The sequence below is a fragment of the Nesoenas mayeri genome (assembly GCF_963082525.1).
Source record: "Nesoenas mayeri genome assembly, chromosome: 3".
NCBI lineage: Eukaryota > Metazoa > Chordata > Aves > Columbiformes > Columbidae > Nesoenas > Nesoenas mayeri.
This window is the reverse complement of record NC_137544.1, coordinates 51,004,604-51,065,551: the sequence shown is the minus strand read 5'-3', so window position 1 is coordinate 51,065,551 and position 60,948 is coordinate 51,004,604. Positions and strand designations below refer to the sequence as shown.

Below are 60,948 nucleotides of genomic sequence, written 5' to 3'. Positions count from 1 at the left end.
CAGGCTTAGGCCTCTTTCTAGCTATAGTTATAAATATTTATCTGAGTGGTCTCAATGAATGCAGCATGCTTTCTAATGTGTTTGTATATTGGTACTTGAGTATAAAGATGGGTCTTGATCTTGAAAAGAGCTGTGCATGAAATTGATTCTGTACAATGTCAGTGACTCCGTTATCATGATGAAACTATTCTGTGCAGTAAACGTGTGTGCAAATCTTTGCCAGGTTAATGCTCAAGTTGCCAGAACCACAAAACATTACAGAAAAACTATCAAGTATGCAAACTGAAAAAAAACCAGATTATTTAATACTGCTTTTCTAATATTCTCTGATTTCAGTAAATGTAGATAATTCTTGAAGCAAGACTAATGAAGATAGTTTCTTTTTCAATACAGGCCTTTCCTGACTTTAGATATTGACCATCAGACCTAAGTAACTATCTCTTGGATATCTGTATTCTTATTGATCTGGGTAGTGATGATCAATTGCTGTGGGGAAAAATAATCTCCAGTGATGCTTGAGAAACTAAATACAATTTTCATAATCTGCAAAATCAACATGCCATTTTTTGGTTAGGCCTAAACGGTTCACTACAGATTATGAGGTTTAGTGATCATTCAATGCTCATGGGACTTTCTCCCTTATTCAGTCCCCTTTGCAACATTGCAGAAGAGGACTGAGAAAGCAGTTCCACATCCCTCTTCAGAGGAGGTGCACTTGATAGGGATAAACTTTCAGTGGAGACTTCTTTCTGTCATCCCACAGTCCCTAGACCGTCAGTAGGCTTCTGCCTGTGCCACGGGTCTCCTCATTTGAAGAACTGACTGAGACATGGTGAAAGCAAGTTGCTTTGTTTTTTCAGTTGGGTATTTTTCTGGTAAAGTAAAGCAACAGAAGACAGCAACCCTAAATGGAGCTGAGAGACATGCTTAGGAAGACAGCAGTTAGTCCTGACCAAGAAAATATGGGAGCCAGTTTTGTCTATCACCAGGAAGATATAGGTCCATGTGTGGGTTTTGTTTGACCTCTTATCTGGAGTTTAGCTCTTATTGAAATGCCAACACATGGTGCAGACAAGCTATCTCCTGTGCTTCCTGCTCCAAACATTACGTGTCCCCCAGGCTGTGGTGCTTTCCAGCTGTTATAAAGTTTGTGCTGCACTGCTGGGATGTGGCCAGTGCCTCTCCAGGCTGCTTTGCTGCATCTGGATCCAGACACCTGTGCTCGGTCTGCATGTCAGGTTATAGGTGCTTTACAAATGGAAATATACTGGTCAACTTAGTTTCATTGGCTTACTTGGTGACTGGAAGACAGACATTATTTTTATATGTGGTTGTATAATTAACTGATCACCTAGAGCAATTGTTTGGCTTGTGCCTTTGTTTCCTTAAAATGCAGAATAAAGAATGAATTAAATTCTATTGCTGTATTACTGTAAACTCCATTGATTTATTTTTACTTCTAAGAAGTGCCAAACCCAGCTCAAAACAAAACAAAACAAAACAAAAACAAAAAAGCCATAGGACTGGTTTGAAGGGCGGGTGCTCAGCAGGGAAAGCGCTGGGGTGTGAGGGAGAGGAGAAGCCGCAGGTGTGCTCCAGGTGAGGGTGTCTGCCGGTCTCAGGCAAGCAAAGGCTTCCCAGCGGGAACTGAAACCAGCTCATACCAGGAAGCAAAAAGAAATATTCAAGCTGTCCACGTCGGAGACTACTAAGGAAACAGGCAGTTTAGCTTGGTTAATCATTACCTAGACAGAATTTACAGACGTTCACTGCTGATCATATGACAGGACTACACCTGAGATAAGAAAACACCCATCCCAAGCGGTAGGAGTTGAGAAGCCTCCCCTACTTACGTGTTCTGACTTCATTATTTTGCTGTGGAAGAAGAGGCTCCACGCTCCCTTGTTCCCAGAGCTCAGCTCAGCGCAGCTGTTGTGTTTCTTTCCTGTTCTAAAGAGGAAGTGAGAAATTCCCTGCACATGTGCTCCGGCATTTGGATACTCAGGTTTCACTCCAGATCCAGGAGCTGCCTGTAATGAACTCTCAGTGGGACTCAGAGAGGAGCTCCCAGCTGTGCCAAGAGTCGTTTCATTCTGTGCCAAAAGAGGAGGAAGAGAAGAAATCCTACAAAAAGCTAAGATGTTGATGCTGCAAAAATTGATCTAAGAGTATTGCAACTGGGAAAAGCGAAAGAAAAGCAGACGTAGGGGAAGGCACGAGGAAACAGGATGGGAAACTTTTGTCAGAAGCACTGCACCTGTTTGGAGCCCTACCTCCCATGTTTCTTCTCAGAGAGAGACGGTGAGCAGGATGAGAAAGGCGGCCAAGTCTTCGCCAACATTGCTGTGGTAAAGCATGACTTCCAAGCAGGACAGAAAGACAAAGAGAGTAAGATAAAAGGAAAACCGTTACCTCCACTGCCTGGCCAGCATCTGGTGAACATTTGCAAATTTGTGGCACTCTTTGACTATGAGGCTCGCACTGAGGAAGACTTGAGCTTCCGAGCTGGGGATAAGCTTGAAGTGCTTGATGCGTCCCATGAGGGCTGGTGGTATGCGAGGCTCCTCCTGCCAGCAGGGTCAGTCCGTCCTGGCTGCAAGCTCCAGGGCTACATCCCTGCCAACTACATAGCTCCTGACCAGAGCATCGAAGCTGAGCCGTGAGTACCCCATGTACCACACACTACAGTCTCTTTCCTGTTAGGTTAGATAGATTTGGGACAGGAGGTTATGGCCTTTAATCTTTCTGTGTAGTAACCCTGCCACACTCAGCTTCTGGTGGTCCTACTGGTGATAGCACCAGTTGGTATGTGCAAGGAAAAGACACTGTGGTCACAAGAAAATCAATTATTAAAGGCAGAGTGTTGAGGATTTGTTTTGGTTTAAATAGTTTCCCTCACCAATATACCCCAACCACCTGTTTAAGAAGCATCTGGGAATATCAGGTGAGTATCACTGTGGTGATTCATTATTTTTATTTGTATAACAGTCAGTGTGTGTCAGATGTTTCCCAGAGAGTGAAAAGATATAACCCCTGCCCTAAACAGGGTTCAGCCTGACCAGCTGCAAAGTTATCAATTAATTAGAGTTTCAGGAAGTTAGTTTACATCTTTACCTCTTCTTACAACTTATCTAACAGATAAGTTTTTTATGGTTTCCTCCGAATTATTTGTTTCTGCTCTGGAAACAAATCTCTACTCTCAAGACAAACTCCATTGAAGTATGTACTGCAAAGGGCAAAAGAGTGGATATAGCAACGGAGTACAAATTGAATTTGTTAAACTTTTACAGAGTTTAATTATGCAGCTCATGTTTTTCTGCCCTGTCAAAACATGCCCAATCTTATTTAATATTAAGAACTAGAGCAGAAATCACACAAAATCATTTACTTGGCTCCCTAGTGAGGGTGAGTAAAGTCTGAGTCAGTCTGGGATGAAGGGTTACTTATGTGTGTTGCAATCAAAGGCAGCGTTTGCTGAAGTAGGTCTGATCGCAGTTCCAGAGGTATGTTTTGGCAAAAATGACCAGTGTGGAAAAAGACAGCAGAAATGGCATTCATTATTAGCCTCATAATTAATTTTGACTTTAGAGGGATGATGTTGCAGCTTTTCAGTTAAATCTCATTTGGACCTGAAATACCATCTCTGATATGATCTGCCCACTGTACTGCCAAGGGCTAGAAAAATTGGGTCAGATTTGATTACGTCAGTCTTTTATCAGCTCTAGGATTTGTACTAGAGGCATATTAGGGCAACTGTAAGATTCCTCTCTAACCTGAAGACCCTAATTTCTGGAGTCTGACCAGCTGTTTTTATTTCTGTATTCCAGCAGACAAACCTTTCAATGATCATGTTCTAAAGAATTCCTCCAATTGCTGAAATTAATCTGCAGGGAGGGCATTTTTTGAACCACTAGAGAAATGGTGGTAGGTTCTAATTCAACTCAGCTTGGCCTTTGCTCTCCTTCAAGAACTAGTTTTATTAGAAGTCATCTAAGATTTCTGCTTGCTGTTAACACTTTGAAAGTAATTTTGCTCAGTTATAAAACAAAGCCTCAGCTCTTAAGGTCCCTCATATCTTTCTATGCCTACAGCATCAAAGATAGAGTTAACTTTGCCAAGTGCATTGTTGCATAACCTCTGTTTTATTCTTGTTACAGAATGAGTTTTATTTTATTTTACTCTTTTAACATAATTTTCTCCCTTTATTAAAAAAGACTAAGTTTTGGCAAAGGATTATACTTTATAGATTGTTAACAGAGGAGGAAACTGAGAGCTTTTACAGCTCAAATGAAGTCATTCCTCCAAAATATTTGACAAGATTTTAGTTTCATACCAAAAGTGATCTGGCGAAACATGCTGTCTTTCTTCAGATTTCCTCCTAAGTCAGTTGGCTTTAGTGATCTTTAACAAAAATAAGTATTCGAGACTGCCTGCTGTCAGGCCACACAAATATCCTTTCCTATAATCATAGACTAAGTTAGAAAGGACCTTTGAAGGACATGTGAACCAGTTGTCCCAATCCAAACATGCCCAAAATAAAATTACACCCATTTGCTTAGAGCCACTTCCCATTAAGTTTTCCATCCTTATGGCAAGGATTTTTTTCACTTATATACAACTGGAATATTCCTTGCTATGATTTCCTCCAAGGCTTCCCTTTCACCCACTCTCTACATTTCACACCTCTGTTATTGCAGTGAAACAATAAGAGCAATAGTAATGGTGGTATTTTAAAGAACTAGCCCTTGTTTTCCCTGCAGCAAAAGAATGAGTATGGCAAAAGTTACTTTGATGTCTCTTTAATTAAAATTCAGTGCTTTAATCATATTATCTGCCTTAACTTTAAATTCTGTCATCTTTCTGTTTTGATTTTAATTAGCTCTCTCCTTCAGTGTTGGCCAAATGCTCATGGCAATGATATAGACATGATTGGAAATAAGGAAAATTTTTATTGCATCCTTCTGTGCTTTATATCACTCCTTTACAGTCATAGCACAGAATGGATGAAGAATGGAACTCTTACAATCTCTGTCACATGTTCACCTGGCAAGATGCATATATACCATGTATTTACAGTGTGTTGCTTATGCTTTGCCAGGCACAGCTGATCAAGTATGTGAGCCAGTTGAAGGCACATTCTGTAGCACCAGCTAGCTTCTGCATGCCTGCAGAGACAATGGGAATTTTAGCTTATTTCTGGACTGTATCTCCATCTCATTAGATCAATACAAACTGCCTAAACTGTTCTGGGAAACAGACTTGATTCATGGTATGACTTTTAGGAAGACTGGGAAGAAAAACCAAACTCACCTTATTTCTTCAGCAGTTGATTTCAGCATGGTTGTATATAAACTTTTTTAAAAAATTGACATTCATATGCATGCATGGATGGCACATAAATTCACTTAAACAAAGGGATAGAGTGGCATGAAATATTCTGCATGTCGTGGAATGACTTAGAAATGACAAGGCCACTACATAAATTTAGCCAATATATGCTTGAAAGCTGCATGCAGAGCAGTCTAATTTCTTTTGCTAATCATTTCAATTTGGCCTGTAGCCTTCAAGATGATTAACAAGAAAATAAATTTAGGCCTTTTTTATCAACATTTTGACATGGTCTGCATTGCAGAGACAGTCATAGATTGGTAAGTCCATCTGGATCTGTGTTGCCTATTCTGGCAGATGATAATGCAAGATAATTGCTTGTTCTCTGCAAGTGCTGCAGCATACCATTTTGTCTCCTAGCTGAAGTGTCTGTGATTTTTTTCAGGGAGAAAGCCTTTTTTAAACTTTACCTTGGTAAGAAAGAGAATGAAGTAAAGTAAAAAGGAAAGTGAGAAACAGTTTTTCTTCCTAGAAGTCTCTTTGACTGCATTCAGCATGACTGAGGTAGTGCTGAGAAGGTGGATCAATAACTGGATGAAAGGACAGAAAGGACTTGCACTATCTCCATTCTGGGGAAAACAAAAAAATAAATTAATACTATTAATAACAAAAGGAATTTTTGTGTATCCTTGGCTATCAGAATGTTCCAGCACAACAGAGGAAGAATGAGGTTTCTTTACTGTGTTGCTTTCTTCAGACTGTTTTACTTTCCTCAGTTTATTGGTAGAAATTGTATGTTAAAATTTAAGGCACACTTTTTTAATATCATATTTTGTTAGTATATCTATATTATATAATGTAACCAACTTATACCAAAAGTGAAACACTTCCTGTTTGTGCATGATATTTCAAAAAAGTTTCTCTTGGTTTCTTCCTTTGGCTTGAGTGATCCCTTGCAGTGTGAATTACTTGGATGAAATCACTAACATTCTGTGTGACTAGGAGGAGGGAAAAAGGTAAATCTGTGGATTGGGTTCTGCCTGCTGTGGAATATATGCTGCAAAAGATTAAATACATCCAAGAAATGCCCACCTGCTACCATGAAGGCTGAGGAAACAGACTGATTAAACAAGGCCCTTCATTTTTGTATTTACCAGTAAAGCATCTTCTCACTGCTGACCATTTCTAGCACCTGCAGTACTGTCCCTGTCAGGGTGGAGGGGTTATGAAGGGATTGGGCCCAGTGCCTCTGGAGGCAGGTGTGCACTCCTGGCCCACCTGGGATAGGTGGGACAAGGCGGGGGATATGGGGGCAGAAGCATTTGTCTAGCAAACCATAGTTGTACAGTGAACTTTCACTTCATGAAGAATTAAATCTGTAACTAAAAAATGTTGTTTTACTTAATACCTGACCAAAAGCAGACATAGACTGTGCTAATGATAAATCAGCAACTGTAAGAACACTTGGTGCTTTACTTCTTTCTGCAACACGGGTAGCAGTCAAAACCACAAGCCAGATAGATTTTTAATTTCTAAGCAAGTTTGAGTGAGGTTGGATTTGCTGCATCCCATGATTTTGGAATGCTCTTCTTTCTGGATTTAGACACATAACATTTAGAAAAAGGAAAGCAAAAAAATGCAATTGAAGACACAGTCACATAATTTACGTTGCATGTCCAGAAAAGGATGAACGGAAAGAGCAATTCGACTAACAACAAAATCTGGATTAAAAGATATAAATTTCCTTGGCAAGGAGTCTGACCTTCCTATCTCTGTACTCTTTCTGTGCCTGTTATTCTGCACTATAAACAAGAACCATAGTAACACATTCACCTGCTCATATTGTATTATTGCCAGTTGTTTTAACTAAACAAGAAAGTGACATAGTGCAAATTGTTATGGACAACAAATACAGCCCAGCTGTATGGTTAATTTTAATGAAGTAAAATAATAATAATTAAAAAAAACAGTGTTAGAGCGACATGAAATCTTTTTTTCCTAGAGGAAAGGTGGAGTGTACTTAGAAGGCACTTTTGCTTGCCATGCTGATGGATCTGTTGACTGTTTATTGAATGTCTGCTTTATTCCATGTGTTCATGCCAACATTATTGACCCAAGATTGTTGTGCTGAGGGAAGTAAATCCACACAAATTCCTAGTAGATTAGGTCAAAGAAGATCACAGCAATTGCTTTTAAATTTTGCCAGTTTCAGAAACATTCCATATTTCAGAGACGTTTCTTATGTAGGTATTCCTCAGCTGGTGGAAACCAAGCGCCAGATCTAATCAGTGAAACTTCACCAGTCAATTCCACAATGAGATTTTTAAAGAACCCTTTGAAAGCAGAAGTGACTTGTAGGTTATTTTTGTCTGTCTCAATAATTACTTCACCTTCTGTGACCTGACTCATCTTTAACTATTTCACACATTGGCTGAATCTGAGTTTCTGTACATGAACAATAAGGCATTCCCTGGGCTGACCTGTTTCAGACTTTCTGCAAAATCAGACTTATGAGGTTTCTTTGGTTCATGTGGGTCATTTTTCAAAGCAGTATTTAGAGCCAAAATATCTAGAGTATCTTTTTAAAGTGAAACCTTAGATTCTGCTGAACACCTCAGAAAACTGAATGTAATCCACTGTGGTCTCAGTGCGGTCCTTCTCTCCCACTCTTGTAATTCCTCTCTCTATTACAGTACAAACTCTGGAGGATACCACCAGACTCAGCAGTAGCTCTTGTACTGAAATGAACTTGTAAAAGCTGTTCATAGCTAATACGACTATGCAAAATAGTAGTAGGTTGTTCTTGGAACATGTTATGTTAAGTATGAAAGCTATTTTTGTATAGTTTTTAGTAGAAAAGTTTACTGTATCACCAAAATCTGTTTTTTTATAAGCATTTGTATATTAGCTCATAAAAAATTCAATTATTTCTTCCAACGAATATGTTTTATGTATGCACATGCATATACTTTATATATGTGCTTTTGTGTGTGCATACAAATGTATGCACAAAGTTTAGAAGGCTGATACTTTTAAGACCATGTAAAACAGCCCTGTGAGACATGATGTGTATTGCAAAGCCTGAAGATTATGCTTGTGTTGATTTTTGACCTGTTCACAGCATCTGAAGTACCCAAAGTTTGGAACTGCCATGAGTGTTTTGGAACACCTCTTTTGAATTTAAATGATTGAATACTAGAAAAAAATTGTTAATTTAATCACTTGACTTTAGTCATGATTGAGCATTCCAGTGCTGTCTTCAAGCACATCTCAAACTTTATCTTAATTTCTGTTGATTTCTTAAATATGCAAAGATATACTGAACACAAAAGGTGATGGCTTACAGAACTGTGAAATGTCAGATTTCATCAAGTGCCAGCAGTATTTGCACATCCACGTGTATACCCATGTCCAGAAAACATGTGCCTCTGCTCAGCAAGGTGGAAGGGATTATGACATTGTAGATGAACAATGCAGTTCATGCAAACCTGTCTAATTTAGGTCACCTCTTTTCTAAATATGCAACATTGTCTATTCAAACTTGGAGAAAAAAAGAAATTTCTTCCTACCTTGTCTATTTGAACTTAGTGTGTATGTTACATATTATATACAATAATCATTATTATACTAGTTTCCATTACCCCTGTTATGAAAGATTTGACAGTGAATTATGTGAAAGCCAGAAAAACCTGCAAACACCTGGTTGGCTTTTCTTACAGCATTCTGAAACCCAGGTGACCTTTACAGTACCTCTTAGAAAAATAAAACATACATGCTTCTTAGAATAACTCAGTGGTCCTGTTTGATGTTTTTTCTTCAGATTCAGTAGGAGTGTGTTGTGCATTAGCCTAGATTAGCTGATTTTGAGCAATGCTGTTGGCAAAAACATCTGTCAGGTATTGTACAATGGTTAGTGATTCCTCAATAGCTGTCTCTGAGGTCTCTGTGCAGGACAATGCAGAGCTGTGCAGTGCTGAGTGATCTCTGAGCAGGTTTAGAACTAGAAAATACCAATAGTTCAGCGAAGCTAGAAAGTCCTCAAGCTGGGCTGATTTTAAACAAAACTCAGGTATCGCTGTGAAGAATTATTTTGTAACATGTAAAAAGCACTGTTGGTTATAGAAGACTTTGGGGCTTTCTTTGTGTAGGATCATATCTGTACTGAAGAGGTTAAGCCATAAAGACATTAGAGATACCCTGTGAGGTCAAACCAATGGGCCCTTTAGCCCCATTATTCTGTTTCAGAAAGGATTTTATGAAAAGTGCACAGGCCCATCCACTTTCTTTGATCTGTTCCCTTTGTACTTCACCAGAGGCTGGAACTGTTGTATAAGCAATGTCAGAGGGTACATCACTGCCATGTCTAATTACAGACCTATTGTCAAGTCTGTTTAGCAAAAGTGTAGGTGTTGACACTGCACAATTCTTTATTTCTGTCTGCAGGCAAAGACCAAGCACCACAAAAAATCCTTTCCTCTCTGCAGAAAGTTTTCTATTCCTAAACAAGTGTTTGACTTTTTTTTCTGGCTTGGTGATTACCTAGTCATGAGGTATAAAAACAAACAAACAAACAAAACCCCGCAACAAACAAACAACAACAGCAAAAACAAACAAACAAAAAAGGCAAAAAAACACTACCACCAAAAACCTAAAAACTCTCAACTAGGCACTAAAGGAGATGGCAGCACTGCACAGGTCCCTGTGAAATGCACCCATCTGGTCCATTACACACCACATGTGTCTGCCCCATCTACCCTAAAGCACTCGAGTCAGCCTGGGCTGCAAAGCTCGGTGTCTTCGCCCTCACAGATTAACTCATCAGTTCATTTTGGTTCCTACCAAAGGTGTAGAACTGAACCCAGGATGTGTGCAGTTATTATCTTACAGATGTTATCTTCTAACATGAGGCTACAGCAGAGACACCTGTGTAAACCGTACAATAATGATACAGCCCTCCCACAGCCTAGTTTAGATAACCTAGCATTTACTTGCACTTTAATTTTAAAACAGATTAGTAGAAAAAGATATGATTAGTCAGAATTCAGAATGTTTTTCTGTAATCAAATGTTTTGTTTCTTTTCAAGTTATGCAAACAATGTGCACATAGCAAAGAAAGAATGTAATTTATTAAATCTTATTTAAAAGAAGACAGAGTATTATTCTGTATTTGCTACTACATGTAAGAAGAAAAAGCATTTTTGGTGATTTTTAAATACTGCTATATAGGATATATTTGCAGACTCTTCTTGTGTTAGAACTTTAAAAATAAAATATTAAACTTCTTAGTTAAGCTTATTCTTCATGGGAGTTTTATTAAAAGTTGACATTCATAACTGCATAAGAAAACCATAAGAGTTACAAGAAATTAGAATGGAAATCTACATCTTTGCAGTTTTCAATTCTCCAGACATGCTTAGAATTCGTCTGGAAATAGCTTTTCAGATGATCAGACAAAATATTGATCGTGAGTACATTCCTTTATCACTTAAAACAGATAGAAATACAGTTTTTCTGTGCTGGTGCACTAATCTTAATTAATGAAAACTGGAAAAATAAGGAAGTGAATTAATAATGAATGATGGCTCCAGAAAGGATTGCAGCAATTGACATTTTCTTTATTTCTATGCAGACTAGTCTGTAATCTTTATTATTTTACATTGTAAATTTATCTGTGGTAATGTTGGTAAACATTTTCCCTTAGCTTTCTCTCATTAAAGCAGATAGATCACTAGTTTCCTGAAAAATTAATAACATTTTTTCTGAATTTATAGCACAAATGATTTGGTAGCACACTTTTCAAACCTCACTACAAAAGAAGAGAAAAAAAATATCTGAGACTCACATGTGGGAATGAATATATACCATGAATTTCAGAAATGATGAGAACTCACAAACCTCTATCTTCCTTTTGAAACTATTGATGTTTTAATTTAGTGGAACTTTCTGTGAGGGTATATGGAAGGAGTCTCTGCTCCTCTAAGGATATCTGGTCGAAGAAGCCATACACAAGGACATGCAGAGAGCAACCTGAGGGACGGGTGGGAAGGGAGGTGGTGATGAGGACAAACCTGCCAAGTAACACTCACCAATAAGGGTGTGTGGAGTGTGGGAATGTTTGTTTTTCAGGGAGATTATGTGAGGAGCTTGCCAATAAGGAAAGGGAGGGAGAAAAACACACGCAGGAACCAAACCTAACCTGATTAGTATTAACAAAGACGATAATCAGAAATAAACCTGGTCAGCCACACTAGTTGTTGGGCTATCAAGAAACAGTAGGCAAACCCAGACTTTGCAACTGATAAGGATGCAAACCTAGGTGTCTAGGATGTTGGAGGAGGGTCTGTAGGGCTATGTCAAGCGATGAAGTGATGTTTGTAGAAAAGGGATCAGGGAGGAACAAAGCTGGCGTAGACAGAAATGAGTGTAAAAGGGACTATTGATGTGTAAACCAGGGCTGGTCAGTTTGCTTGTCTGGCTGAACCCTGAGCCTGGTCAATGCACTTCGTCCTGTATTCTCATTAAATCCTTTCTTGACTATTTCTGTGTGTAATCTTACCCTCTGTCTCATGTGTGGGTGCTGCAAAGGCCAGGTCCCAGCTACTAGGGGCACTGGTGTGACTGAGTACTGGGCCAGCAACTGGAGTCGGAGCTTATTTGCCCTTAGTCCATGTTGTCAGCTGCTGGAGCAAGTGGGGTCTCAGCACCAGATGGTGGAACTGGGGGAGGGTCTCAAAACCAGCTGTTGGGGCCACCAGTGTGTGTGAAGAGAGTGAGGGTAAAATGGACTGAGATCAGGGCAGGGATTCATGGTGGAGAGGGGGACTGTGCTGGTATTTGAGAGGGGGAATCCTCAAATGTGTGTGTTTGGGAGCAGTGGGGAGGGATAGAGGTAGAGGTAGAGGTAGAGGTAGAGGTAGAGAGACAGATAGATAGATAGATAGATAGATAGATAGATAAAGTCAGTAATGACCTTCTGGCTCTGCCGGCCAAAGAGGAGGAGCCCTCATCTGAGCCCTGTATGTGGGTGCTGTTGCAGACAAAGGCTTCTCTGTGTCAGTCTATGTGACTGGATGTGTCTGTGTGTCTCTGAGACGCATGTGCTCAGCTTCACCACTGGTTGAACCTGCAAACAGGAAAGTGGCAGCTGCATCCTTTGGCCTGGTCAGGGTCCCTGGGTCCACAGGCTGGGCTCTGGCAGCTGGCCAGGAGGTTCTTGGGCTGCAGCAACTGGAGGAGGCAGCTGCTCCTAATGCCCCCTAGCAGCCTCCTTTAACCCCACTTCTAAAAGGAGAATCTTGGCTTTCTGTTCCTTTTACTGCATGATTTTCCCAAATACCTACAGATTTATGAATGTTTAGAAGTGTGTATATATTCTCAGCCACTAACAGGGATGAACCAGTATTATTTTTATACATAGAAAATAACCTGATTTTTTTGCTGCTCCAGAATGACAAGTCGGTTGGCTTGGAAAGATACTTACTAGTTTTCTGAATACTTCCAAACAAAGAGAAAACGAGATCTTGTTCTTACTACAGAGTTAAAACTTTTAACTTCCTTTGATGCTGACATACCTTTATGACATCGTGTTGTGATCTCTTGCAAAATAAACCATATGTGTGGATCTTGGGCGGATAATATACCGAGATTTCACAGGGGTAGAGAGCTGAGTATACTCTAGGAAAAAAATTCTTCACCGAAAGTGTTGTCAAGCCCTGAAACAGGCTGCCCAGCGAAGTGGTTGAGTCACCATCCCTGGAGGTGTTTAAAATATGTATAGATGTGGTGCTTAGGGACATGGTTTAATGGTGGATTTGACAGTGCTAGGTTTGTAGCTGAACTCTATGATCTTAAGGGTCTTTTCCAACTTAAATGATTCTATGATTCTAGCTTTACTTCTGGAAGTCAGAGGTGTCTTTATTGTGACATCTTTCCCAGGTTGCCCTGAAAAATGGGAGACCATTTGGTTAAGAAAATTGTCCCCATGTGAACTATTCTGTCCTTTGGCTTGGGGTCACCTGGGGGTGTCAGACTGCACTGTGACTTTCCAAGACCCCTGGGGGTGGAGTGATGTGGTTGTTCTCCACTGAAAGTTGACCTCACAGAGGGCATAAATGTGCTCAGGCTGCTGGGAATAGGCCGAGGAGTTACATGTCCAAGTGAATTTCCAGGAAAGAGCTCTGCATAAAATGGATGGAGAGATCTGCTCTGCCACCAGCGTCCTGTGCAGCCAAGGGGAACTTTTTGTTTCCAAGGGTTTCTGTATTGCTTCTCTACTAAGCTGAGTTTCCCTGAGAGAAAATAAAACAATTTCTCAGGAATGATTTTCTCAAGAAAATCAATTGAGGTTTTTGGAAGCTGTAATGGTTTAAACGAATATATGATTTAACATTTTCTTGTCCTTTTGAGTTTCCCTTAATGTTAAATCAATTGATGTTATTAGTGTGCTCTGTACCATGCTAACATTAAGGCTACCTCAAGGTTTCAACTTTGTTCCTCAGTTGTTATGAATAGCAGAGTTATTGCTACTTTTAGAGTATATTATGGCAGTATATCAGGACTTTTGTTCATGAATGTGTTAACAAATGCATGCAGGTACTAGCACTGATGCAAGATTTTACAATGCTATTTGGAAGACTGTGCAGCAGAAATAGGGCCTGAGGAACAAATTTTATTTTATTTTTTAAATGAGTGATTATATGGCTGTATTTCACACCCAAAGTCCCAAAGCAATGGCCTTTAAAAGCAATGGCAGACTTTTATAGTCTCCAAAGACATGCTGTTTTAGAACAAGTTTTAAATGCAATGAAGTCTTTATCCAGGTACAAAACTACTACTGGGAACAAACTTTAACTGTCTCTTAAGTTGGAAGAATATCAGGGACTTATGTAAGTAAAACACCACAGAAAAAGTAATACAATACAACTTTCATCTATCATTTATTTTCTCCTATAGAAGAAGAACTTTAGAGCAGATTAAATAATACAACATGCAGGTGACCGGTATTGTGGAGAATGAATGAAAATGTTGAAATTATGAAATAATGAAGTGAGGGCTTACAGGATGAGATATATTTATGGAGATTTCCTCAAATTAACTCTATCTGATTGTGATTTGGTGGCTGCTTTATTATGTTTTGTTCCTATTGTACAAAGAAGCAAGTATTGGATGAGCTATACTAATCTACAGAGCTGGTGCACTAGTCTTTTTAGTGCTGTCCATACAGGTGAAATAGTCGCTTCCCAGTCACCGCAAAGTGCAAGAGTAGCCAAAGGTGCAATGGTTTGTCATCCTGAAGCAAACTCAGAGCAAATTCATTTCCGTGTTTGCAGCACAGTCAAGTGCTATTATCAACTACTGAAAAATTAATTATGCATAATCCCTTACAACAGAATCACATGACAGTACAGGTATGGCCTACTGAAGTACTTACTGAAATGTTTTATGCACAATGTGTCACAGATTTTTTAGGCTAATGCCCAAGTAATCTTTGTGCTTACGTTTTCAAGACAGTAGATTTGTTCTAGACTGTAAGAGGAAATGTCTATCTCTGTGGTGGGTTTTACCACACTTACTCACTGTTGAACGTTACCTTATCCAAACAATCCCACGCAGTTACTTACTGTAAAAGTCCCTGAAGCCCTGACAAGCCCTTTCTTTATGGAACAGATTATTATTTCTAACAAAAACAAACGAGTAACTTAAACCAGAGCTATTTCTTAGACCAAAGCAGACTTTAGAGGCTTGAAGTCCTTTTTGACACATTTCCTGCCCTCTCCTGCCGCTTCTTCAGCTGGGCTCCTCCAGTCATTTGTTAGTGCAGCCTGGGGTCTCTTTTAGGTCTCAGGTATACACAAGGTCCATCTGCCTTTGTAGGCAGGTGTTTCACATGTTTACTACAGCTACATTGCTGTCATTGGGCTCATGTAGGGTAAGCTAATGTTAGCATTAGATTCAGGTTTTCAGTGAGGAGTAAATTGAAACCGTATTTTTTACTGTACTATGCAATGTAATTATGGTGAATCTGGTCCATGAGTCTAGTAGTATAAATATTTTTTGTTTGTTTCTCTCAAAACCCTGCAATTTCCTATCTCTGTAAAAATAAATGGTAGCAAAATTTCTGCCTGCTTCTGGTGGTAGCTCAGCTATGTTTATTCCCAAGAGGATTACCTCTTTGTAACAGTGGTACACCCTCCAAATTACTGAATGTAAATGGCTATGCATGTTATGTATTCCAGCAAAATAGTGACTAAGGTATGTTTGATAAATATGTTTAAATTACCTCATTTTAACTAAAGTTCCCATTTCATGGATGACTGTATCACCTGTGTCCTAGTGTTTATGTTCATGAGCAAACAATTATGAGAAGGAAGGAAAAACAGGTCCCTTCTCCTGCAAGAAGGAAGCAGTGATGTTTCACCTTTTGTTCATTTAGCTTTTTTTTTTTTTTCCTGAAAATGGTCCTTAATTTTAGTTGTATATCAAATCATGATATTTTACATAGCCTGAGAAAATATGAAGGGAATAGTTTGATCGTGTCTTGTCTTCAAATAACTTAGTCCTTTCTGAACAAAAATAAAAGAAAAAATGCTTATGTTTTGATGGAAACTCCATTTGAAAAAAGAAATAAAAAACCCTTTACATTTAAAAGCTTTTCAGATTAGATACCTTCACAAATTAAGCTATAATATTTTGTTTAGAAAATCTATGGAGAAGTAGCACTTAATGTTCTTTCCCTTTTTTTTAACTTCTGTGTCTCTTCAGTTATCACCTCGTATATTCTGCCATCTCACCAATAAAACTCTCTCAAGTCTAACATATATTTAGTATTCACAGAAAAATACCAACCAGTCAGCTAAAATCTGTTGACAAGAACATTAGCAAAATGTTATCCAAAAGCCAAGAGAAAAATGGGATCTGTTATTCTCCAAAACTGTGCATTGTCATTATAATGAAAAGAAAAATCACAATGTTGGTCTTGAAATATAGAAAACACAGTGGAACTTACTGTGTGTTGCTATGGACAGACTGTCATTTTGAAACATACAGGCAGACTTCTAAATACATACACGACATAAACTAATCCTCATCTACGGTTTTGATAGATCTTTGCTGCTTACGTAGTGTAGGAATGAGCCTTTAGTTTTTTCCGAATATTCACATGTTCTATTTTTAGCTCCACAGAAAAAAAAACAACAACCAGAATTATTCTACCCACTGTCATTGTGAAAAGACTCAGAAGCTCCAGGTCCCACACACAATTCGTGGGGATAGTCTTAATTCTAACTGGTGATAAGTTATTCAACAACAAGGATCTGAGCAATATACATGACTCAGATCTTTATGTATGATGCAAATTCATTGTGGTTGCAAAAGGTTAAGTGTACTGCCCTACAAACCATCCCTGAAAACCTGCATTTCTAGTTTCACTTGGAGGAAACTAGTTTCTGATTATGGTAAATAAGTAATCAGAACAGAGCCATGTCACTGTATGTGTACATTTTAAAGGATTTTTTATTTCAAGTATTGTCCAAGTCAGGTACTTTTACAGTGTTTTAAGATTTTAACTGATTTAATTATACAGATACAGAAGGCTGTTGTTACCCAAACATTTTTAAAGACTTAATTTGACTCACTTTTTGCCGACAGTACTTTGGTGAGTAAGGTTTAAACCAGTACATTTGGCAATGATCTCTAGTCAATAAATACACAATGAAAATGAATGTTAAAGTATTCTCTTGGCTAGTACGAACATGAGTGGTGTGATGAAGCAAGAAAGGGAAAGCGGAAAGATCTGTAGAGAGCAATCCTTACAGCAAGAGTTAGTTTGTGACACTGGTTCACGGGATATTCTGTGAAATTGTTTCCCCAAGTAAGGCTTAAATCGCTGCCAAAACCACATGCCCTGTGGGAGCAGAATAGGCTGGAAACCAGCATTTGCTGAGCAGGTGCAGCAGCTCAGTCAGCAGCAGTTTATAGCCCTTGAGCAACAAATGCAGTCCTTGCTTTTTCCTTTTCTTTATTTTCTCTTCATCATTCCCTGTTACCTTGGACTTTTTCCTTCTTCTCCTCCATCCCTTTGGTAATATTCTACAGTCATCTCTGCTTTGAATTTTTACTATCCTGTTTCCTTCCTCCCTTCTGCAATGTCCTATGCATTCTCTTATTATTAGTTTTAAATTTCTTCCTCTTAAATTTTGTCCTTGTCCTATGCATCCTTCAGTATCTGATAATAAAAGACAATGAGGGATAGGCAGCATTAAAACAATCCCAGGCAAGCCTGTAGAAAGCAGCAAGGAGGGTGGGCTTTGTATCTGAAGGAGCTGAAACTACCTTTGCAGAGTGAAAGTCTGTGAGCCCTAGTGTAATCCTGGACATTTAAATATGTAGATATGGCATAGTATGTATGCTATATCTGGGAAGGCGTATGTTTTTCCCTTTCCTTCCTTCCTTCCTTCCTTCCTTCCTTCCTTCCTTCCTTCTTTCCTTCCTTCCTCCTTTCTTTCCTCCTTTCCTTCTTTCCTTCTTTCCTTCCTTCTTTTCTTCTTTCCTTCCTTCTTTCTTTCTTTCCTTCTTTCCTTCCTTCTTTCCTTCCTTCCTTCTTTCCTTCCTTCTTTCTTTCCCTCTTTCTTTCTTTCTTTCTTTCTTTCTTTCTTTCTTTCTTTCCCTCTTTCTTTCCCTCTTTCCCCCTTCCTTCCTTCCTTCCTTCCTTACTTCCTTCCTTCCTTCCTTCCTCCTTTCTTTCCTCCTTTCCTTCTTTCCTTCTTTCCTTCCTTCTTTTCTTCTTTCCTTCCTTCTTTCTTTCTTTCCTTCTTTCTTTCCTTCTTTCCTTCCTTCTTTCCTCCCTTCTTTCTTTCCCTCTTTCTTTCTTTCCCTCTTTCCCTCTTTCCCCCTTCCTTCCTTCCTTCCTTCCTTCCTTCCTTCCTTCCTTCCTTCCTTCCTTCCTCCTTTCTTTCCTTCTTTCCTTCTTTCCTTCTTTCCTTCCTTCTTTTCTTCTTTCCTTCCTTCTTTCTTTCTTTCCTTCTTTCCTTCCTTCTTTCTTTCCCTCTTTCTTTCCCTCTTTCTTTCCCTCTTTCTTTCTTTCCCTCTTTCTTTCTCTCTTTCCCCCTTCCTTCCTTCCTTCCTTCCTTCCTTCCTTCCTTCCTCCCTCCCTCCCTCCCTCCCTTCCTTCCTTTTCTTTCTTGTGCCATCATCAGGTTCACTGTAGACTATAAAGAGAACATTGAAGCAGGCAGTGCTCATCTCCCACGCTCTCCTTCAGGCATGCAGTTCATCATTTGTAAAGCACATCTGTTTCTTAACTATGTTATATCTGGAAGGCTTTCATGTTTGCAGTGATATTTCCTAATTGCTTGAAATTCTCTTGGAGAAATTATATTACTTCATTAGTGTTATAATTAGGAGAGCCTAATATTTTCTATCAGATGAAATTGTTTAGTTGCTTATAATTTTTCCAGGCTTCACCTGGTCAGATGTGAGTTTTCTACAGTTGATATCAGGCACATGCTGCCTCTTTCTTTCCCTGAAACTAAAAAATGTGGCTCAGAACAGTAAGATAAATCATTTTTGCATGTACTTTGTTGAAAGGTTTTGATATTTAGTAGGGGAGACTGAGATATTAAAAGTGTGTGCTTTTTTGTTATCTAAGAAAACTTTGCTTCAAACTAACTAAGCCTTTGAAAATAAAATTGCACTTTGTATGTGGTAACAGAACAGATTAACTAGAATTTGACAGCTGCCTTCTGTTTTTTTGATATTTTGGGAAAGCACAGCAAGTGCTTGGAGCCTTCCTCTCAGCTCAGGGAGGATGTGCTGGTGGCGCCCTTGGTAAACTTCTGTGCCTGCTTCTGTGCTGATGTTTACCCACAGCAGACTGCAAACCTGTCATGGATTACAAGCTGGCTCAGCAGCCCTCTTTGTCCTGCACAAATGATGGCAGTGACGAGTGTTGCACGCCAGCCTGTTCAGGTTTCCATGTGCTGAGTAAGGGCAGCGATCACAGGATGGTCATATGATGAAAGTAACTGAATAAGATCATGGAGGATCTCGCTTCCTCTGTCTCTTTAGTTTTCTATGTGTCGCTCCTTGTCTTCTGTGACACAGAAGTTAGAAGCTATTGGTCTCTGAATATACTACTTCATATTGTATGATAAATTCCCTGGAAGACAGTCCCTAGGTGTTTCAAATTGGACATCCAAAAGGAACAGAAAATGCTTATAATAATGTCTTATTGCCATAGTCCCTTTCTGTGATGTTTCTCCACTGTAAAAAATATTTTGCAAGCAAAACTGCCACAATGCAGTTAATGAATGTGCATAAAGAATTCGAATATTATAGTCGTGAACACCATAATAGAGGCTGCTAGGAAATTAGCCATTCATGTAATTTTATAACTTATATTGAGAGCAGAGACTAAACAATGTACCATAAATAAACTCGATGTACACAATGACAAAACAAATAGAGGATAACTATTCAGTGAGCAGCATTCATATTAACACTGTAGGAAGCAATAGATGTGGCTATGTAATTAAAGATGGTATCATACTGGATATTCCTGAAAGCAATATTAATATTGCCATCTTCTAACTTTGGGGTTCTTGACTTTGCAGCTACAGCTTTCTATGACTATAGATTTTGAGGCATTTAAAATGTGAACTTAATATACTGTTAAAGCTTTATTTGTTCTAGCTATTGCACAAGCTTTCTGCATTCCAGAAGAAACTAGAATATATTTGATTTTAATATACACAGTATCTATTTTACTTTGTCTTCACCCAAGACTTTGCTCTTCTTAGTCTACAAAATCTTTTCTTCTTCTCATAGCCTAGCACTACAGACACAGTTAACACAATCCAATGAATCTACTGGAGGGCCAGCTAGCCTGTTTATCATCATCATTTCTTCTGCAATGGAGAGTTCTGGTTGGGAACCACAGGAATCACAACAATTGTTCCCAGATGCTGAGACTTAGTGATCTCATGAGATTTATCCTTACATGAGATGATAAATCCCAGTAGCAAGCACTTATGAAAAATGAGAAATGAGATGCCCTCATGCCAGGATTCCCCTTGATGAAGATATATCCTTTCATTTGCTTGAAGAGAAGATCATAGGATAGGAGTATGGGTCTCAGCAACGGTACTGACACAGTCAGGGAACACCCCACGACAAAGCCTGCCGTATGTCCATCAGCTGTTGATCTGTGGTCGAAAACCTGCAAGTAGAATTGATGACTAGTAGAGATGGGATCACTATGCTCTGAATGATCACAAGAAACCTCACTGGTACCTGAGTATTGGGCATCATCTGCACCAAGTAAGGATTGTGTTTATTATGGACCTACATGAAGGTCATCTTATCTGTCCCCAAAGTAAGTCCTCTTATATATGGTGGCCAGAAGTGATGTGGAAGGAGCCTGGAATTTTTAATGAAAGGGTCCTGAGAGCCATCAATGACGGTGTAAAAAAGGGATTTTGAGAAAGCTGCTAGAAACAATACCCAAAAAGCCTATTCAAAATCCTACACTGAAAGGAAGAGAGAATGGGGTGTTGGATAGTTGGATACAATTCTGGCCAAGAAAGCGTGCTCTTGGGTTTCACTGACAGAAAAGCACTACCACTGTGCTAACCAGACAGCTCCTGCTAGAAATGGAAACTTATGCCTGAATACAATTATTTGTGCCATACCTGGTAATCTTGCATTGATAATTGTAATCCAAAGTGATCTGGCTGTAAGTTGAAGTTCAGAGTGAAACTATGTATGAATTGCTAATTCAACCTTCTCTTGAACTGCCTAGTGCCAATGTAGCAGACTGAAGTCAGAGAAAGTGCTAGATAAGTAATATGTGCCATGAATGGTGCTTGATGTCTTAGTCCTGTTTTTTTCTAAGTATTCTGTTTCCAAATCTTCATCTAACTTTGAGCTATATAAACTGAATAGATTTACTAAGGATTTGGTGTTGTTTTGGTCTGACCTTCCTGCTCCACAGAACAATATCTCATGGTGAGAAATTAGTTTAATTCCTTATTACTCTTTAGAGTACTTTTTTTTTTTCCCCTATAAAATACACACTTTTAGATTAAGTAAAATATTAAGCCTTTTGAGACGTAAGTTCAGTCACTAGAAATTGAAATAAGCCTTTCACACTTTATAAAAGGAATTAAAACCCCCATTTATAATGGAAAAAGTACTTTAAACTTGGATGTGCTTTTCTAAAAAAGAAGAATAACAAATTAAATTATTTGCTTTGAGGTTAAGGGGTTATTTTTCACAATGAATATTGCTTTTGGTACTGTAGGATTATTATTGCCAACCTAATGACTTTGAACTAAGAATCCCCTACTCAAACGCTATAAAAGTAATTTTCATTATATTTTTCTGACACATTTTAACCAGATCATATAAAGTCAGGCAAATGAAGTAATATACAATATGTGTCCACTGTGCATTCTCCAGAGTAACTGCTTCAGTTACACTTACCTTTGCAAATACTGTTGCTCTAATTATCTTATTTTGCAAGTCAGACTCTTTTCAATTGTTAAGTTTATCTGGAGTCAGGACCTACATATTACATATCCTCCATGTAATCTTTAATGGCAAATTCATGATGATTTACATGAAGCTTTTTCTGATCTAAGAATAATAAACATAGCATTTGAAATATTTTGAACTCAAAGGAACAGATACATATGCCTAAATACAATATGCACTTAAGGTGGTGTTGGGTGGTTTAATCTATCTATCTATCTAATCTATCTATCTATCTGTCTGTCTGTCTGTCTATTTTTCCCCAAAATAATATTCTGTATTGTAGACATGATCTTACATACACGTGTAATATTGTTTTAAATAATTTCCTCTTCTTGCATACATGGTATTACTGTTCATGTTTTCAGCTTTAGCAATATGAGCTACTAGCAGTGTATATACAAACACTGGGTCATGTAAAGACTATGCTTTTAACTCTCCAGAACATGAAATTCAACCTTACTAATTGGAAGCTCTTTTGTCTTTGGTACAAAATGGAATCTTTTTGAGAGGATGCTATCCTCTTAATTCCTGAAGAAAGGAGACACAAAATTAAGCACCTTTTCTTATACACAGTCATGAAAATCAGCCGTTTTGGAGATTACTAAGTGATATCTTGCAATTCAAGGAGAAAAATATAACTTCATTTTGTTTTTTCAGATCATAGTTTATTAGTTTTCAGATATTTTTTGTTATGCAGTTGTTTTTAGAAATTTCAGAAAGGTTGGAATTCAATTTTTAGGTTAGACAAATTTTCTTTGAGACTTGCATAGAGTTGAACTTGTACTATGTCCTCTCATTCCTTTGATGATAAACTCAGTCAAGAATTTGAACAGTTACTGATTGCTCAGTTTTCTACAGTCAAATTAATGAATTAATTTAATTAGTTTAATTAATTAACATGTTGAATGAATTAAAATTATTGCTAACACATTCCAGCTTTCTAATGAGATTCCTTTCCTGGTGAAATAGGTATCAAGGACTATTTTATCTAAATTATCTTCAAATCAGAGGACAGGAATGCAGTCCAGAATATCTGGATTTCATTTTATTATTGTAGGTTAGCACCATCTGTATTTACCTCTTTTTATTTCCTCTTTATTCATACAAAACCATTTTTCATTCCTCACGCTTACTCAGCCAAGGTGTCACCCAGCGTTGTTTATTTCCTCCATTCCTCTTGATGATTACAAGCGTTACAGGTACTGAAGTAGTTTGTTGATGGCTCCTTCTGTACTTTTCCCTAGTAATTGACAAATAAAGTAGTTAGCTGAATAGGCAACTTACTTCTGGTGTGATACATTGTTAAGTTTACATAATAGGTTCAGCTATGATTAATTTAAAAGGAGTTCTCCTATGAGTACATGGTATATTTCTGATAACTATTAATCATCATTTGCTTCAAACAAGGGGTGGAGCTAATCTGGGAAAGAGTTTTGTGTGTTTGTTGGATGGAAGCCAAGTGCCACCTCTGTTGAAAATGCTGACTCGTCTCTCTCTTATTTCCATTTAATTTACACTCAACACAAAGCAGCAAAGGAGCTAAGAGGAGCAAACTAAAACCATGGCTTGAACAATTCCTTGTAAAATGCATGGTTTAGTGAGAAAATAAAAATATATTTAAAGGGCATAGATACAAGTAGGTTTTCTTGGAACAGGGATGTTAAGATGTTTGCCGTGACTTGAGAGACATGTTGGTTTTGTTTGTTTACCAGCAGCAGAGCTAAAAAATTGCCTATAACTCATTTGAGAAATCGATGTGGCAGTGAAATGGGGTAGGCTACAGTGTGGTTTACCTCTTGGAACCTGAGAACCCTTCTGCAGTTTCAGGGATCTTTGACTTTTAAGATGTTGGGGTGTTAGCACATACCTGCATCTCTATGTAGTTCAAGTGACATCAACGGACTTGGCATCAGTTTCTGCCACAGTAGCCTTGGCAAAATTTCTTGATGAATTTTTCCTGGGACAAGGCCAGTCTATCACTTTTGAGTTCTTGTTCCCATGAAATCTATAGGACTTCCCATCTACAGTAAAATCAACACTTCTCTCAAACGTGTAAGCAATATTTTCTAGCAATAAATTTGTTGTGTAGTTCTTGTCGGCTTTTTTTTCCCCATGCTATTGGAATTTAATTAGCATGGAACAGATTATCTTTTAGTAAATATGCAGCGTGTTTATAAACCTAAATTATCTTCCTGATATGTTTCACTGACTGGTAAAATTAATGTTTTTCATTTGTTCAGATGGTTTTTTGGCCCAATCAAACGAGCAGATGCCGAGAGACAACTGTCACAACCTGGAAACCAGGCAGGAGCCTTCCTAATCCGAGAAAGCGAGAGCCTAAAAGGCGAATACTCACTTTCAGGTATATTCTAGATTTTCATCCTAAGCAATATTGTAAAAATTTCTCAGGTGATCTGGACTTTTTAATTTTTGAGAATGATAAATTGTAGGCATGAAAATGAAATTAAGTTCATGATAATATTTCTTTCCCAGGAGACACATAAAGAAAACTTGGCAAGGTGTCATTTAGGTTGTTACTAACATTTATTTTATAGGCTTTGTTTATTAATATTCTCAGAACAGCAATTAGCTTTCTTATGCTTAGTACTTCTAGTGCAGCAGCTGTCTTAAAATATAAACTATTTTCATTATTAAAATGCCAAAAAATACATTACAGTTGTACACTACTCTTCGTCTTAGTACACAAAATAAAAATTAAACCATGTTGACAGATATCTGCAGTTTAAGAAAATCAGATTTCTGCTAGAGCACAACCTTATGCTTAGATTTATTTGTTTTCGGGGGCAAAATTATAGGGAGATCTTCAAAGCTCTACTTTAGAATAATCATATTTTATTTAAAATTTGGTTGTAAACATCAGTATAAAGTTAGATTTATAATGTGTTTTAAAATGTATTTGAAGCCCTTTATTTGAATAAGGAGACTTATTTGATAATGATTTTACTTACATTTACGTACATGTCATTTATTTAATGTCATGGTACTTTCTATATTAGATAATTACATGATTGTGCAGTGATTGTTTCCTGTGAACATGTTTTATCAAACTTGTCATACAAGTGTGAGTCAAGAGTACAATGTTGTCCCTGAGACAACAGGGTTATACACCCAAACTTCCTAATGTGCTCTACCTGTATACTTCCATATGCCAATGAAGACTCTTGATGTTTCTGAATGAACTGTAAGTTGTCACATGCAGAATTACGTCAGTAAAATGAGAGGCACCTTGTAAACAACCAGATTCTTTTGTATTGACTCCTCTTCTACCTGGATGTTTATGTATCAGTCATCTTCTGAGCATTATGCAGAAACACATTAAGCACCTTAATGAACTTTTGACACATTCTTGTTTTCTCCCACTGAATCATAAGTAAAGTGTATACACCTGCAACATTCTGTGGTAATGGAAAAGTTGCTTTTTATTGCCAAGACAAAGAAATATATATTGCCTGTGGGGTGAAATACGGGGAAGATTATGAAATCCATATGATATTTACAGTTCTAAGAAAGTTCATCCCATAGGCTTCAGTTTGCCCTCAAGGAAGTTTGTTCTTGCAAAGAAGTGCTAAGAAAACTAACATCAGCAAGGAATCAGGCTGCTCCCAGACTGTGACTGAACTGACCCCTGTGTGTGCACCCTTTTATCCAAAGGTTCTATGATAGCCATGAACCTTTCAAAATGCTTTCCCTCTATATGACAAGATATCCCTGTCTTACATCGTTTCAACTTCCATCAAGTGTTCATCTGTGAACTGTTTTCATCCAAGGACTGGGCTAGACAGATAACAGTGGGATGTTATGCAGGAAAGGATAAACAGGACTTCATTATATGTTGAATGCTGGCACTTGAATATATGACACTTTACTAAAAATCAATGAAAAATCCTATGCTTGTGCACCTGAGGGGGAAAATGCAATTTCCTTTTGCTATTCTCCAACTGTAGCCTTCTAGGAAAGATTCAAAATCTTAATTTTCCATTGTGCATCCTGACTGCTTCTTTAATAGGAGGGCAGCAGTACATTATTTAAACTATGAAGTACTGAAGAGAAAAATCCAAGAGAATGAAAATAAATATTAGGCCAGCATTTGTGGTTGGATGAGATCATCCTTTGATGCTGCTATTTAATTTTTTCCTTATAAATCATGGATAGAAACTATATTCTATCTGATTTAGTATGTTTGATTCAACTATAAGAGCTTGTGGTAGATACTTTTCAGGTTTCTGTACAAGCTTGTTTGGGAATAGGAGATTTGATGATGGCTGATAACAGCAAGATATAAAACCGTCAGTGTGGATTTCTTCCATGCTGGTTTGTTTGATGAAAGGAGAGAAGTGTGATGCTGAGGAACATAATATACATGGAGGAAAGGCTCCAGCTACAGGAGCCAGTCCTCCATCATGCACAAACATGGGTTGTCCTCTGAGCATGTATGCATGTATGCATGTATGCATGTATGCATGTATGCATGTATATATGTATATATGTGTCATCTCAAATTTATTAAATATTTGCGCCCTTTTAGGCAAAGAAAGAGAATAAAATCTGAAGCAATCTGTAGACAGTGAGTATTAATGACATAATTTACCACTTCTGCTAGATCTTTTAGCAGCTTCCCAGGCTTGAACATAATTTAGCCTCAACATGCTACTTCATCCTGAAGAGCTAAATATTATTTGTTGCTTACTGAATAGGCTTGACTGAATGGCGTCTCTTTGTGTTGTGCAAGCTTTTTTACTTCCAACCTACTAGTACACATAATGGCCCTGACATTGTATGTCCATAATCTCATTACTTATGTCTACTTTTGGGAGAGCTAGTGGATTCTAAAGCAAATGATGAACTGGATTGTACTGTGGGGAGAATTAATTGGAAGGAAGGTGGCTTAGTCCACCAGATAATACGGAGAAGGCAGTTTTCTGGCTGTCTCCTTTTTGTTCCATCAGAAGGAGCTATGATACACTCATAGCTGAAACAAAAAAGCAGTGTTTTCTTGAGGAACAGTGATTCAGGACTATTTCTTTTAAGAAGTCCTAGATGGTTTCTATCTCCATGGTAGCTGATACACTGACAGGGCAGAAGTCACAACCTGATATTTTGCAGTATATTCCTAATTTCTGATTCCAATTTTTGCAGTGCAGGACCCTGTACTCCCATCCTCTATAGAACTCATGAGGTTTGTTCTATTTGCGATAGCTATTTTGGTTTCGTGTTGGGGTTGATGAATGACTAGAAGAGTGACAACCTGCTTTCAGAATTAAGGTCTTTAAGAAAATACTGTAACTCTCTGTTCAGACTAACTTTTAAGTATAATAAAGCTAAAAAGGAAAAGAAGCAGAAAAGGAAGAGAGTTTTGCCCCAAGCACCCATAAAGTGATTTTATGACTGCTCTGCTTGATTTCATACTTAGATGGGCAATGTATAGGAGACATAATGTTAATGAGGGAGATAAATAGATCTCCTTGGAGAAAAACAACCAACCAACCAACCACCACCACCACCACCACTACCACCACCACCAAAAAACGAAAAAAAAAATCAAAAACCCCCAAGCCCCTACCTTTCATTAAAATGACACTTTTCACTTCTAACTTGTCTTGATGGGAAAACTCATAATTTGTAAGATTTCAATGATAAAAGACTATTTAAATTAAAAACAGAAGCTCAAATTCAGGAAGTTTTTTCTCAGCTGTAAATGGTTAAATTGAAAGCACATCAAACTATATAGGCCCCTAAGATGTCTTGCTATTATTTTAAAGTGTTTGACATTTCAAAAATAGGTTTTCCCATTTTAAAAATGCACATGTTGTCAACAGATTTTTATGTTGATGACTCCAGCATCTGGCATGAAATGTATTAAATTTTAAACATGTTGGTGCCATCTTAGACATTGCCTCTTTTTAATTAAAAGCCATAATTTAGATGTGCTCAGCTTAATTGAGTGTCATTGCCAATGATAGCAGGAGGCTCTCTACTTCCCCCCTCACTGAATAATGGTATCTGAAAGACTGATTGCATTAAATGACAATGTAAATCGTTTGTGTTTTCTTCCATTTTTATCCCTGCTCCTAAAAAAGATTGTGTGGTTTCCTCTACACCAGATTGGCTCTCAGCCTAGGAAAAAAACAGGTAATAGTTTGAGGCAACAGACTGGTAGGAGTGGCAAAATGATGGCTGTAGCGGGAGGATGATTTTGGAGCAGCCCCTGCACCCGTTCTGTGCTAGTGAGGGTGATCTCATAAGCCACTCTTCTCCCAAATCCATCCTGGGCATGGAGACTGAGCGCAGCTCCTGCCAGCAGCGCTGCATGTCGGTGCTGGGGGAGAACAGCTGATGGGAGAGCTGCTCGGACACTGGCGGTAATGGTGGTGCCTTAGTGTCTCCATGGTTCATTTGGTAAAGGTGTTGACTATGCTGATGCCACCATAAATTTTGCTACTCTGGGAAAAGAATAGTAAATTGTTTTATTCTCACTGTTGGGGTGGTGAAATCTACTTCTGCATGGCCCAATGTTACGATGATGGGAAGTAGGGGGAGGCTTTACTTCTGTAAAGCCAAACCCAAGAAGAAATCTAATGGGGAGTGGAAAGTCAAGGAGAAAACCACTGCAGTCTTCGAATTTAGTTGCTGTCAAACTGTATGAAGCTGAAGTTGTGATCCTGCCCTGTTAAACAGTCTGGCGGGGACATGGAGATGATTGGAAGCACTGAGGGGTTATGTCCAGCTCTTTCCTGAGTGACTCGTGCTCTGTGTTGTGTTGGGCAGAGGAGCCTCACCATGCTCCAGCTCTGTGAGTGTGCAGTGCAGGATTTGGACAGCCAGACTCAGCCCTGGAGTACAAATAAACAGCCTCCTGTCAAATACTGCACCAATCTCAGCTGCTTCTGACCAGCAAAGGTGGTATCAATGCAGAAATTTTCTCCAGATTCTCCACACACATCAGCTGACCTGTACACTGCCTGTCATAAGGCTTCACACAAAGCTCATTTAAGAAATTATAGTACATCCTTCAAACCAACTCTTGCATTAATATTAACTGCTTCACAAGAAAAAATTATAAATAAAGCAGGTAGTCAAACTACTATCACTTGAGATATACAGCTGAGACTGGATCAAAACAGTCATCCTGTTTGCCTTTTATTCATCATAAATAACAATGCATTTTGCCAGATAGACTTTACTGTGAGCTTCAGAAAAGTTGTTACATCTCCAATCTCTTGTTACTGAATTACTTTTTCCTTCATTTTGCTTCAGCCCCATTTCCAAATGATATGTCACAAAAATACACATGCATTTTATAATTAAAATATACTAATTATGAGGTGTTAAAAAGAAATGGCATTTGAAAAGTGTGATGTAATTATCTTTATACTATGGAGTTATATTTACAAATATTCTTATTTCTGGTCCTCATACAGAACCGTAAATTGATAAATCACCTTTCTCAAAATAGTACCTGTGGCAGATAGAAAATCGCCTAATATTTTCAACAGCCCCTGTATGCCCTCTGCTGTCGTTGAATGACAATTGCACAGTACAGAAGAAAAATTTTTGATCGTACATGATAGTACTTAAGGAAGGAGAGATTTTTCATTTTAACTTATTCACTTAAAAAGTGAGATAAATTATACTTTATATCAGCTTGTTAAATTGCATGCAGCCCATAATTTTCTATAATTTTTTCTTCATATAATGTGTAGCTGTGTATTCTTCTGTTAGTATAACAAAAGTGACTACCAGAATTCATGCAGTGTTACAATATCAAGGATCTATCAGCTATAATATCTCCAGGGGAGAGCAATAATAATTTTTTAGATAATTAAGTTTTCTAACATACCAGACTGAAGCTGCTTCTAGGATTGAAATGTACTTCCATTAAATTATTCAACTAAGAGTAGACACTAGTCAACATGACTAAATTGAATATGTTTGCTGGAATTTTGGCTACAAAAAGGTGTACTCGAGGTAAACAGCAGAAGACCTTTCCCCTGTGCCTCCCCTTTGCTTTTCAGGTTTTGTTTGTGTGAGTGCCTTAAGAAGAGGACAGTAGCGGTAATCTCCCAAATCGATGGGTGTGGAAGGAGCCACCTGGCCTATTGGGCAGGTGTAATGTTGGGTGATGAGAACCAGGATGGCAATTGGAACATCCTCCTCCCCTTGAGAGCTCTCTCTTCACTCATCACAGAAAAGCACGGTGTTGTTTCATTAAATGTGAGGTGGGATACTGCTTTGATAGGACCTAAATTTACCCTTCAGAATATAGCATAAGCTCTCCATTGCCCACCAGAAATGGATAGTAATGTCTCAGTCATGGAGTGTCATGCTAAATAACATCCTACATGAGAGACTTCATCCTTTTCCAGCTCTTCAGAACTGCCGTCTCTACTGATGCTCAATGTATCATTCCTACTGCTGATATGCCTTTATGAAGCAGATTTCTAAGCCTGTGGTCTCCAAAATTTTTGTTGTGTGTGCCTATCAGTAAAATGACCTTTGAGCATTCAACCCCAATATGTTTAGTTATGTATTTATTTGTAAATTATATAAGTGTACTACTGTACTGATAGATTATGTGCATCATAAAACACACACAAGTAATTTAAAAAGTATGAGATAAAGATGAAATAAACAATATTTTTAAAATATTTATTGTATTTATTAATGGTACAAAACCACCCTTTTTTTCTTGCTCACTCCCTGGGCTGCACACACTCTGCTTTGGAGAGCACTGCTCGAAGCCATACATCACAGAGCCACCATGGCCATCACAAGCTTAATATTCCTTAAATAACATACTAGGTGAGTGGCAGTGCATTTTTTGCCCATCTCTGTCCTGCTGCTAGTCAAGGTCTAGCCTCAGCATGCAGTGGCCTTGCCTTCATTCTGAGACCTCTAAAGAGCACTCTGATGGTCATGGGGAAGGACACTTTGGGTGTTATGACATGCAGGTAAATAACCTACAGGAGGTAAGGAAAAAAAACTCCCAGTGATTAGGAAATAACAGATTAGGATAAAAAACATTTAAATGGAAAGGGAGTCATCAGGTACTTGAAAGAGAGGATGGTTGGCCTGATTTTTACGTATTTCAAATATGCACCAAACTCAGTAAAACCCATGGAAGATGTGAGTGCTTTGCAGAGAAACATAGCTGTGTGGAGGGTGTATCTGTTTGCTCTAAAATGTCTGCCAGCACAGCAGCTGCTATTTGGAATTTTAACACTGATAAATGATATATCAAAACCTGATTAAATGATTACTTCGAATTAGATGCTCCTGGCTCATCTTGGTGTCCTAAAAGATTGAAAACATGAGCTGCCTCACAGAAGATTTATTTATGTATTTTTGCATCAGTTCTTATGGTGGAAGGAAGAATCTCTGAATCTGAATGGTTGAACACTGATAGACTGGATATGTTAAACTATGTAAACGATGGGCTTTGGTTTGAAAGAGATATGTTATAGCTATCACCTCTGAAAATAAAATATTTTATTTTAAGGTCCTCACAAGTACATCTAGGAATGTTATGATGGTTTAGCCATAAGTTATATTGACCCCTGTTATAATTCCTGGAAAAGTAATATATTTAAATCTTCTTAGTTTTTGATGGTGTATCTGTGAAGCACTACAGGATCAGAAAGCTGGATGAAGGAGGCTTTTTTCTAAGCAGAAGGAAAACTTTTAAAACTCTGAACGAGTTTGTTGACTATTACAGAAAAAACAGTGATGGCCTCTGCGTGGTGCTTGGAAAGCCATGCCTAAAGGTAAGAGTGAATGCTTCATTATGCAACACATATTTTGTGTAAGCTAACTCATCAGATATCAGTCAGAAGGTGTTAACTCCATATCTCCTTCTACCATTTCAAAATGGTGATGATCTGCTTGTTATCGGGAAGTTCTGGGTAGTGCCACAGCTTCATTCTTGAAGCTGACATGTTAATAATAAAATACTGTACTCTTTTGAACAAATCATTGTATGGCTGGAGGAGAAAATATGCCAAATCATGATTTATAAATGCCTTTTAATAAGTGTATATGGACATGAAATCTCCAACTTCATAACTCTAGCTGTCCATAAGTAATTACTGAGACAAAACCACAAGGTTCAGGCAAGCAATATGTCACTGTTCAAAAAGCTTGTAGAGGATAGATTACTAACTTCTAATTTTTTTAGAGTACTTCTTATTTCTAATGAAAAGTAACCAGGATATGGGCTGTATTTTATATTCTTAGCTTACTTTATTATGTTTGTATTCTAAGGAAACATTATTTATACAAGTTGTGACTTTACATGACATAGTTAAAATAACATTGAAAAAATATTTGAAGTCTCAACTACATTATTATGTATTTTCTTTTACAAGGTACAAATTCCTGCTACTTTTGATTTGTCCTATAAAACTGTTGATCAGTGGGAGATAGACCGAGAATCTCTGAAATTCTTGAAAAAATTAGGATCTGGTCAGTTTGGTGAGGTATGGGAAGGACTGTGGAATAACACCACCCCTGTGGCAATCAAAACATTAAAACCAGGTATGTGAATTACTCTTAAATGCTAATAATGTGAAATATCAGCAAGGGCACTTATTTAGTTTCTAAATGCTACTGAAAAGAGACCCTATCCATATATGCAACCATTCTTAAAAACCATGCACTTAAACGTGAAGGTTAGTAAAGCTCAAGGTCCAGATATTCTTTGCTGTTTTGAATTGCAATTTCATACAGTTTTCTATTTCTATATGAGCTGAACTCATTCTTGTTCAACATCTATATCACATAAAAAGGCCACCCCAGCAAGGCCATCTCTTTTGTACAATATTGCTTGTATGGAATTAAATGACTACATTTCATCTGTAGGTAAAGTGATTGATTTACTACTGGTTTGGCATGTGTAAAATTTCTTCTAGTGATTAGAGGCTATTTTATAACGATTCCTTTGGTAATACAGGATATGTACTATGTTAAGTTTGTATTTAAGAAGTGCTTTAATCTAGATTGAACACAATTTCTCAAAGCTTTTGGTACACAACATAAATACTCAATATTTGCATATCATATAGGCCTGTTACTAATACAGCTTTTAACTTTTTTCTTAATTATTTTTCATTAACTTCAAGTAATCTGTGCATTTTAAATTAACAACATAAAATATCTGCCAGCAGATGGCAAGAACCACATAGATAACAAAGATAGCCTGGATGTTATACATGTTTTTTAAAAAGAGATAACAATATAATGAGTTTTTGTTAATTGAAAAAGCTTGTGTTGGGCATTACTGATCATGTTCCAGGAAGCAGAACAAATTCAGATCTTTGGTTTAGAAGAACAGCTAAATATCCTTGAGCCCTGCTTGAATGGTCTCCTGAACAGGGAGGAATTTAAGCATGTGTTTTAGGGCTGCCTAGTATCAGGACACTGTTTGTGTTTTGAGATTTTCAAATTGAAAGGAAATAAGTATATTTTCTCTGATTAACCGAAATTAGCAAAACTGCTCAGACTAAAGGCATTCTGTAATTCATGTGAAAGACAGCATACTTTTTTCAGTGAACTGATGAGTTTCCCTAGCTGCCTGGTAAACACAGAAACTATCTTGGAATCTTTGTCCATTTCTCTTTCCTAGGACAGTATCCACTAAACCTTTTGTGACCAGGATCCAAATGCTTATACCTATTGACTTCTGAAACCACAAGTCCAAACCCCATCTTTTTCTCCTTGAGTCTGACCTGAATCTTTCATTCTGCAGTGCAATCCCGTTACCTCTTGCCTTATATACCATGACTAAAGAGTACCTGTTATTCTCTTCCTCTTTATGGTAGTCTTGTACATACCAGAAAACTCTTATCAAATTCCTATTCAGCCTTCTTTATGTTAAAGAGCTCAACTAGATTCATTGTGTAGCTCAGATGTTTTAGATGTCCCATTGTTTTCACATGATCTTTACTGGGCTGTTTTGAGGTGTTAAACCATATTTTTTTCCAAGTATGGTGTTAAAAGGAAGAACAAGCCTGGATGTGTCAAAAGAAAGATTTACTTCACATTTCTGATGTTCTAGACCTCTGTTTAAACAGTCCAGTATGATACTTTCCTTTTTCTCCATACAACAAAAACCTAATATTTCCACCTAAGTTTATTGTCCTTTAGTGATTTAATGCAACATCTGGACAAGTCTGTTTTATTGCAGAAGATTGAAGGTTTCTTCCTAAAGTGTGAAAACAATGTTTAAAGATGGAAACTAATGAAGCTCAAATGAAGAGCAAGACTCAGCTATCTTAAATTTTTGTGACAATAAATTTTCTTTTAGAACTTGTCTTTCTTTCCTCTTTAAGGAAATATGTTGCAATTAACACTAGGAAAAGATTTGTTTCTCATCAAGCAAAGTAATTAGATTTTGAAAAAATTGCAGTGCATGCATTTCTACTTATTTTCTTTAGCAGGAAAGTGGAGCTGACATTTATCTCATATTGCATATGCAAAAGTGGGAAGCTATCTTGATCATATTTCATCTCTGCCTCTTAATTAATTTCAAAACTAATTCAGCTTTTTCTTTTGTATAATATGGACAGTACATATTTTCAGTTCTTAATGAAAAAAACTTCATTTTTAATAATGAAATACCGTGGAACACTAGTGGCAAGTTACAGCTGTAATTTGTAATTTACCTTTTTTTTTTCCTTTTGGCACTAATCAGCTGAATGACTGCTACTAATACTCTACCTGAAGAAAAGGAAGAGGTAGTTAATTTTATATCTGAAACAGATTTTAATGTGTTTAAGGCCACATCGATCTGTGCAGATCTGTTCTCTGACTGTTGTTCAATTCCTTACCCTTTTAATGTCTTGCTGATACAGTACACAGAGAACACAATACTTCTAGAGTGACATGAGCAGGAAAAGAAGGGTTTTTTTTGGTTTCTGTAATGATAGGGTGTCCTAAGAATGTACTTACAGAAGATTATAAAACAATAAAATGATCACATAAAGTTCCTCAATAGATTTGTTAGCTAAAAATTAAATTTTACACTGGAATAAACATAATATTCACTGCAAAGTTATTTTTATGTACAGGCTAGTACAGTACAGAGGAAGAGGCCCCTTCAATTCTGATGCTTTTTGTACTATCATAGTTTGGCTGGAAAAAAGGGCTTGATTAATCAATACTTTTTCCTTTTTGTTGTTTTTATTTTGTTTTGTTTTGGTTTTTTTTACTCCAGTCTGCTTCCTGTTAAAGTCAACAGTAGTGGTCTCATTGATTTCATAGTAGGTTATATTGAGTTAGGGCAGACACAAGCCCCACCTGGATAGGATGCTTGGATAGCAGAGAGTTTGTGATCTAATACCATGATAAGGAAGTCATGTATTGCGCTTGGTGATTCTCAGAATGAAGACTTTGATTCTCAAAGCCATGTTGATAAATTGTACAGGTAATACTGAATCTCTTATCATTGTGCTTCATTAACTATCTCATTCTAAAAAAATGGTTCAAACAGTCTCACATGGAAACATTTAACCTTGTAGCATACTTCTGCAGGGAATTACCCTCTTCTGCACAACATTTTTCACCATTTGGAGTGCCTTACTGTAATCAATTAGAACATGGGCTTTCCATAGCTTGTTCTCATCGTTACTCATGAGGAATAACATTTCAATAATTAAAGAAAAACCCCAATACCCTCACCCTAATCTGAGTGATAAATACTTAGCTTGGTACTAATAAAATTACAGTAAAGGCTAGGTCTGGAAATTTCATTCATCATAATATAAAGATGGTAAGTGAATGGAAAACATAAGAGTTCATGAGTAATCAAGAAATGCATTATATGTTGATGACTGAAACTTCCAATATTCACACAGGCAATATTTCAGTCTTCAAGTCTAACACACTGTAAAATGATCTTCCCCTGTTCCTTGGCTGGGAGATCTAAATCAGTTGTCTTCATATTGGGGGGCAATGGGGTGTATTTTAAAACAAGACTTTTTGCTAAGCTGCTTTACAGTGTAGACCCAAAGGAAAATAAAGTCATCATAACAAAAGAGGGGTGTACTAAACTGTAAGTGATCTGGCAAATATAGGGGACTGAGATAGAGAGGGTTCTGTTACAATAGCTTTACCACCAAAGAAATGATGATGTGGAACTGTGCTCTCATTTCCAAGCAGGAGCAGGTAAATCAAGTAAGGTGATCACATAACAAACAGTATAGAAGAGCATCATGCAATCAGTATGTCATAGAGTTAGAGGCCTGAAAGCCAGAAGGGATTTCTACTAGTTTGAGTTTCTCTGTTGAGTGTTGTTTTGCAGTGTACCTCTGTCCGAGATCATGTGAAGTCTGAATACTTTGCTGTTATATGAGATTTTACCCCTCTGAGTATTTGTATTCAATCAAAACACAGCTTGTTATTGACTAGATAATAACTAGAAGTCTTCTACTGCTGAGGTGGAGGCACAGAGAGAAGTTGCCTCTGCCATCTTTGATGGTTTGTATCAATGGTATATCACTATACTTGTAAGAATGTGGGCCTAATTTCTTATCTGGATTTACCTGTTGTCTTCTCTTTAACTCTTGTTAAGTCTTCTTGTTAAGGCTAAATATAGTTTCTTGTGATATGGTACTCTCTTGATTTCTCAAATATATATATATATATATATTTACTTACAGTGATTTCTAGCTATTGCATCTAGAAGACTTAAAATGATTGTATTTAGGTAGATGACCTTCCAACCTGTAGGAAAAAATTAAACTCCCAGAATTCTGGTGAGCTGGCAGTGATAGATGTTTCCAAGAGCCAGTTCTCACTTGATGGAAAGATGTGATTCCTGCCTTGTGAATAATTAAAGTATTCAGAAATCTGTTTCCATTTCAATTTGGATCCAGTTTTCAGATATTGCACACAAACTGAAAATTTCACAAGTATTTCTTTCAGAAACATTGATGTGTAGCATACTAGCTACATTTTTCCTGTTCTTAGGCATCTAACATCTTAGATGTATCAGGCTTTTTTTTATAATTAGTGGGAAGAAATAAGCACTTACATGTCTGATAAATCATTTTATGGACTAGAAATGTACATTAAAATGACAGAATAACATGCTATTAAAGCCTATTTCTTTCCATTGATTGTAAAGCCTGGACAACTAACTCAGGTCTAGGTGCCTGAATAATTGACTTCAGCTGGAGGAGATGAATCCAGCTACAAGCAGTGTTTTGTAATCCCACAGATTTTATTATATAACAGTAACATAAGTGAGGAAAATATCAAGCTGGTGGAGGCTCTGAGATCTTAAATTGGTCAGTCTGGGAGCCCTCTGACCAAGAACTGCAGAGGGATTGTGGTTCCTAAAGAGGCCACAGGAATTGTCTATCTTCTGGTGAACCTGGTGGGATGTCATTTCACCCTCTTCCTTTATGATTATGGAGTATCTAGTTTAATCAGCTTCAGAGTTTGGGGTTTGCGCTCCACTGGTTATGGATGACATGGCTCCACACACAGCCCTTCTGGACTGTAAGAGAGATTTTGCAAGAAAAAGAACTCAACTAGAGATGTTTTCATTTTTAATGAACCATCCTTTTTCAATGAATTGCTGTTTCTGCTAGCACTTTGTTGCTCATGTCTAAACAGAATGTTCAACAATTTACTGTTGAAAAAATCAGAAGATTAAATCTATTGATCCAGAACCATCATTTCCCCCTTACTCTTTGAAGCTTTTTTTCAGAGCCAGTGGTGGATTATGGAGACCTTCAAAATATCAAAATGATTAGTCTGTGATCTTTATATTTATACAAGATTTCTCTTAACCTTGCAGGAAGAGTCACAAGACTAATAATTAAACTAGTCCTTTGGTTAAAGTAACGCCAAGTCTTGTAAAATATCTTTAATATCTTTCATTAATACAATAATATTTAGAACTTTTTGTTATGGCATAGGAAGAGGAGACCTCAGCACTCGTAAGACAGCCTACCAGCCATAGTTGCTGCTACATCTCCTCTGCAATAGTCATTAATGTCCAAAGATTTGACTTTCCTTCTTCCTTGATCTTTTTTTGATATGTTTGTTTAGGTTTTTTGTTTGTGTTTTTTGTTTGTTTGGGGTTTTTTTTGTGCTGCAGAGAAGCTGAAGAGTTTCTACTTCCTTACTTTGTCTGGCCCCAGGATGTTTATAATGGATTTAGTTCTCTACTTGCCCTCTGATTATGTAGTCTTGTTTTAATATTCTCCTTTATGCTGTCCTAAATTAGTGTTTACATTAAAAATCATACTCCTTCAGGGGAGAATCCCATGAATGCATATTGAGATTTCCATAAAACCCCTTATCATATGCATAACCCTAATACCAAAGGAAACACAAGTTCCTAACCTTATAGGGGCGTGACTGACTATACGATTACTTTAGGCACCAGGTGAAGAAGTTGAGTGGTGTGGGTTTGTTACTGTGTCCAGTATGAGGACCAAATTTTCCATGAGGATTATACAGGTGCATTATCATGAACTATCCATCCTATCTTCAAGAACTACATTGCATGAACCAATGGAAGCCTTCTTCAAGTTTCTCAAATGGAGTTGCTTAAGTATTTCAGCAGTGCATTGAAGACACTCCAGCTGGGTATAAAAGTTGGATGCACTTTATTATTTCTAGCCCACCGTGATTAAAATGTATGACTCTTAGGCTAGAAGGCTCAGAACGACAGATCCTGTTCGAACAATCTGTTGATCAGTGTGACTGTAGACAAAAAGCAGTAGTAATGTGATGCCTTCATTCAGATAATTCTCGTATTTGTTGACTGCTGTTTGAATCTGCTTTGGAGACATTGGTAACATTTTACCAGCCAAAAACATAGTGGTGCATGTGTGAATGAAAAAACAAAACACAGGAGCATCTTTGTCCTAAGGAACATCTCTGACTTTTGAGTTGTTGACCCACAGACATCAAAGAAGTGTAGGAATCGGCAGATAGGAAAATGGTCTAGAAGCCAATAATTGCTATTTTTGTTCTTGGCTCTGCACAGCACTGTCTTGCTGTAGGTCCCTGGAAATGTCATTTCACATTTCTGTTTTTATTTCTTCACTGAGAAATTATTTTTTCATTTTAAGTGGAAATCATTGCAGCAGGGATTTGCACTTTGTCCTGTGCTGAGTGTGATGGATTCTCTAGAACCTACTGTCTGGGCTAGCTTGCTTCTCCAACTGTCAGCACGTGAAGCAGACATCTATCATCACCAATTAATTGCATCTGAGAAAGTTCCTTATGCCTGTTCAAGCTGACAGATGCATTTTTCATTATCATATTGTAAAGCATCTCCCAAGCTTCTGTCTTTGCGTGGAAGCTGCCCAAGCATGATTTTTTTTTTTTTTCAGAAGGCTTTCTCAAAATAGTCTCTGGGTTGGTACTGTCAATGGAGGTTTTAATAACATTTTCAGTTCTTCAATATGTCATCTCTTTAGTGCATATGCGGTGTAAAAAGCTTTGCCTTCAGGAAAGTCTCACAATTTCCCTGAACAAAGAAATCCTTTTATTCCATCTAGTGCAGTACATAACCTTACACTAACTTATAAGTTCGTTTCTGAAGGGTTAGCAAGCTTCTTGAGGATTGTCAGATACCTATCTCATTCTTCTCTTAATATGAGCAATTTACACTCGATCTCTCATATTGGCAAAAACTCGGTCTTTTTAATGTTATTTCTTTACTACACATAAACTTACTCAAGATTACAGTATAAGCTCAGTGCAGTACAAGTTTACTTTGAAGTTGTCTGGGAAGGTTTATTGAAAGTTGCAAACAAAGGGTGTCTGGAGGGATTTATGAAATATTTAAGGGCCACCTACATTTAGGCCAATGGAAACTACATAAAATATCTGACCTTTCTCTCTAACTCATTTCCAAATTACCAGTTTTTTTCTTAAAATGTGACGCTTCCTCTATTGTAGAACAAAGTATTTTCAGAAATAAAGTAATCAGAACAGATACATGCTTTAAGTAGGCTTAAATTACAAGTGATTTCTGGCAAAGCAACACATCATAGAACACATCAAAGAAACATATTTCAACATTTTGTTCTTGAAAAGGACTTTGACATTTACAAAAACATGTTTCATTCAAAAAGTAAATCATGGAAACTGTATTTTCTTCAAATATTGATCAATCTATTCCCAAACTGGTGTCTTACACAAAGGATACTTCTTGTGTCAGTAAAAGGCTTCTGTCAACTAGTTGGTTTTTGATCAAGTGGTTTCTACTTACAGTAGTCTGCTCTTCATACTGTGTTTGCCACTTAAACACAGCTGAAAACATATACTTCATTAAAAACACATGTAATTCAACTGCAGACTAAAAAAAACACCTGTTGTTTGAAACTCCATCTGGTAAATACTTTATATATTTCATTTATATAAACTTCCTCAAAGAAAAGTGTTGCCACTTCTTTGCCACTGCTGTGACAGGCTTTATCTAATGAATTTGTAACAAGCATGGTTGCTTGCTTTTAGAGGCAGTTTTTACTTTGCTTATCTAGTTGCTAAAACCTAATCTCAGATAAAACACTGATAAAGACACTTTTAATTTTTTTCTGTTAGCATCCAATCCACTTATTAACTGCAGCATAAGAGCTACAGGACTCTGGGGAGTTTTGGGCACTGTATGCTACATGCGCTATTTAAAGATATAAGCTAAGTAAAACTGAAGGTTACAGATACTATATAAAATATGCAGGAAATACTTACTGATCTTTGTCACTAGTTCATTATTGTTGTTATTATTACTAATTACTTTTACAGCATAAAAAAGGATTTGCTGCTATTCAGCCAGTAGAATACTTCCCCCCAATCAATTTATTGGAAGTTGTCATGTGTGAAAAACATGTTGCTTGGTTTCAGTTCGTTGGAAGAAGTTTATAGCATGATTAAACTGAGAAATTCCTTGTAGGCAAACTTTGATGATGGGAACAAATCAGACTGTCATTTTCTATGGCGTGAAGAAATCCTGTATAACGAACCAGAGGGCAGGTGATTTGGTAGATCCCAAGTCAGGAAATACTTTATCTTTTTTAGAATCAACTTGTCTAATTTTGGCACCAATACTAAATCGCTAGTCATGCTTATGCATTTACCTTTGGAGGCAGGATACTTCACACCATGTGGGTTCTCTGTAGACTCTAGGATGATTTCCACAGCAAATACGTGTATCTTGAAAAGAGTAAGCAAATGGACCACAATATTAAATCCATACCAAAGTGATCCAAGCTGAATAAAGACATCACTAAGCACCTTTTTTTTAATGTAGGATTGGTGGAAAGTTAAAATAAAGCTGTAAAGATTGTGCTGCTCTGAACAGGAAAAGGACATAGCATTAGCATTACAGGTATTTTTTTTTCTTTCCACCTGACTATCATAATCTCCATTTTGTCCAGACCAAGTGTGACTCATTTACTTTTCATGAAGGTCCCCACTTTCCTCTGACAGTGACAAAAGGAAACAGGTATAGCCTTTACCTGTTGTGGAGATGTATTATTGGCTGCTATCCATTTACTGATGGCATGGAAATCCATTAACTTTCACAGTCCTTCCTGATGGTATCCTATGAAGTGTTTTCAAATTGAACCTGATGATATTGCCAAACAAAATATGAGGACATGGTGGAGAGGAGCACCTGTCCCCTGCAATAATCTTTTCTCTCACAAGTTGCAATGTCAAGAGGCTCTGGTTTTTTTTACGAAGTCTATGTCAAAAGCATTTCTGAGTCATTCCTCCGGTATTGATGCAAGAATATGAAATCACACATCATTGTTATGTTTTGGGAAATAGAGTGGAACACTTTTCAGAAGGTGGCAGTTGAGGTAGGTGTGGGGTGAAGGTGGACCAGACTGATTTGCCAGTTTGTTCTGTAGAACAGATTTTATGGTGGAGTTTTATTGCTGAGTGATTTAGCATCCTCCCAGCACTTCATTTAAACAACCATGTTTGGAACAGAGCCAAGCTCCCAAATGAACATTGACGATTACCTACAGAAAAAAACATAAAATACAGACTCCTGCAGCCTTGGCTTCTCAAATGACTCAGTCTGCTTAGATTAAGAAAAGTGTTTGTTTTTAAACATGTCACAGAGAAGACTAGACTTGGGTAGATTTTTGTTTTCTCCCAAGCTTCACTGTAATATTTTCTTAATTAAACTCTTTTGATTTGTGAGGAAGGCAACATTTGAGTTGTTGGATAATTTCACATTTGTTTGCACAAGTATGGTGAAGTATATGCTATTTACCATCTTTCTCAAATATCGGAGAATATCTGATCATTACTGGATCACAGTATCACAGTATCACAGTATGCTTGGGATTGGAAGGGACCTCAAAAGATCATCTAGTCCAATCCCCCTGCTGTAGCAGGAACGCCTAGATGAGGTCGCATAGGAACATGTCCAGGTGGGTCTTGAATGTCTCCAGAGAAGGAGACTCCACAACCTCCCTGGGCAGCCTGTTCCAGTGCTCTGTCACCCTTACTGAGAAGAAGTTTTTTCTCAAATTTAAGTGGAACCTCTTGTGTTCCAGCTTGATCCCATTACCCCTTGTCCTATAATTGTTTGCCACCGAGAAGAGCCTGGCTCCATCCTTGTGACACTCACCCTTTATATATTTATAAACATTAATAAGGTCACCCCTCAGTCTCCTCTTCTCCAAACTAAAGAGACCCAGCTCCCTCAGCCTTTCCTCATAAGGGAGGTGCTCCACTCCCTTAATCATCTTTGTTGCCCTACGCTGGACCCTCTCCAGCAGTTCCCTGTCCTTCTTGAACTGATCATTCACAGAGAAAGCTTTACTTTTTTATTTGTGCATGCTTTTTCTAAACAATTCCATATTCAGGATGTATGAGCTCTAATTCTAAATTTACCAGTGACTTTAGCTCCCTGTGCCTTTTCTGCATTGTTTCTTTGACATAGTTTATGCATTGGCACGCTGTGTATATGAATAGAACTAGAGATATTGTGACCTTATGTAACACTTAAAAAGTTGGGATCGTTAGCTGTTAAGAAACTTCTGCGTTTAAGGGAATGTAAAATTATTGTTACATCTGAGTGCACATTGGTATTTCTAATAAGGTTGCTATTATGTAAACATTATAAATAGGTATTTGGTTTTATGTATATAAATTGCACACATCCACTCCCTATATGCTAAAGTGATTTCAATGCTTTCAGGCTTTGATTGCTGAAGCTGAAAAAATAGTGCAACAAATTCTTATTGCAGCATCATTTTTGTCAGAAATTTTATATTCATTACCTAGGCACTCTTACATCAGTTCGTGGTCATTTTGTCAACCAGTTTTAACATAATTGTTTGCTTAATTTATACCGGTTAACATTGTACCCTCACTTTTTTCTGTTTGGAGGAGGCCTGGGGGTGTTTAATTTTAGCCTTTATACTTCTGGTGGCTGGAACACATATGTTCTCTGTCCCTGTGCAACTGGCATGTTTCACTCATTAACTGTTTATTTTAGCTGCACTGTCTGTTTTCTGTAGGAACTGTGAAGATTTGAGATGCTAATGTACTTTGAAAGACGGAAAATGATCTCAGTTATTCCCTTAACACTGCCAGGCTAGTAGGAAGGCCTTTAATAACCTCAGCTTATGTTTTGTTATATGCTGTTGTTTCAGGTTCAATGGATCCAAAGGACTTTCTGAGGGAAGCACAACTAATGAAGAACTTGCGACATCCAAAGCTTATACAACTTTATGCTGTCTGTACTTTGGAGGACCCAATTTATATTATTACTGAGCTGATGAGATATGGAAGTCTTCTAGAATACCTTCAAAGTAAGCAAAGACTATAAACTCATTTCAAGGGGTGCCACAACTGTCAGTTTAGTAAATACACTAACATAAAAGATAGAAGTACAACACTCTGTTTTAATATAAAAGCTACATTATTTGTCACATGTGGGGATGAGAAAAGAGGAAAGAAAAAGGTTTATGGATTTTCAATGTGTTAAAGTACTTGAGAAGTAGGAGTGAATCACATTCACAGTTTGATTCTTGCCTTATAATGACCCACATTTTTCCACCAAGTTCCATGAGTAGATGGGAAAATACACTGATAGAATAAAAACATAAGCATCTAGAAGGGTAGCTCATCATATTTGACATGAAATAGAGGCACTTCCACAAAATGTACTTAACAGCTTTGAAATCTATTACTAGACAGGGATAGCCTTTCACTGTGAATTTGTCTCTTGCCTATCACATCAGGGCTTTTATCTCAGCAGCACTTCAGAGTGCTCTTTTGAAGGCAAATAATAATTAAAAATAAAGTTGAAAAGCCTGGAACAGACTAGCATAATGATTGCACTTTGAGTTCATCCCTGATATTGAGAAATGCTTGATTCTGGAGTTGTTGCCCATTTTCAATTTAGCAGGCATCTCTGAGATGCTAAATGTCTCTAAACATGTAACCATCTCTTGAAGACAAAATGTTCACTGCAATTGTCTTGTTAAATTTCTTCTCTGTCTCCAGCCCATAAGGCAAAGCTCTGTGGAATACCACAAACAGTATATACCGTGACATGTGCCTTCCCCCATCTTCCCTGTGGAACCATTTTTTAAGTGAGGCTCAGTCTAGGGACACTTGCAGCTCAAGAAATCTCTGGAAAAGGGACAGGCCCAGAAGGAGTTGCTCAAGGAGGGGCTTCAAGAAGCCTGGGCCAGGTCATCTCAAGTTTTGTGGGCATCTAGTGGTTAGATGTAATGAGGCACAAATTTCCTTTAAATCCTCATCTTTGGTGCCTTTGTGTGAAGATTGCTGCTTATCTGATTGAAAGAGCCTGGCACATCATGAAATGATTGCTGCACATGGAAACATTTATTTCACCTGAGAAATAGCTCTGAGAAAGCTGGGATGAGTCACAACTATTCCAGAGGTGAAAACTGGCCTGTTTGCGCACAGAGTACAACTTGTCCAGTACACACCATATCAGCTGCCAGCACATGCACGGCAGCTGCCCTTGCTGTGGGCAGCACATGTTTGCAGCCTGATCACAGTATCACAGTATCACAGTATGTTTGGGATTGGAAGGGACCTCAGAAGATCATCTAGTCCAATCCTCCTGCTGGAGCAGGAACGCCTAGATGAGGTCACACAGGAACATGTCCAGGTGGATTTTGAATGTCTCCAGAGAAGGAGACTCCACAACCCCCCTGGGCAGCCTGTTCCAGTGTCTGTCACCCTTACTGAGAAGAAGTTTTTTCTCAAATTTAAGTGGAACCTCTTGTGTTCCAGCTTGGTCTCATTACCCCTTGTCCTATCACTGTTTGCCACCGAGAAGAGCCTGGCTCCATCCTCATGGCACTCACCTTTTATATATTGATAGACATTAATAAGGTCCCCCCTTAGCCTCCTCTTCTCCAAACTAAAGAGACCCAGCTCCATCAGCCTTTCCTCATAAGGGAGGTGCTCTACTCCCTTAATCACCTTTGTTGCCCTACGCTGGACCCTCTCCAGCAGTTCCCTGTCCTTCTTGAACTGAGGGACCCAGAACTGGACACAATACTCCAGATGGGGTCTCACCAGGGCGGAGTAGAGGGGAAGGAGAACCTCTCTGGATCATGGTGCTGGATCATGGTCATCCTGTTGTCCACCAGGACCCCCAGGTCCCTTTCCCCTACACTGCTCTCTAATATGTAATTTCCCAACCTATCCTGGAACCTGGGGTTGTTCCTGCCCAGATGCAAGACTCTACACTTTCCCTTGTTAAATTTCATCAGGTTATTCCCCGCATAGCTCTCCAGCCTGTCCAGATCCTGCTGGATGGCAGCACAGCCTTCTGGCGTGTCAGCCACTCCTCCCAGCTTAGTGTCATCAGCAAACTTGCTGATAGTACACTCAATTCCCTCGTCCAAATCATTAATGAATATATTGAATAATATTGGCCCCAGTACTGACCCCTGAGGCACTCCACTAGATACTGGCCTCCAACTAGATTCCGCACCACTGACTACCACTCTCTGGCTTCTCTCTTTAAGCCAGTTTGCAATCCACCTCCCTACTCTGTCATCCAGACCGCACTCCCTCAGTTTAGCTATGAGGATGCTGTGGGAGACCGTGTCAAACGCTTTGCTGAAGTCAAGGTAGACCACATCCACCGCTCTGCCATCATCCATCCACCTTGTTACATTCTCATAAAAGGCTATGAGGTTGGTCAAGCATGACTTACCCTTGGTAAAGCCATGCTGACTGCCCCTAATAATCCTCTTATCCTTGATATGCCTTGAGATGGCACCAAGGACAAGCTGTTCCATTACTTTCCCAGGGATGGAGGTGAGGCTGACTGGTCTATAATTCCCCAGGTCCTCCTTCTTGCCCTTTTTGAAGACTGGAGTGACATTTGCTTTCCTCCAATCCTCGGGCACCTCTCCCATTTCCCAAGAGTTGGCAAAGATGATGGAGAGCGGTCCAGCAATGACTTCAGCCAGCTCCCTCAGCAAGCCACGGGTGCATCTCATCTTTGCCTGAGTGCTCATTCCTGCAGCCCTGCATCACAGAGACTGTGGCAAGTCAGTTGGTTTGCAGGCAGCCGTCCAGACAGTTGTAAAAATGCCCAGTTGAGACCCAGCCTAGTGGTATCTCTCCTTGCCTGATGGCCTGTGCACAGGGGGATAAAGAGAACTAAGGTGGAGGCAGGGTTCAAGGTGTTTTGGTAGATATCGGTCAGAGAAAAGTCATTGCTTTCAGTGAGAGTAATAAGGAAAGAGATTTGAAGCTTGTGTAGAGCTCTGTGACTGGAAGTGATCTATGTCGGTTGATGGTCAGCGCACAGCTCCTGATAAGCTTTGTTGAAACTCAGCCACTGCAAGAATCATGAAAATATTTCCAGAAAGCTGCTGTTCCTGTGTACACTATGGGTAAATATGGCATACTGGAACAGAGTGGAAGTCCAGAGATCATTCTTTTTAAAATTTTAACCTCCTAGAAACACACAGTATGTTTTTCCAGCTTTAAAAATCGCTGATATTTCATGCATAGTGAGTACCACATTCCACCATAACGACAGCTACTTAATAATGATGGGCATGTGAGCTCCCTGTGCACCCTGTTAATGTACTTTGGGATACTTCTTGATGAACATTGCTATGCAGACTTACTGACCTGCCACCAGTACAAGAAAAATGCAACTGAAAACTTCTCTTTGTTATTAGATGTGAATGAAATTGCCATAAATGTATGTGTGTTCTTATCAATTCTGATAGACCTGGGGCTTGTTCTGTCAGTGATGCAGTCATGAAGTTGGTTGAGTTATTACAGACGCAGTGCTCTCAACTGGAGAATGTGCTGTGCATTTGTTTATTTATTTATTGTCAGGCATCTGTCAATGAGAATATTTTCCTGTCTTTCCTATATGAGATACTGTGATTGATTGCTTATAACAGGGTGCACACCCTAAGCCTTCTTTAATATTTTCTCTAATAAATTTTTCATATAAGGGTGATGATTTTGTCAAGAAATATTGCTGAAAAAGGACAGGGAGGCACTACATTTTCTTTATAGGATAAAGAATAAGCCTTGGGAAGCTTTTATAAATTCACTGGTAGTGCCTGGTTTGGAGCGTGGTATTTATATTAACTTTGGTTATTTTGTTGTAGTTTTTCCTCCTTTAAAACACTTTACAACAAACTAGAGCACATGTATACCCATATGAATACAGCTGCAAACTCTTTCAACCTGTTTTGAATCAGTCAGATGGGAGCTGGCTCTTGTCTGGAAACCTCTGTAGTTGTAGTAATGCAGTGCCATGCTTGAACTTGCATGCTCTGGCTGGCCAAACCTGGGATTTGGGAGGTAGAGTCAGAAATCTTTATGAGACAACCATACATGATTTGGACTGCAGATTCCAAAGAGACATGTGTTTTCATCCTCTGTTTTTATGCACAGTTTGCAGATGCCGATCAGCTGAGGTTCTTCCTTACTCTTTACCCTTCTTTAGCTCCAGGGCAGAACCAGCTTGCAGAGAGAAATCCTCCAAGAAATCCTACAGCAGCCAGGGCAACAGTGACCTCTTCCCCTCCCTCAGCCCACATGCTGAAGGCAGTAGGTCAGCCTAGTTTGGGATCCCAAACAGGCCCGGGTGGAGAAATAGTCTTTCAGTTGCAACGCCACCACTAGTAGTAGATCTCATCTTTGTCCTGTGATGCAGTACACCTGTGTGTCCTGCAAGGAGTAAGATGCAGAGGGTTTAACAGCTCATTAAACACAAGGCATGCAGGTCATCCTTCTTTGCTGTGACATTACCATGTTCTGCCTCTTGGAACAAGTTTGTGTCAGGCCAGCTTGGAGTATCAGCAGACCAACGACAAACCTTGCTCAAGTTTATCTGCATCCTTCTCTACTTTCACAGCCCGTGTATCTGAAAGAGCAGTGTGAGAGTGTGAGAATGATTTTAAAATGATTCACATAAACTAGTTTCCAAAACCCAGGTACTTGTGCAAGATACTTGTACATGTTTAGTTGTTTTCTGATTAAATACAACATAGCATCATTTGCGGATTTATTTCTTTGTCTGGCAAGTTGAATAATAAATGTTGATGTCTGCCCATCAGCAGAACTGCAGAACTTTAGAGTGTTATATTATTCTGTGGCCTGATGATGGATTTTCTTGGTGGTTAAGGCATAGATTTTGACATAGCACAATTTTTCTCTTCTCTCTTTTAAAGATCAAGGCATGTATTACACATATGTGTGGGAGAGGAAAAGACTTTCTGAGTCAACAATAGAAGTAAATAATCTTAGTACTGGATTATCATGACAATGAGTGTAGCCTCAAAAAGGAAGTAGGACAACATGCATACAGGGCAAATTTAATAATTTAAAATTAATTTCTTTTACCTATTCATCTCAGAGCATCCAGATGAGCAGGAAATTCAAGGCCTGGAGACTGCACAATATATTAGTAAATAATGGAATTTCACAGTCTTCATAAGGGGTGTTTGCAAGGTTAGGTCAGATAAAATGCCAGAACTGGAGGAGGCTATGCAAAACAATACTAAGACATGGTTTCACTAGGAATCAATTCAAAATAAGGAACCGAAAACTGCCATCTACAAATATTTTATTTTTTTAACACAGAGGCAGGAAGGAAAAGTCACTGTCCTCCATGAGAAATGAGAACTGCCAATAAACATAGCAGGAGAGATTCAGCTTTTAGATATTGTTAAAATTCTGAAATAAAGTGATATGAGTATTAGAGGCTACAGAGGTAGGCACTGATGCTTCAGTGTTGTAGTGTTGCTTTGGGTGACAGTGATGCTTGAATATAACACTGATTTGGCCTACCTAGATTACCCTGAGGTATAAATTCTTCTCTACGATGATATCAGCTGTTCCCAAAATTCCACAAAGGCCCTGAATTTGAATTCTAATCTGTTATACCCCAATGACTTTTTTTGGGTACCTGCCTTAGTATTTTCAGCTGCAGTTTTTTGTGATCTAAGACTCTCCTTCATTTGCAGAGGCAAGCTTCTCTGCTCAAATTTCTTCTACTAATTTGTTTGAACAGCTGATCTTTGATTGCCAAGCCTCTATTTCTGAGATGTACTGATCTTACAGTGGTGGGAATGCCACGCATGTTGCTTCAGAAAGTTCTACAAAAGAAGCAGGCAGCTTGAAAGCAGCTCAGGGAGTCCTACTGTTGAGTAGCAGCAAAAGAGAGAACAGCGTGAAGAAGTCAAGTGGACTGGAAATAGAAAGTAGAGTCACACTTGACAGTAGATGGTATATTTCCTATTAAGAATCATTGGGTAACAAGTAACAAGGCTAATTTTGTGCTTTTCCATATTTAGTCAGCTTTTGCTACACCCAGTGACTACTGACATTTACTCAGAGTTTGGAACAGGTTATGCACTTGTCCAAAAGGCGAACATCTGCATTGTTATTGGTAGACAAATGCCTTTTTCTTTGAACTTTGTCAGCAGCTCCTTCTAGGCCTTAACCAGCTGCTGCACTTAGTATCCAGTCTGTTAGAGAACATGTGACAGGCATTGATACTCAGTTATTGTGAAATTAGCTGCAGGACTTTAGGTAGTGTCATTCACTAAGCTCTGTCAATTGGTTGGGCTGTTACTTTATTGTATTACACAGCTTTGTTGATTTGTATTGACTATTTGAACCAGTCAGTTGTTATGTTATTTATATCTGAATACCATAAATATTATGTTATCCTTGTTGTCTTCTTTTTAAACAGAAGATGCAGGCTCTCAAATCTTCCTGCCGCATCAAATTGACATGGCTGCTCAGGTGGCTTCAGGGATGGCTTACCTGGAATCCCAGAACTATATTCACCGGGATCTGGCAGCCAGGAATGTTCTTGTTGGTGAACACAGTGTTTACAAAGTGGCAGACTTTGGACTTGCAAGAGTTTTTAAGGTGGGTTGTGAGAGGGTGAATTGGCTCTAACTCTGAGGAACAAGGTGGAAGAAGTCAACTAAAGGATAAACTGTAGCCTCTCAATCGCTGGGCTCAGGCAAAAGGCCTGCCTGTGGAGAAAAAGACCCCTGAATTGTTCACTTGCATCCTCTAGCTGCATTATTACATGCAAGGTTAGAAGCTGGCCTGTGCCTTTATGTCAGTCTGAAGATGACATCCCAGTGTCTTCTTCCCACTCAGCCACCAAGGAAGGAGCCTGGCAAGCAATGCCCTTCACTGCACAACCTCTATCTGTAACACTAGTGTCTGCCAGATAGAGAGAGATCAAAGGAACGAAGGCAAAATTATATTCCTGAGCCTGTTAGGGAAGGCATATAAAAATGGATCAACTGCTGCTCTCCGTGATGCTTGCAAGTCCAAGTAGTAATCATAAAAAGACCTAATTCCCCTCCACAACTAACAGCAGCATTCATAAAGTGAGCTCTCAGAGCTTTAAATCTGATACAGTTTCAAGTTCTTTGCCATTTCAGGTTTTTTTTGTTTTTCTCTAGCCCTTGAGGATGTGGAATGCCAAGTAACACTGAACAAGATCATCTTAGGAAAAAGCTGTGGTTTAGAAATGAGATTTCCTACCTTGGAAAATGATTTGATCAGAATTGGAAAGATTTGATTTGCCATATTTTATGGATGTCAGTATGTAATACATAATTTTTGAGGTCTTATTATTGGTTTTATTGATTTATGTTCTTGCACTGAGAAGAAAAAACAGAGAGAAAAGACCCCTGCTTCTTGTTTTTTTGTTTTTGTTTTTTTCCATTTGAGCAGCAGAAATTGAAGTTCATAACAGAATTGGATTTATTACATACTGAAGTGTAGAATAATGGCTTGACAGTGGCATCAAGGGACTTTGAAAGTGCTTTTTGCTTAATTTTGAATCCTCTAGATATGTATAAGTTCAGATTACATATTTTTTAACATGAAAATATATATTTTTAAATTAACAATGCTCACAATGGATATTTCTCCTAGGCCTCACTAGAGACAGTAATAATTTACAGCTGTTGACATTTCTTGTTAAAACTGAACTTTACTAAAATACTCTGTCATAGTGTCATCTTGGCAGACTTTCCTAGGAATATTCAGTCTCCTAAACCAAAGCACTAATATGGTCACATGCAAAAATCCCAAAGGACTAGACGTGAAAAGTTAAATCTTTATTTCTGTATTTGTTAATTTGTGTAATGAAATAATGTATTTTTTCTAGAGATGAGTATTATGGCCAAGTTTCCAACTCTATCAGTACGTAGATACAAAACACTAACAAGCAGTCTTTTCAAAAGTAGAGGGCATTACACTTGGGAAAGCTACTTTATGTATTAAAACCAATCAATCAAACAAAATCTTGTACGCATTTACCTGAATTTGCATGTGAAAAAAATGACCAAGGCTTCAATGTGATTTCTGTATACTAAATTATGTTTAGGAATTAAAGAGAGAATGATATTCACAAAGTTTAGATGTCTGTGCTGTAAAACTTTAAGGATACAATTCTACAGATCTGCAAGTAAATAATTTTCCTTTTTTTTATGTGTCTTTCATCTTGACTTTACATGAGTTATTTGAACCTACTGTAAGATAACATGGTAATATGAGTCACTTGGAGTTTGTTCTTTGGTCCCCCGAAACCTGCTTAAGTGATTGTTATCAAAGTCAATGGCCCTTCAACACTGCAATAAATCACAGAAGAAAGGTTCCGAAATTCATTAGCTCTTGTCTTCTCTGTTTACTGAAGACCAGACGTGGAGCAATTTGGTCTTTAGCATCAGAATGATGCTTACACTGCCACTCCTGACAGACTTTTGAAATCTTGCATGCCGGGTCCAGAATTCACAGAAGCACGTCATAATTAATCACAAGCCACTCCAGTGCTGTGTGTTCACTTGAAATGATAAATGTTTTAGAAAAGCCTCAGATGAACAGTAGCATTGCTCAACTGTGATGCCCAATTCAACAATAGACTTCAGCAAGCAGATGCTTTATACCACAAAAAGGCAACTGCTTGGCTAAAGGAGGATAAGATTAAGCACGTGCTTAGTTTGGTCAGGTGCTTAAGTGCTTCACTGAAGCAGATCTGAAATCAGGCTTGCTTCGTTTTACCCATGACAGGTAGAAAATGAAAATGTATATGAAGCTAAGCCTGAAACAAAACTCCCAGTGAAATGGACAGCCCCGGAGGCAATCCGCTACAACAAATTCAGCATTAAGTCTGATGTCTGGTCATTTGGAATACTGCTCTTTGAAATAATCACATATGGGAAAATGCCGTATGCTGGTAAGTGCTTTTACCTAAAGAATGATGTCTAACGTTTTCTTGCTTAAGAATGACATGCAAATGAAAGTTGAATGCCTGTACTGCGGGCATTTTAAAGGGTTAAAACTGTAAATACAGCAAGAAGGCTGCTCAGATGAGGCCTGGTTAGTGGGTCAGACCTTCTGACTGCCCCAAACTCCCTTGACGCTTTCTGTGATTCAAGCTTCCTCTCTCTGGAGCCAGCCTGCATTGCATGGGCACCAAAGCGACATGGCTATTTCCTTCCAGCATCAGATCAAATATGCCAATTCTCAGAATGTGAAAAAGGGAAGGTTTTTCTATCTTCCATCCCACCCTTTTTTGAGGATATCTCATGGAAGAACACATTGTTATGTGTGAAGTGCTGCAGAGGCACTTCAGGAAGAAGGTGTCTGAAAAATGAATCAGGGTGATTTTATCCCCTTCCCTCTTATTTGACTGTTGCAGTGGAGACTCTCCATAAAGAGAAGGATCACAAGAATTAGAAATAAAATGTCACCAACTACAAAAGTAGATTTAATGTTATGAGAGCAGCTATTATTCCTAGCACTGTGAGAAATTCTCAAGGAACCATGGCTCCAATAACACAAGATATCAGTGAAATGATTGACTGTGACTCATTTTATGCTGGTGAGGAGAACACAAGGGAAGGACTAAAGCAAAAAAAAAGTTATGCTGCATTCATACATGCCTGAAGGCTGGTATGTTCACTATAAACTACATTTCACAGGGTCCCAGGCTGGTATTTCCTGTAAAAGTAAAAATTGATTTTGCTTTTCAATTCCCAACATCACCTCCTGTGAAACCATTTTGGAAAAAAAGAAAAGAAAAAAAAGAAAAACAACCCCCTAAATCCTCAACTCTTTCTTATATAAACTATAAGTGTGTGCATATGCACACACATACATAAATAAACTATTCAATTATAAATGATACGTAACACCACTATTCTTGGTATTGTCTGAATATATGTTCAGTGTTATCCCTTTGCAACCACAAAGTTTTCCTGTAACTTTACAGTAGAAAATGTCTCTGTGCTTACTTGGTGTTACTTTCAGGGGTTTGTCCTCTGTCATCAGGAGAAGAAGTTATGTTGATCCATGCTGGCAGAGAAAACATCATTCACACACCTAGGGAAAAGATTATGCAAATCAAGATTTAGTTTAAAGAGCAGAAAACTCAAAGAAAGAGGGATAATAATCTTAATATGCAAAGGCATAGCAAAGGTAGGAGAATGGTGACGGAACAGGCAGGATGCCATCAGGAGCGGCACTAGAGGAAACTTGAGGCTGACATTAGGTAACACTTTCTAAATGTGAGGAAAATTCAGTAGTGGGACAGATTTTCTTGGGAGATTTTGGAGTCACTGAGACTAGAGGGTTTCAGGAACAATTTAAGCAAAAGAGATATCACAATAATTTTGGCAAACCTGGGTGGTGGAGGAAAAGCCTTGTATATGACCCTCATGGGGGAGCATTTCATTGCCTCTTCTCAGTAAGAGACAGAGACATGCGGTGTCATTAAGCAGACTCTGAGCAGTCTGACAAACTCCTTTTGTCTTGCAGGTATGCCAGGACACCAGGTGATTCAGATGCTGGACAAGGGGTACAGACTTCCCCAGCCGGACACCTGCCCGGCTCAGCTCTACCAGCTGATGCTGCAGTGCTGGAGCGCGGAGGCGAGTGGGCGACCCACCTTTGAAGATCTCTGTGGGCAGCTGGAGAGCTACTTCCAGACCGATTCCTCTTCCTATGCCCAGCCCATGGTGATATGAACCCCCGCAGGCAGGGGCTGAGGGACAGATGGTAGCCAAGGTGGCTGAGCTCAGCACAGCCTCAGACTCACTTATTATGGGATGCTGTGAAATTCTGGTACAATTTCATCCCTGAGCTGATACTCAAAGACACTTGAAATTTTTGCTGCTGGCAAGTGTTTTGCAAGACTAACCATCAGGAAGCTGGAGGGGTGGGAGCTTCTAAAAAAAAAGTCTCTTATTTATTTTTTAAATAACATTGCAAGAATGAACAAATGAAATGAGTGTTGCTCAATAACCATTGTAGCATTTTGTCATTTCTTTATTGGATTGATTATTTGCTATTCCTCAGATTTTTCATTCTTACCAGGTTGTTCTCATGAAGGAATGTGATGGCTCTGCACAGCAGGATCTGTGCTTACAGAGTCCTTTCATTGTAAAAAGAAATAAAAATAATCTTATGACTGTGATGATTGCAGAATCCAGATTAGTTGCCTTACTTAGACTTGAAGTACATGTACTTTTGCTATATCAGAAAATAAAACAGATGTCCATGGGAGAAAAGGAATTATTTTGTTTTGCGGATGCAAAGAGTGATCTATTTTAATTTGTCCACTGTTCCTCTTTTGCAAGAATAAGCACAATTATTATTAGATCCTTGAAGCTGTTCTTAGTGTTGCTAAACAGTGCTACAGAACCAATGAGTTCATTGAAGTATAAGGATTTGTTTTATAGTTCTTCATTTTAGGAATATTGGAGGAGAAGATACTTTAACATGAACTCAGACTGCCTTAGCATTTTAGAGTGACACCCTTTCCTATCCTGCTGTCCAAATCACAGACCCTCTGGAACAGGACAATGCCCAGGGCAAGTCTAGGTATTTTGCAGAGGAACGAGCAAACCATGCTTCTGTCTTCTCCAGATGTAACTTCAGTGTAGGAGATTTAAGTAATAAATGATACATTTTATTTTGTTCCATGGGAAATGGAACCTAGGCACTTCTACTTGCAGCCTTTGTGGTTACAGATTTAAGATTTTTTTTTTTTTGCAGTTTTTCTAATTAGCTATGATATTGGTTCTGCTAAAATCTGAGATCACTGTGACAGTTTTATGTTCTCAACTGTGAGGCTTAGAGTACAAAGTTTTAATTCTTTACTTATGATTCATCTGTTAATTATTTAACAACATAATCCAAGAATTAAGAGCTGTGCTGTGTTAACATAGTGTGAGCTCAGTATAAGTGTGCTACCATTTTCCTCTAATATCAGAAAAGGGTATAAATAAATGAAAAGATTCATCACTTTAAAGGCTGGGCAGCTTTCATTAAATCTTCTTCATTTTCTTTTCTTCTCTTCATACTTCAAATCCGTTACTCTCAGTGCCTTGCTTCTAATTTTTCATTTCCTTTTCCCCTTCTCTACTTTGGAAGGCAGCGCACCTTGCTTTTCTTTTATACAGATCTCTTACGTATTCACTCTTCAAAATTCCTTATTTATTGTTTTTCTCTTGCTTCCGTCTTACTACACTTAGGGTCTTTCTAGCATTCTGTCTCTGTTCACCTTCATTTTCTGTGCAGTCTACCAACCCTCTTTATACTAATTACATTTGTAAAGCACAATACAATGATAATTAATTAGCTGTCATAGCATCCATGTGAATTTGGAAAGTAGTCGTCCACTCTGAAAGAAGAAGAGGTTAAATGGTTTTGCCAAATCCATCATGTTAAGGATTGGTGTGCAAAGAACTGGGACACTTGCAGGCAAAGTGTCCTGCTGTCCTCCATCCTTGGTTGTTTGGAGACTCGTGCTAGTTACTGGCTCATGACCCCAACAAGATGCTATTTATGAGCATCAAACCTCCATCAATCCATGCATCTCTCACGTGGCTCGGAGCTGTGCTTAACACAGTTGTGGGATAAGGTTAGCAAATCCCACAGAGTAGGTTTATGTAATAAGAGTAGGAATACTGTTATTTGGAAAGATCTCTGCATCAGACTTGCAATCTTGATATGCGAGCGCTATTTCTAACATGATTTTTCAGACTTAAAACATTAAGAATGTTACAAATAAAAGTTGAATTTGCCAAACTCAAAAAAGTGTTGATAAAAGAAATATAATCTTAAAAATCACAGGTGTGTGAAGTTCACAGAAGATGAGTTTCTGGGAAAAAAAAAATCAACAGCAGGGAAACAGCAAAGTTTTCAGAATTCCAGATTATACCAACTGGTCGAAGCTGCTCTCTGCTGGCCTCTGCCCTCAGGTGGAAGTCAGCAGGATCTTGTAGGACTCCACTGAAGTGAAACTAGTAATTCTGAAGAAAGTGCACCTGTACAATTAGTGTCTTCCTAAACCAACATTTGGGGAACAGGAGGTCTGTTTGTCCAGCTAAGTTGAATACTTTGTCTCCTTAATTTCTCTTGTAGTCAAAGGAGAGAGATGACCCTTAAAACAGTGAATCACTGCACCAAAATTGCATTTCTTCTCTGACGTGCCCCTGGCAGGCTTCTTTCTGTTTGTTGCTACAAAGTTATCCAGGCAAGATAAGAGTCTTTGCTCAGTGGCATGTGTAATAACCCATGTGTTGTAAGCTGAAAATAGCTATTTCAAAGTCCCTTTATCACGTGTGGCCTCATAAACCACTTGTAGCTGGAAAGACCAGAAGCTGCAAGCGACCTACACCCTGCTGAGCTATGTGAGGAGCAGGCACCCGCGTGTGATGGCCTCCAGGAGACAAGGCCTGACAGCCTGGCCTGCTGCTGGCAAGCATGTTCCCTTGCTGCTGCATCCTGCCGTTTTATCTCTAGTGCTTTCTCTTTGCTCACTTGCACGGATGCAGCCACTTAATGGAGCTTGGATCTGCCAGCTGCCCCTAGCATGTGCTGGCCCAGGGTGGGAGACAAGCAGCAGAACTGGCTGAAAGCAGGAAGTATATCAACTTTGATCTGTCTCATTATAGGCACTGCATCAAGGAAATTTCTTTTGTATTCATCTTTGAAGCAGATTGTGCATATTTGGCCTCCCCAAGGTGATGTACTGTAGGTGAAGAGGTACAGTCAGACTTTTGTCTTCCAAGCCTGAACACCATATCCACTCCATTGGTGTGTGTCCTGAGACCAGTGCACCCTCTTTGCCTAGCAGAAGTGCAAAAGAAGGAAAGGCAAGAAAGCAGATATGTTATGGGGCAAGGGCCTTCATTCTTCTCTTGCAGTGAGTTCCTCTGAGAAAGTCTGGTGCCTGGTAGAGTCCCTTTGCCACTACCAATAATCCAGCTGAGGCCAAGCTTGGAAATCACAGATGCTGCTATGAGATGCAGTGGTTCCTCTTTCTGGCTGAAATCCATGCGCCTGCACTTGTTCTCTTGTTTTACCTGTCCGTAAATTGCTGTAGTAACACTGAGATACTTCCACTCTAATACAAGCTCTACTTTTGGATCTCTTTTTCCCTGGGCTGGCAGGGGAACAAAGGAGAGAAAAATCAGCAATGCAATGGATCAGCAAAGCTCTGGAAATAAAGAGTAATATGGAAAATTAATAATTTGTTTTTAGCTCTTTCCATATTTTTTCAATGAAATGGGTCCATTACCAAGAAAAACTGGAGAAAGAAGGTGGATAAGAGTAATAAACCTTTACAGAGTTCAATTCACTTAAGGGCAAAGCAGCAGGCAAAACTGTACTTTCATAAGTTTGATTCCATTTTATAATGATTTTATTTATATGACAGATAACAATTATAATCAGAAGTCTTCGCTATGACTTGATTTAAATTAAACATCAAGGTTATCATTTCCAGTTATAGTGCATAGCGAGATGGGTTTAACTTATCTCATTGAGGCCTTTTATGTTCAAGGTTCTGCTGCAGCTATCTATTGCACTTGTTTTCACCTGATGGATCGTGGAGGGAAAATAATGGATTCGATTATGAGACACAGTAATAGATTTTTTTTGAACTGACATAAATTTCTATGTTTAGATAGAATAAAAGGATCAGGAAGAGATAAGTTGAATTTTCTACAATAGACCAGTCCTTGTGAAATTCAATTCACATAAATTGCACTGAGACGTCTTTTATGTAATGTTTTATTTATGTAATTCTGTTATTCTTTGAGAACTAAATCATTTTATGTAGTCTCACAAAAGAAAACTTTAAAATGTCCAACCAGAAAGAAAGAACCTCTATTTTTCTTAAACTCTCCATTCTTCAAGAAGCTATGGAACAATGCAATTGAACTGCAGGTATTAGGGAGACCTAGTGTTTACTTTTTACTCCCATTGGAGAATCTTTGCTCACCTAATCTTCATTTAAGAACATATGCAGGGATACTAAATATGTGATTGGGTAACAGGGAACACTCTATCACTTGTACTGCTTTCCTTTTCTTGTCCATTGTGTCTCATACTTGCTTGCTGAATGACTCGACAACGAGCAGCAATTTTGTTCGTATGGATTTGTAACCTAGAGCATGCAAGGAACTGAATCAGCAGAGTGCATTATTTTATTGTGGTCTAAACTGAACAAACTTTCAGAGCGTAGAAATGGAGCACACAACTCATGCAAATGATTGCTCCTTATGCCCTCTTAATGTGCTTTTGTTTCATTCTCTTAAAAAGTGATGTAGTACCATGTCCACTTGGTGCTCCCATGGTCATTACGAGTCACTGGTCAGCTATTTGTAGCATATGGATCTTGAGGCAGATAAAAATACTGCACTTAAGAGTTGTGCCACTGTGCTCAAAGAAATACAGATGTGTGGTATATTTTTTACGGAAAGCTGTGTGGCTTCCATTTTGTTCCAACATCTGGGCCAGATGTGTTATCCAGTGGGTGACAGACCCCTGCCTCTGCCACCTATTCCAAAAGTTTGCCTAGAAGAACTCTGCGTATGCTTGAACAAAATACTGAACTGAGGTCTATGAAAAAGACTTCATTCTATCTGTGCTTACTGTTAGCATGTCCATGTAATTTATTTTTTCAGTCTCATGCTTCTCAGGAATGACTAATACAAAAGAAAAAAAATCAATATGAGAAATGGCATGTATAAACAAGCTGAGGAAAGCACTGGAAAGTACTTTGGCATTTTAATCTTCACAGCTACATTGTGCTGAAGAATTCAGTATTTCCTTATTTTGGTATAGAGAAAATTGAAATGTACATTTGAAGCATTCAGTATCTTAGAAATGAATCTAAGCCAATTCCTGGACCTATATATCAATAGAATTGAAAAACATGATATAAATTGTACCTTGGTTCCCGCCATTATTTTCAGCAAAGTAAATTCTGCTAAAATCAGAAAGACATGTGAGAAGACAGGTATGCAACAACTTCTTTCTTTCTTCCCACTCTCCCCAGGTTTTAAAAATATTATTACAGGAGGATTAGAACACTCATGGAGTAAAGAGACTTTTTTTGTTAAGCTGAGAGATATAGTTTTTTGCTGTTCTTTTTCTAAAGCAAGGGAAAAAAAAAAAAAAAAGAAAGTTGAGCTTTGAAGATTATTCCCAAAACGACCCTTCAAAAAAAAAGATAAATATAGGAAGTGTTTATCATACTTTTACAATTGGTCAGGTATTTAGAAAAGACAATAGTAAAAGATTTGAGACCAAACAGAAAGTTGCTGCTGAATTTATGAAAAACACTCTTTGGATAAGCTGGTTGTGCAATTTACACTGCTAAAGAAAAGAAAAGCATACTGCACTGCATTCATTTTTCTTATTACTTTGATATAACTATCTGAGTATACTGATTGGATTTCCATGTTTTAATGTATTAGAGAATTCAAATATATATACAGCAATACCAAAACAGTTATTTTTATTTTCTCTCTCTCTTTGTTGCTGTATAGTTTTATCTGTCTGTTTAGAACAATATATAAAATTCTAAAGTTTTTGTTGTTGGTTATGTGTGGTTTTCAGTATTGTTTTTTCTCTCACTATTTTTAACTGCAAAAAATTTACTTGGATGTTTTTATACTATGATTAGTTTATTTACATTTGCAAAATGCAAAACTTGTTTGTATTCCTGAGTGCTCCATTACTCTGCCAAGTATTCAAAACAACGAAAAATAGAACACAATTCATTCAGTGTGGTTTGGGTGTCTTTTTTTTTTTCCTATGAGGCAGCTGCTTATAAATGAATACCTATCCACTCTGTACCTTCACAAGCACCTCAGTTCCACTTCTCTTTCAGAAACCAGAAGAATGAAAACTGAACTTGCAGGTCCTGGAACTCCTTGGCTCTAGGTAACTTTGCATCAAAATCAAAAGTTTCAGAAATATATATTTCACTGTTCTCTTTACCTCACCTTCTAAATGTAGGCACTGGTTCTCTGAAGTCAGCAATGCTGCGCGAAGCCACACTCTTATTACAACACTTTGATAATAATTGTCTCTCCTCCTTTGGTTGTTCCACCATCAGTGTTGTCTGTCTCTTTAGCAAGCTGGCTCTCATCCATACTCTCGTCCCTGCCAGATACCAGATCAGTTCTGGAAAGAGAAGCATGCAGTAACAAGTTAGAAGCTTACAGGTCTCCTCTGATTTATTTAACTGTCGCTCTGCCACACATTCATACGTTGAATTAAGATAAT

At 38.2% G+C, this 60,948-nt stretch overlaps 1 protein-coding gene across 1 annotated transcript; it reads left to right on the top strand.

The window, feature by feature from the left end:
* Nucleotides 1–2,228: 2,228 nt before the first annotated feature.
* Nucleotides 2,229–54,389, top strand: FRK (fyn related Src family tyrosine kinase; the record flags this gene model as incomplete). Its single annotated transcript, XM_080341414.1, has 8 exons — nucleotides 2,229–2,659; nucleotides 24,099–24,220; nucleotides 31,477–31,640; nucleotides 32,241–32,409; nucleotides 43,512–43,670; nucleotides 50,084–50,265; nucleotides 52,432–52,597; nucleotides 54,181–54,389. 8 exons carry the CDS (start codon nucleotides 2,229–2,231, stop codon nucleotides 54,387–54,389), a joined length of 1,602 nt encoding a protein of 533 aa, XP_080197540.1.
* Nucleotides 54,390–60,948: the final 6,559 nt, after the last annotated feature.